The sequence below is a fragment of the Microtus oregoni genome, unplaced genomic scaffold (genome assembly GCF_018167655.1).
Source record: "Microtus oregoni isolate MIOR12 unplaced genomic scaffold, Mior012 000037F_ref0000500, whole genome shotgun sequence".
Taxonomy (NCBI): Eukaryota; Metazoa; Chordata; class Mammalia; order Rodentia; family Cricetidae; genus Microtus; species Microtus oregoni.
In genome coordinates this window covers 23992439-24053386 of record NW_024543096.1, presented here as the reverse complement: position 1 = coordinate 24053386, position 60948 = coordinate 23992439, and the positions used below count along the sequence as shown (strand labels likewise).

The following is a 60948-nucleotide window of genomic DNA, read 5'->3' as shown; positions in this document are numbered from 1 at the left end:
GTTCATCTTTTCGTTATAAAACAGAGGCATTTATTTGTATTGTCTTTAGTAGTGCTCATGCACGCATGCCCGTGGGGCAGGGGCATGCACCTGTGTGTTCCAGTGCCTCAGCAGTTGAAGGTGTTGGATCCCTGGAGCTGGAGTTACAAGCAATTGTGAGCTGCCTGACGAGGGTGCTGGAATCGAACTCGGGTCATCTGCAGGAGCAAGCACATGCTTTTAATAGCTGGGCCGTCTCTCCATTCCCTGTTCCGATCTGTCTGTGATGAACTACTTGGTTTGTTTCTCATTCTTCAGGGGAGTAAGAGGGTTGAGACGGGTCTCACTCTGTCACACAGGCTGACCTCAAATTAGTGGCAATCCTCTTGCCGCTGAGATGCCAAGCACACACCACCACACCTGACTAAAGTTTAGCCTTTATTCTGTTACTGCCTCTCCTGTCAGCCTTCATAAGACCCACTGACCTTCCTCCTGAGGGCCCTCAAGGCCACAATTACCACTCCACTCATAAGCGATGAGAACTCTGGCTGGAGAGATGGCTCAGCCATTAAAGGTTAGGCTCACAACCAGAAATAAGCCATGAGAAGTCTGGCTCATTCTGTGTTGAAGGAAGGAAATGGGGTGGGGGTGGGGGATGGTGCTATGGACAATGAAGTATGACTGTATTGTTATAGTGTGAGCCTGGTTGAGTGGCTGTGAGCTGACCTGCACATATGGAGGGCCTCAAGAACTGCTAAGAGGATAAAGAAGGGCCTGGCTTTGTAGAGGATGGAGAAATGAAGTGACTTGCCCAGGGTTACACTTCTAGATCTTTATAGCATCCTTGTAAGAATCCGCTCTTCCTTGCTTGGCCCATTCTCATGATGCTATGTCTCTAGGTTTCAGTCTTTGGCATCAGCACTGAGAGATGATGAATGTTGATGCCTTTGGGGACCTGGCAGGCAGCTAACCCGTCTGCAAAGCAGGCTGTCCCTGGGGCCAGGCTGGGGTCTAGCAAAGGGAGCTGTTTTAATTTCTCTTTCCTGATGTTAAGAAAGCATTGCGTTCATTTGAAAAACATTCTCTTCAATTTCTTGTAAGATTAGACTAGACAAAGCCTAGGATCGTGTCAATTAGGCAGATAAGAATCTGCAAATGCACACTGTAAAGTACGTGTCGATAAGTCTTGTAGCGTGTGAGTAACAAATAAATTAAGATGTTGTAGTGTGCTCTCATAAACCCAACATCCAGGAGGCTGAAGCCTGAGGGTCATGAGGCCTGCTTAGGGTACACAGTGAGACTGTATCTCAAAACAAAACAGTAATAAATGTCAGTTGTAGAAAACATAGATATCAATAGGGGCATTTAAATGTTCCATTAGCTTACTCTGCTCCAAAGATTACAGTTGTTCATTAATTATTTGTTTTATTTTTACTGCTAATTATGTATGTGTATACGAGAGAGAGAGAGAGAGAGAGAGAGAGAGAGAGAGAGAGAGATTGAGAGATTGAGAGATTTCAATGTTGAGGTATCATCTTCATCTCCCATTTTGCTCTACACACACCTTCAGTGGAATGATTCTCAATAGGGGAAATAGTAGGGCTAGGACACAGAACTAGGAGCGTCAAGAGAAAGGGAAAGGCACTGAGAGAGGCAGAGAGGATTTAGTTAACTTCAGGGCCACTCCCACACCTTGGTCTCCATTCTAGAGCAGCTCTGAGCTTCTCTCCCTCACCTACTTCTTGTCTCTCTTGCTATGTGAGTCTGTTTAACTTGGTTAATTGTTCATGGACATTCAACAAATATCTAGTTGGCCCTGTCTAAGTTTGCAAGTTCAAATCTCAACAAGTGTAGGAGTCAGGGGAGGAGAAACAAGCTCATAAATCTACCCTGGTGAGACTGGGTAATGGCAGGACCTGGGTTCTGCAGCCCCGAGGAACAATACTTCACTCAGAGCAAAGGAAAAGCAGAACCACAGAAAGTTTTTCCTGGCCGATGTCTATGGATCCCAGTGTCAGAGGGTAAGTTGGCCTTAGCAAGAGAAAGTGGGTGGGATATTTGAGTACATCTTATCAGATACTGACCTGATTTAAATTGCAATATTTGAAGTCAGAGACTGGTCCTAAGCCTGACATGGACCAGAACTTAGAACATTCTGTTTGCCAAGCCATGGCCTAGTAGGTAAGACTCCTCACCATTGGGTTTGTATCCTAGTTCCACATGAAAAGCTGCAGCTAGTACTGTGTGTACCCATGACCCCAGTGCTGTGGGGTCAGATGCTGGGGAAGTACCATCAACCTAGCTCTGGGTTGTGAGAAACCCTGGTTCAGAAGAACAAGGCAGAGTGGCCAGGCAGAATCCCTGACATCCTCTCTGGCCTCCCCCACAAGTATCAAGTATACACCTACACACACACATACATGCATATTACACACACATACACACACATACACACACGTCCAATTAGAGATAAAGAAAACGAAAAGAAAAAAAATCTCTGTTCAAGTAAGTAAAACAAAAATACAGTGTATTTCCCGTCTTGGAGATTTCAGTTACATACTGGCAATTAAAAGTGCAGGATAGTTCTGGTTTTCCATGATGGAGGCATGACATCTACTGTCCCACGGGTAACAGCTAAACACTACTGACATTCAAAACAAAATAGTACGTTTATGTGAGTAGGGAGGAGGGGAGGTGTGTGCACGCCACCCTGCAGGTAGAGGTCAGAGGACAATTTTCTGGAGTTGGTTCTCTTCTTCCACCATGCTGATCCTGGGTATCAAGCTCAGGTCATCAGGCTTGGCAGGAAGTGCCTTTACCTGCTGTGACATCACTACACACACACATAGACACACACAAATACATAAATAAGTGTATTTATATAAACCTCCATGCTATAATCCAAGCACTTGAAAGATTGAGATAGGCGAATTATAAATTCAAGCCAGGCAATGGTGGCGCACACCTTTAATCTCAGCACTCAGGAGGCAGACACAGGCGGATCTCTGTGAATTCGAGACCAGCCTAGTCCACAGAGCTAGTTCCAGGACAGGCTCCAAATCTATCGAGAAATCCTGCCTCAGAAAACAAAGTAACAACAATAACAAAAACCAACAACAAACACTCCCTGAGGACTGGAAAAGAGGCAGAGAAGTTAAAAAACCATAGAAAATGCTTCTAGGGGCTTAAAGCACCAAAGGATAATATCCCACTTTATCACAGAAGCTTGAAGTGGGGTGAGAATCTGGAAAGACAGTATTTGAGGGGGTCACTGAGTGCACATTTAGTTAAGAGAGCCTTTATAAGATCGCCTGACACAACCAGGACCTGGTTGTCCCTCTTTGGGACTGGAGAGCTGAAGGGATCAATCGCTGCTCAGTCCAAAACTGAAGATGCCTCAGAACAAGAGAGAGCAATGAAGCTGGACCTGATGCAGAGGACCCGGATGCCCCCTGAGGAGCTGTTGGTGCAAAGCCACATTCAAAAGCTGATAAGCCTCAGTCTGGGCTGTGCTGGCAGTAACACACCCACTCCAGGGCACTTACCTGCACACGCATGAGCAAACTTTCCGTTCCATATGGGGTCCTGGCCTACTGGAGGGTGCCTGTCATATTCAGAATGAGTCTTCCCCATTCAATTCACTGAGCCACAGGCCTGTGGGTCATTTCTGGTCATGCTCTCATAGACACACCCAGAAATGTGTCTGCCAGTTTCCTTTGCATCTCCCAATCCAAACTGACAAACCAAGATTGACATTATAAGAAGAACTTTAAAATCTGTACCTAAACTCCACTTGGCCCTTACACAACATATATGTGAGGTAGGCTCTAAGCCATTCATCCAAAACTAAAATAAGAGATTTCACCCACTGCTTATTAAAGCAGTTTAGACTCTTCCGAAGAGCGGTCCTCAACCTTCCTAATGCTGCGACCCTTTAATACAGGTCCTCATGTTGTGGTGACTCCCAACCATAAAATTATTTCATTGCTACTTCAGAACTGTAATTTTGCTACTTACTGTTACTGATTGTAATGTAAGTATCTAATCTGCAACCCCAAAGGGCTGAAAAGCACTGTTTTAGGGACGTGTAACAGGACTTAGAACCTTTTCACGTTTATATTCAAGATTTTCAAAACGCAAGGTAAACTGGTAGATAAGCTAAGATCTATGCGCCCACTATCAGTGGAAAGACAACCAATAGGGATCCATTTCAAAATGATCCAGGCATTAATGGAACCAGAGAAATAGCTCAGCTACTAAGAGCACACCCTGCTCTTGCGGAAGACCTCCTGGAAAGAAACAGTAAACACGAAGTCTCCAGCCGGAAAGGAAATGACAAGAGACTTGGGACATCAGAAAGGAGCTACGGCAGTGAGAGTGGAGACATGGGACTGGAGTTCAGCAGATTTTCTCCTAATCTCAGGCTTTCTAAATTTTATTCACTAGTATTGAGAATTATAATAGTTCATGGCCCCCATAAAGGCATACACATAATAGAAAATAACTATCTTTTGAAAAGTTACTATGAGCAGCTGTTTAACAAGCAGTACACTGGATAGACTTGATGTGGGATTCCCCTCTGTATGCTGTGAATACCATTGGTTAATAAAGAAACTGGTTTGGCCTGATAGGGTAGATAGGCAGGGAAAACTAAACTGAATGCTGGGAGAAAAGGAGGCAGAGTCAGGAAGAAACCATGGAGCTGCAGCCAGAGACAGACGTGTTGAAACCTGGCTGGTAAGCCACAAGACTCATGGTAAAATATAAAATAATAGAGATGGGTTAATTCTAGATGTAAGAGTTAGCTAGCAATATGCTTAAGTAATTGGCCAAGCAGTGATTTAATTAATACAGTTTCTGGGGCTGGAGAGATGGCTCAGAGGTTAAGAGCATTGCCTGCTCTTTGAAAGGTCCTGAGTTCAATTCCCAGCAACCACATGGTGGCTCACAACCATCTATAATGAGGTCTGTGTGGCCTGCAGGCATACACACAGACAGAATATTGTATACATAATAAAGGAAGAAAGAAAGAAAGAAAGAAAGAAAGAAAACTTTAGACAAAAAAAATACAGTTTCTGTGCGGTTATTTTGGAAGTCTGGGCAGCTAGGAAACGAACATGCAGCCTCTTTACAACATAGACTTGCTTGTTATTTTTTTCCAGTTTATTTGCATGACCTGCATCACCCTTCCACAGCGCTATGGGCTCCAACTTGGATTCTGTGAGGAAGGGTATGCCATGGGTTTGACAGTCTCAATACCTCTAGCATCATAGAAAGACTGGCACTCAGAGTATACAGAAAAAGCTCACAGTATTTTCAATAAAAGAACTGGTAACCCAATTGAAAAACAATTATAAAAAAAATAAATTATGCGAAAGAAACTTGGAGCAAATGGATTATCCCAGCTACCCCAGAACAAACGGATCTAACACATACACAGAAAGCTTGGAAGTAGGTTTTTATTGCTATATTAAAAGTCAAGAAAAATAGATACATATATTCCCTACAAAATTATAAAATAATCGAGATAATACTTTTCCATCAATGTACTGAGATAAAAAGACAAATTTATAGATATAATTATTTCCCACTGAAAGTGTTCAGGTAGCTCATGAATGGAGAACAGTCATTTTTCCTCCTCTACATTCCTATCAGACCTAGAAGTTTTATGGTAGTGTCCTGTGGGAGTTCTCTTTAAAAAAAAAAAGATGAACATCTAAAGCTAAATATTCCATTACATTACAAGTAAAGTTGACATAATATGTGACTTCCTCCTTTGTATTTTTCATGTGCAGCCATGGTCAGTGAGTGTGCACTGGGGCTTCCAGCTCTGCAGGGAAGAAAACCTAATTAAAATGAGACATACAATTTATGTTGTCCTTTAGAAAATAGAAACTACTTGTCACCAGTCCTTAAAAAGTACACTTTAATCTATCACTCCATTCTAAGGTCTCAGACGCTATTTCCAAGGGCACAGATGCAAAAAAAACCACCCAGCTAACGGGAAGAAAGTGCCGTGGAGACTGAGGTCTGTTTGACACCGGCACAGGGGAGCTGCACGCTTTTGATGACATTAATTCAATAAAGTATATTCATTTCGATTTCTCACCAAGCCCTGGGAAAGAGAAGCCTTTCATGTTGACGTAGATCAGTGTTGAAATAAAGCTTTCTTTCCTGAAATTAGATTATGGGGTAAGCCAAGCCAGATAATCTCTGCAGAGGACATAAGCTATAATTATTTGGGGGGGTTTCAATCAAAGTTTGGAATTGATACCCAAGCCTTTCTTTTCCCCTATTCTTTGCAGACTTTTTAATGTGATATTTTGGGGGGGAGAGACGCTTTAGGTAGGAAACATCAGCTTTTGAAAGATAAAGGTATAATTATCACCAGAATAAAGAGCCCATTAAAAGAAGAGTCTCAAATAGAAAGATCTTTTCGATATATTGTGCTATGCATCCTTTCATAAAAGCTGGAGAAGAAAGAGAAGAAGCGCCTATAATATTACCCTCACATTAGCCTACTTGAGAGCAGAGAAAGGGCCGAGATGAAGGGTGCTTGATGCATTGCAATGCAGCTATTCTAGCGCCATGCAATTAGCGCTGCGCTGATAGCCCCTGTGGGCCTCGGTGGAAAGGATAGGGTGCCATGATACTTGGGGCCCAGTTATGAGCCTTCCCTTCTCCCTGGGATTCTGACTAAGCTCTTATGTCAAATCATCATTTAGCAAACTGCTCAGTGTAAGCATGCAATTACTCCTTCTTAGCACACACGTGAACTTTATTTGTTAATTAGACTTTTGAGCTAGGTGCCATGATCCCAGGATGGCCCTGAATTCCCCATCTAGCGGAAGACCTTGGGTCTGTCACTCGTAGTCCTTTTGACACTATTAACCAATTTTGAAAATAGGATTAATTAAATTAGAAGAAAGCAAAGAGGGAATTCTGAAGTGTTTGAAGTTTAAGAGCTCTGAAAGTCCTATTTGGGCTTTGGAAATAAGCGTATCTTTGTTTTGTTTTGTCGAGACAGGGTTGCCCTCACTGCCCTAGGCCTCACTCTGTAGACCAGGCTGGCCTCGAACTCACAGAGATCCTGGCTCTACCTCCCGAGTGCTGGATTAAAGGTGTGAGCCACCATGCCCGACTACGGAAATAGTCACGTTATGTAAAAGGATTTTCACTACATAACAAACATGCTAACTGCATTTTGCTGTAAACTACAATTTTTTTTCTCAACATTAAAATTCTTGTGTTTGTTTTGTCCTTATTTTTTATTTAAGAGACAGAGCTGGGCTGTGTGGCCGGTGGCACATGCCTGTAATCCAGCATTTGGGAAGTGAAGGCAAGGAAGGCTACACACATGTTCAAGGTGACCTTGTCAGCTGCACAAAGAGTAAGGCCCACTTGGGTTACTAGCGAAACCCAGGTTTCTCTATGCTGCCCAGGCTGGTTTCGAACTGAGCCGCAGATACCAGCCTCTCAAGCAGCTGGAACTAGAGGTTCACACATCCGTTCCCAAGTGTTACAACCAGAAAATACAGCGAAAGAAAAAAAAAATCTCCATGAGGAACCATCTCCTCAGTTACAACCTCAGGTTTCCCTCAGAGCTGAGACAGAAATCCCGCCACGTGAAAGATTATCATCACCTTTGAATCTCAGTTCTCTACTAGAACTCCAAATTCCACAAAAATCAGAAAAGAACCTGCCTGTGACCCTAGGGAAGGACAGCCCAGGATACAATTCTCTCCGAATCGGAAAGTCCTTCAGTGGCTAAGATCATGAGGAACAAGAACTATAATGACTTAATCTTGAAGCTGAGTATCCTAGCCCACATCTTTCTGTCAGCAAGACTGATGCCCTGTTAAGATTAAAAGGGCATGATGGCAGGCTCTGGCTTGTTGGCAGTGGCTGAGGCCCCGAGATCTACGTCTAAGACCACTCGGCGCCTTTCCCACCCTCTAAAGGGTCCCCTTGGAAGAGGACCAAGCGTAAGGCAGAGAGTGCCCTGTAACAACTCCACTAGACGCCACTCGGGGACTTTATTCAGGGGCGGACCACGGAGCTGCCAAGTAGGATAAAAGCGAAAGGAGCATAGTGGAATGTAGAATTGTGGGCAGAGGAGCCAGACTGCCAGGGTTGGAATGCCAGCTCCATGGACTTAAGAGTTATGTGAAGTTGGGCCAAGTTACAACCTTTCCAAGTTTCGGATCTTTTCGCCTCAAAAAACGGGGCCAGTAACAATACCTGCCTCACAACATCTGTCTGAGACTGAAGGAGCTAATATTTGTAAAGTGCCCAGCAGGAGAGTGGCTGGCACATGTTAGAGCCAGGGAAGCACTTTGGAAATTCGAGGGACAGTGCTCATCACGTGCGCATGGATGCAAAGCGGTTCGTGCAGCGTGAGCTCAGGCGTGTTTGCATTGCAAGCGGTTCACAAGCTGAGCTGTGAGGTGACCAGCTCCTGGGAGTCTAGGCGCTGTGGGCTGAGTGTAAGAAAATCTTCCAGGTCTAATCAGAGATCTCTTTAGCTGTCTTTGACCCAGCATCTGCTCTGAAACGCCCTCATATATACTGTCGTGTCCAGGGCCCAATGTGAGCTCAAATTGGCTGGAGAGGGAACCGAGGTGGAAAGGGGAACTAATTTTCCTAAAACGCCATTCCTTGCAACATGTTTTAGTCACAACAGCTGTGTGGCATAAGGGTTCAAACACAGTTCCAGGTACTTGTGATTGTTTTAAAAGTTAGGACTGGTTCTACCTTGTTCTGAAATCTCTGGGCTCCCAGAATTAATGAGGCATAGAGAGAGGCCAAGGGTGCTGTCTGCTCAGCAAACAAGCCCCGGGCAGGCACGTCCAATGCTTGGGTCCTCAGGAATAAAGAAGAAACAATCACCACTTAAATTGATCAAGACCTTTTACATTTGGTAAGGTTCGGCCTCACGGCCTCACGATACAAACGCTCTCGAGAAATCCTCCCTGGTGACCACAGTATACATTGGCACCATGAACCCAAGTCGCCAACCGCTAGGCAGGAGAAACTGAACTGTAGGGCTGACTTCGGGAGAGAAATGTAGGCTGCATCTACATTTTACATGGTGGATCTCTGGCCCGCATCATCAAGGCCGAGGGTTCTCTTCCTGGCGGCTCCGTCGCTGCTCAACTCTGCATCCGCGGCGTCAGGGCTGCGGTCTGAGCTTATGGCTATGGCGCCTTCCAGTCCATCCGTGCCTCCACTTGGTTGAAGAAGGATAGAACCTGGTTCTCTGGGACGCTTCCATTGTGGCCTGGTGACAATCCAGAAGATGAGGGCTCCAAATACCACAATCAGAATGCCCAGTGTATTTGTAAAAACACCCTCTGGCGGGAACGAATGGTACGAAGGGTCTTTCCTATGAAGAAAGAGAAAGTGGACCCAGTTACAAGGAAGCACACGGCAGACACAGAATTCACTTGCTCAGAAAGAACCATGGCACAGCTTCAACAGAAATGTCCTTACAGCATGGCATTAAAGAGACATTTAGGTTATACTGTGAATACTTTAAAATTCCAAGTAAGAAAAAAATATTGTACCTGGGATACCTCATGTCACTTAAGAACTGGAAAAGATACAAAAAAATGTATACATACTATAATTACAATTAGCATAAAAATATGTACCCCCAAAAGATGAATGCACACTCTATAACCCCAATAATTCTGTTTTTAGTGATAACTATACTATGCGTATAGGATAATAAATTATTTAAATTTTTTAATTTTAATATTAAAATACTTATGGAGCCAGAGAGATGACTCAACAGTTAAGAGCATTACTGCTTTTCTAGAAGACCCAATTTGTTTCCCAGTACCCACATGGCATCTCACAACTGCCTGTAACTCCAGTTCCAGGGGATCTAATGCCCTCTTCTGGTCTCAGGGGGCACAGCAAGCATGCAGTAGACAAACACTCATGCAAGCAAAAAATAAGTCTTTTAGAATAGCTATCTATATTATATTTCCCCAGGGAATAAATATTTAAAATTTTCTAGCTTAAGAATTAAGGGAGAGAAGACTCCAGACTTACAGGACAAAAAACAGCTTCTCTGTTATTCCCATGAGGACTGTTGCAATCACCGTTCCGAAGAGGAGAAGTCCGGAATACACATGTATCGGCATGATGACTGCCCGGAGAGACGGCGGAGCCCATGGGAGCAGAAAGATCAAGAAGCCTAGGACAAGCTGAACATCAGAGCACAGTGGTTATCACTTGACTTCAGTTTTAAATTACCCTTCATGGTGGTACGTGCCTTCAGCCCCAGCGCTCCAGAGCCAGAGGCAGAACCAAGGGGGCAGAAAACGAACAGCAAATTTCTCTGTGCACAGTTCCAACATCCAACGGTAACACCTAGAATATGCCCCGTCTCAAATATCCTTCTAGAAAACATGTGCACGTGCCTGTGTGTGCACGCGTGCGTGTGCACCAGCCTCAGCTTCCCAAGTGCTAGGGCTAAGTTAATTCTCTATTTTTAAGGATATAGCAATTTATTTACTAAGTATGAAGGAAAATAAGTTTTTTTTCCCTTCCCCCCCAAACCAAACACAGGATACATAGCTCAGTCTGATGCCAGGCATGGTGTCACGACCTCTGACCCCAGCACCTGGAGGCAGAGGCAGCCACATTTGTATGTGTCGAGACAAGCTCCAGTTCAGCCAGGCCTATAGAGAGAGACCTTGTCTCAAAAACCAAAGCCAGAAAGAAGGAATTTGACAGTGTGTTTCATAAGGAAAAACCAAAAGCTGCCCAAGTTAATTTCCTCAGTAACTAAGTCTGCGGTGGGACGCTTCTTTACCAAGGCCAGTAAGATCCCTGCACACAATGATGACTGTTCCGACCCCACACTTCTGTTGTTTCGGCCCCTGCCTCCTGCCCATTAAGATTATCCTCTCCCAGGACAGGCTCAATAGCTATGATGAAACCCTGACTCAAAAGAAAATAAAAAATAAAAAAATAAAGAAAAAAAAGAAAAACAAAAAAGATTCTTCTCTCTTCAAGAAAATAAAAGATGATACAATTGCTATCAGATTATCAAATTTATTGAATTTAAAGGCACTGTTTTTTTTCCAAGGACTGATTTAGGATCTATAAGTCTAATCCAAAAATACAAAATAAAAAATAAAAAAAGAAGGCTGGGAAGATCACTGGTATAATTGGTGTCCAGAGCCCTGAGAACTTGGAGTCCATGCAGTTTGCACTGGTAACGAATAGCGAGCTTTGGATGGGCTGTGAGCATATCTTATGTTCACTTACTATCCCGACATCTGATTATGTTGAGAATGGCCCAGAGCATTCCTTCTTGGTATGTCAAAATATTCCTGGAACTCCTTCAGTGATTGATTCTACTATTATCCAAAGGCAAATGTCCCGATGCCCACGGTGTGCTTCCCGCGTGGAAATATATAGTTCAGCTCAACGGAAGCTAGGAATTTTGTATGGTAGTTTTCTGAACCGCACCTTGGTGTCTTTTATCGAGACATCCTAATGAAATACATAGTTCTCATAGTCTTGGTTTTTGACCATTTTTACTCTAAGGTCCTCAATGTTATCTCACTTCTTTTGTGACTTAGGATGTGTATCTGTTTCTTTGTTTTTTTCACGACTGTGTCTCACTATGTAGCTCTGGCTGTCCTAGAACTTGCTCCGTAGACAACGCTGGCCTCCACCTGCCTCTGCCTCCCCGAGTGCTGGGATTAAAAGTGCGCAGATATCGTCCCCAAAAAGGCAGCTCCACCTCCAGCTCCGGCTGATGTCATCTGTCTCCACACTGCACCACCTCTCTCTCAGTTGCCCCTGGCAACATCCCAGCCTGGCTCAGCTCTAGGCCCAATGGAGTGATGGAGCCCAGGGAGGCCGCGTCAGTGGAAACGCCTGGTCGAGAAAAGCTCAGCCTTGCTTGCTGTCAGCTTCTCCGACCAGACCTCCGCCCACGCTGTCCTCCTCAACCCTCATTTCCTCTTGGCAAACCAGGAGCTGCTTCTGAGAAGACCTCTGGTGTGCTGCCAGCACACCAAGCAAAGTGTCCCCACCCAAGGACTCCTTCCCTTTCTTCAGTGACAGCGAAGTTCGTGTTGCATCTCTGAGGCCTCATGGAGACCTGCTTTTAGATGACTCTGTCTTTCCCGTCCTCACAAACCCTCCTTTTCTGGTGGCATCCTGTCAGCGTGTTTAGTTGTCCAAACTTCTCTAATGAAAAGCAGAAGAGAAAAAAACAAAACCCACACAAATATTCCCCAAATCTCCAGACGCCACCTTCGGCTCCCGGCGCTCTCAGCGACTGCCCACATTGTCCACATTCTTCCTACTCCACTCACCCAGAGGGCCTGGCAGAGGTTTTCTGCTTCCTCTTCAATCCACTACCACCTTGCTTCTGCCCTCCAAGGTCATCTCTGACTTGCCACCACCAATCCTGAGGGACCGTTTCCAAGTCATGTCTGCAGATCTTCCCTGGAGCATCAGACATCCCTCAAGTCCTGGAGGGCCCCCCACGGTCCCCTTCTCATCCACCCACTGGCTCTCTTTCTATCACGTTCTTCCCAAGCCTGGTGTTTAAATTTCACATCTGAAATAACTGGGATCTACCCACTGTCCTTCACTGCCACCATCACCCTTGTATGCCAACGAATCTCTCCTCCGAACTGCGGAACACCTTCTACTAGACTTCCTGGATTGATGTCTCTTCATCTGCCAGTTCGTGTTCCCTATCCATTGGCAGCCTTCCTTCCTCTTCCTCAAACACAACAAACTCCTCCCACAGGCTAGAAGACTCTCTGAGCTTCTAACCCCAGGATTGTGGCTCCAGTTCTCATATGGAACCCCCTATGTCTCTTTATCAACAGAGTACTCTCCCAGAACACTCGGAAACCACCATCTACCAATCACCAGCTACCTGCCTCTCCCTGCAGACGTCACAAAGGCAGAGGACATGTCTCTGGGGTCCCGTGTTTGTCTTGTGGAATGATGTACGTGCCTGCTTAGGAAGGTACTTTGCTGTAACAGATATTTCACTCTGCTAAATAAATGAATTTCACTGACATAAAGTGCATGTTCTGGACCATGAAGATACTATGATGCCTAGTAAAAATAAAAACTACCATTTTCAGATCACAAAGGAATCTACCACACATTTATACTCTAGTGACAACAGCTAAAACATCACTTCAATGTGCTCTGCCCAGGGTTGAGCCTTTTCCAGCATGACTTGGTTTTGATTCCTATGATTTTATGAAGGATCATGAGACTTGCTACTGTAGGTGAGAAGTTAATGGAACTCATTTAAAGTCAGCACCTACCAAATGTAAGGACCATGTCAAACAGGTCTCACTAGGCATTCAGCTGCAGTATTTGAGAGGCAGAGGCAGGCAGATCTCTATGAGTTAGCCCAGTCTAGCCAGGGCTACACAATGACACCCTGCCTAAAAAAATTAACACCCAAATAAATAATAATAAAAACCAAAACAACCAAACAAGAAACAAACAGAGGTCTCCCTAACTGCAAATCCTATGTTTGTAAACATCACATGTCCCTTGGGTATGAACAAGGAAGAAGCTACCAGCCAATGTCTTCCTCCAAACAAAACCAAGAAGTGTTGTGAAACCAAATTTCTGAGAAGTCCAGAGAATGCAGAGGCAAAAGAGAACAAGAATCCAGCTATTTCCAATCTCACAGAATGTCCAGATGATCAAATACATTTTTAGTTCACTATTGAAATTTTTAATAACCTGATGCCATTGGTTATACTAACGGATTAAAGAAGAGAATGATGTTTATCTCAACAGAGAAAAAACATGCAATAAAATCCCAGAGTCACTCCTGATATACAAAGAGCAATGAAAGCTTATTCTTATAAAACAGTGAGAGGAGCTAGAAACTGTCAGTAAGCTGCCAGAAACACCCTTTCCCATACAGGAGTCAAGGATTCTTATCTCTTATTCCACACACTTGTACACACTTCTCCAGCTTCTCCTGGACAGTCTGGGATGCAGAGACAAGAGCAGGTGACAAGGCTGTCATTGCAGATAGATGACAAGGGCAGAGACAAGTCAGAGAAAGATGCGGTGAAAATAATCCATATAGAGAAAAAGGAAGGGGGCACAAACCCCCAGCACCCCCTAATACAGATTCCAGATGAGTTCAGCATGTAGGTGTTATTAATATTCTTAAGAGAGTGGAGGGCGGTGATACATGCCAGTAAACTCAGCACTTGGAGGCTGAGGCAGCAAGATGGCTGAGTTCAAGACCAACCTGGGCTACCTGATAAGATTCTCTCAGGAAACAAAACAAAACCAACCAACAAAAACAGAGAAAGGAAGAAAGGGGAATGCTTTGCTCCAAGTAGTTAGGGTAGGGAAGATGGAGACTTCATAATGAAGTCGTAGAAAGAGAACAAAATTGAAAAACTGTAACCTTGGATGGAAAATGATTCGCCTGGCTGCATTACAACCAAGAGTTTCTGGAGAGAGAAAGAAAGTGCAAGATTCAAATTGGAAGAAAATATAGAAACACATCTCAATAAAAAGGAAGTTGATTCAGAATTCCTGTAAGTCCTTAAAGAAATACAAACCTATTTTTATGTACCAAAGAAGCAAACCAGGTACTAGAAAATGAGTAAGTATTAGAACCACAAAAAGAATCTTTTAAAAATTTATTTATTTAAAAATCTAAAGTATTCAAGTGTGTGTGTGTGTGTAGCTGTGCCTTGGTGTGGGGTGTGGGGGTCAGAGGACAGCTTATGAGAATCATTTCTCCCCTTCCTCCTGTGGGTCCTTGGAATCAAACTCAGTCGTTGGTCTTAGCGTAATGTACTTTTACCCGCTGAGCGTCTCACAAGCCTAAAGGCATCTTTTTTTACTCACTGGTTTGTTAGAAATGTGGAGTTTGAAGAGGAGGTGAAGAGGGTTCTGAGTCTGAGACCAAACTGAACTACATAGTGGGATCCTGTCTCCAAAACATGGAGGTTAGGGGCTGGAGACGGAGCTTGGTTGGTGGAGTGCTTGCCTAGGGGGTTGATTTGTCTTCAACCTGACACAAATTAGAGTCATCTGGAAAGGCAAACCCTCACTTGAGGAATTGCTGCCATCAGATTGCCTACAAGCAATTGGGAGGGGCATTTTCTTGATTAATGATCGATGTGGGAAGGCCCAGCCCTCTGTATTTATACTCCCTCTCGGCAGGAGCGCTTGGGCATAGAACAAGCTGACGGGGGCTGAGAGATGATGCCGTGGTTAGGAGCACTGGCCCCTCTCCCAGATGGATCCAGGTTCAATTCCCAGCACACACATGGCAGCTTACAACTGTCTTTAACTCCAGTTCCAGGGGATCTGACACCCTCACACAGACACACATGCAGGCAAAACACCAATGTGTGTCAAATAAAAACATGTAAATTAAATTTAAAAAAAAGCAAGCTAAGTAAACCAAGGACAGAAAACAGTAAGCAGTATACCACGATGGTCTCTGGGTCCGTTCCTGCCTCCAAGTCTCTGTTTTGAGGCCCACCCTGGCCTCCCTCGATAATAAACAGACAATAACCTGTAAGATGTCATAAAGCTCTTTCTTCCCCAACTTGGTTTTGCTCAGTGTTTTGTCGCAACAGAAAATCAAGCTGGATACCTCGCAAGCACAAAGCCCTGGGTTGTTTCCCAGTACCACAAAAATGGGGTGCGGTGGAACACACCTTGGGTTCCTAACACTTGAGAGGTGGTGGCAGCAGAATCAGGAGTTAGATCAGCCTTGGCTGCATGTGTAAGCTGGAGGTCAGCTTGGTCCCAAGAGACCCAGTTACGAGCACACATAGATGGTAGCTAACAGAAACAATGCTGTTGAATTAGTTGCCCTAAAAAAGTTGTGGGCTGCCGGGCGGTGGTGGCGCACGCCTTTAATCCCAGCACTCGGGAGGCAGAGGCAGGCGGATCTCTGTGAGTTCGAGGCCAGCCTGGACTACAAGAGCTAGTTCCAGGACAGGAACCAAAAGCTACGGAGAAACCCTGTCTCAAAAATCTAAAAAAAAAAAAAAAAAAAAAAAGTTGTGGGCTGGAGAGGTGGCTCACTGGGTGGCTAAGCGCTCTTGCACAGAGCCTGTTTGGTCCCTAGCACCCATATGGTGACTCACAGTCATCTATAACTCCAGTTCCAGAACTGAGGCCCCTTTCTGACCACCAAGGGCAAGGGCAGCAGACATGCTCACAGTGCACATATATGCGTTCCGGCAAAACACTCGGACATGTAAAATAAAAAAAAATTCAAATCAAAAATCAAGTAAAAACTTCACTTTAATTTGAAACACAGTATAAGATATTTTTGAGAGTTGAGCTAAAGTGGTCAAATGGACGTAGTAGCTCCTTTTCTGTTGATGTCATAAAGTGCAATGAACGAAGTAGCTCATGTAGTAAGGAGGAGTTTGTTTTGGCTGAGTGTTCCAGAGGAATAAGAGTTCAGTCCATCATGAAGGGTAGGCAAAGCAGGAAGGACAGGAATGGTATCAGGGACAGCTGAAGGCCCGCACCAAGCAGGGAGAGTGAGCTAGACATGGTGGGAAGCCTTTCATCTCAAAGCCTGTCCCCAGGGACGTAATTCCTCCAGCAAGGCTGTGCACCACCCAAACCTCCCCCCAAAGTGCCACCAGCTGGGGTAGGGGGCAAGTGTTCAAATGCCCAAGACTATGGGAGCCACTTCTCATCCGCTCTACCGCAATGAATAGCACATTTACTATTGTATTCACAGAATGTGGTAAAAGTACAAAGCAAAATCAGAAAGCGAGGAAAAGAAGAATCAAGAAACCTGGGGACTTCTAGGGACAGGAGCAGTTCCAGAAATGTATGATCAAGACTAGGTGGGTAGAGGGAGAGGAGGGGAGGGCTGTTTTTGGAACTAGATGGGCTGTGAAACCACAGAAGTGCCTATAATTATAGTGATTTATAACTTCTATACACACATGCATATGTGTGCAAACTTGAGATTGTTTGATTTTAATGTCCTAGAGGCTAAATCTCACAGGGAGTCAAGAATCCTGGGCTTGGATTGTTCACAGCCCATTAGTCTGTTGCAGGTATCACTGTTTGCCATCTTCTAGTTTGTTAATCAAACAACCCAGACACCAACTGTTTGGCAAACAAACCCTGATTTTACAACGCTGAATTCAAGCCCAGCAGAACATTTAATCTTAAAAATCTTTCTTCCTCTTCATCCTCTGAGCTAGCATTGTTCCTTGCATTGAACTGGAGGAGCACAAACTGACCTCATAAAGTACAATGACATCGTGCAGGAGGAGGACCTTGATGGGGAAGTGGCCAGCAATGTGGCTAAGACTAAAGCAGTGGCTCTTGCAGACTGAGGTATCTTGCCCTCCCCACAGTGGCTCCAGGGACCAGTATTCACGGTGATGCTGTCTCCGCCAGGAAGTGAAAACTGATTTCTCATTTCTGCGGATTTCACCTAGCGACCTCACGCATGCAGGCTAACTATCTGCCACCCGACAACGGCATCCCCAGCCCTCTTTTATTTTCCATGCTGAAACAATGTCTTACTAAGTTACCAGGACTAGCTTTGAACTAGTGATCCTCCTGCCTCGGCGTCCTGAGTACCTGGGAGTTACAGGTCCAGGCTCCGTTTTGTTTTTGGTTTGTGTTTGTTTTGTTTTGCTTTGTTTCCTGCTGAGCTGGCCTCTTTTACTCCTATGGTAAGCTCCTTTGGTAAGCTCCTCGTCAAGCCACACCGCCCCTTCTGGCGGTGAAACGGGTAAAATCCGATGCAGATGCAGCTCCACGCAGACCCAGGTTCCGAGCACAGCCCTTCCCCTTTGCTGCAACTCAACACAATTTGGATTCTGGTGTTCCGCATTCTGGGCTCAGAAGTGCTTTCTGCTGCACCAGCTGGCTGAAGAGTTAGACAACCGACTTAGCTTTCTAGTGGCTTCTTACCAGCAGGCTCCAGTTCTTCTAGGAATACGGCGAAATGGGTCAGCTTAATCGCGGGAAACCAAGGTGCAGTCTCTCAGAACAGCTCAAGCACACGGGCAAGCACGTGCTACGGTGCACACGGGTGGTCTGAGGACAACTCACGGGAGTCAGTTCTCTCTAGCATGTAGGCCCAAGGAATCCAACTTAGCATGTCGAGCTTGGTAGCAAGCATCTGCACCTGCTGAGCTGTCTCAATGGCCCCAAGTCTTTCCTATTTGGTTGATTTTTTATTATTAATGTTTAGCGTTGCTTACCCATTGACACAGGACATGCAATTATTCCCACAACGCTTGAGTCTTTTCTGTTTACTTTGATGCTTTATGTCACATACATTTAAAACAAACTATGTAGTAAATATCGCTCACAGAGGTTTATTCTTAGTTATGAATGCCCGGCCTTAGCTTGGCTTGTTCCTTGTCAGTTTTTCTTAAATTATTCCAACTACCTTTTGCCTCTGGGCTTTTTTTTTTTTTTTTTTTACCTTTCTCTTGCTTTCTCTTACCTATATCTTAATTCCACTCTTACCCCATGACTGGCCAAGAGGTTGGGTGGCCGGGTGGTGGGTGGCCGGGTGGCCGGGTGGTGGGTGGCCGGGTGGTTGGGTGGCCGGGTGGTGGGTGGCTGGGTGGCCGGGTGGCCGGGTGGCTGGGTGGCCGGGTGGTGGGTGGCCGGGTGGCCGGGTGGTGGGTGGCTGGGTGGCCGGGTGGTGGGTGGCTGGGTGGCTGGCCCCTGACGTCCCCCTCTCCCTGTTCTCTCATTGCTCCTCCTTTCCCTCCCTGTCCAGATTTCTCCTTCTATTTATTCTCTCTGCCTGTCAGCCCCATCCATCCTTTCTCCTGCCTTGCTATTGGCCATTCAGCTCTTTATTAGACCATCAGGTGTTTTAGACAGGCAAAGAATCACAGCTTCACAGAGTTAAACAAATGTAGCATAAACAAAAGCAACACACCTTAAAATAATATTCCCCAACAGATCCTTAATCTAGGTTTTTTTCCTATTGTGTGATATGGTATGTTTGGATTTCTTAAATGCATAGAATCTGTTAAATAAGTGTTATTATAACATGAAAAAGTTCTTCTGCATACTTGGTCTTTCCTAGCCTCTCTGGTCCTTCTGTGTTTGTTTTGTTTGCAGATAACTCACTTGAAACAAGGAAGGTGTCCCTTCATCTCTTCCTTAAAAGTTTCTTGGTTATTTTTGATATGTATTCTTCTACATAACAATTTCTACGATTCTCACATGTTTACATTGAAAATTATGTTAAACATAGATATTATTGAAGGAGGAAAGACTTCTATATTAATTTTTTTCTTTGAGTAACATGGTATCTCTCTGATATATTTGTGGTCGTTTGAATGAAAGTGGCCCCAGGGCTCATAGGGAAAGGCACTGTTGGGAGTTGTGACCTATGTTGGAGTGGGTGTGGCCTTGCTGGAGGCAGCAAGTCACTGTAGGTGGGCTTTGAGTTTCAAAAGCTTAAGCCAGACCCAGTGCTCTGAGGGAGGTTCTGTTATCCAACTAGAGCTATTTTCCTTATTGATTGATAAGATTACAGTGGGTGCAGAAAGCCTGGCTCCTTTCCATTTCCATCCCATAACTCCAGGATGGCTAACAGATCTAAAGAACCAAGAGTGTCTCAAGAGATTAACCATTATTTAATGACAACACATCATGATTCAAGGTTTTGAAAACACATATATCCATTTAGAAGAAAAATGGCCAATATCTGTTAAGTGGCCCAGCTTTTTAAAGGGGCCATTTATTTTAGGATAAGCTTTAGGGTGGTATGTGCCCATTCTAGTATCTCACTCTGTAGTCATAGAAAAATGAAGTTCACAATGATATCCCAACCAGGAAGTTGAATATGCATCCTGCTAGCTAACAAGGAAGGACAATAAATCAATACCACTTGCCAAGATTTTTCAACAAAGTGGGGAAGACCCAAAAGACCCTCTGACATAAAACTGCTGAGTATCACATGCCATTAAATTTCATTTCAGTACAATGTTTTCAGAAAACATACGTTTAACAATACATGAAAAGAGTAAATAAAAAAATGAAATCTTACGAACGGTTAAAAAAATATCAGTGTTATCACTTAGAAAAGGTCAGCCCAAAATGCAGCAGAGAATGTGGTAAAGAAACACATAACTCCACCTAGGCTAGCTGATTCAGACATGGAAGTGAAGTCTGGGTGATGCTAGTCTAGATGTCAGGAGATGGCGACGCCCCCATCTCTCATTCTCTCATTACAGATGGTTGTGAGTCACTATGTGGTTGTGGGGAATTGAACTCAAGACCTTGGGAAGAGCAGGCATTGCTCTTAACTGCTGAGCCACTGACTTCCCTACCTACGGGTGTCAAAAAGATAAATCATACATCTGCATTCCTAGGCTGTGAATTCTGAGGTTCATTGCCCCCTCGGGGTAAGAGTTATTCTGGACATAGATGAAAGAGTAAGTTTAGAAAACATCAACAGTCTCCGGGCTGTTTTTCTCTTTGTTTATATAAATAGCAAGACACTGACCTGCAGGACGTAGAGTATGACGGCGGTCAGCCCAACCCAGCTGTGCAGACTGTACATATGGGGGATGCTTCGGACATTGTGGTAATCAAATACGGCCACGACAGAGATGATGATGAGGATGGCGGCCACGGCATTTAACCCCGCGTGGATGGATTTCATCAGGAACTTGCTACACTTCCAGGTCCATGGCAATCTGTACGCGATGATGGCTAAGGAAGCAAAGTGTTTTAGGAATCAGCATAAAGCAAACCATTTGACCCGCCGGACAGCTTCTCTTCAGGGACTTTTCCCTTGGTTTCTGCTTCTCCCAGCCTCCCCTTCTCTCTGCACCCCTTCTCAGTCTCCCATGCCATGTCACTCCTGAGTGTATGCCCCAAAGAAACAGATGCATCCATTCCCCAACACACACCACTGTTAGCCCATCATTTATAGTAGCCCAAATGACTATCACCAATACATGGGATAGTAAGAGATCCATAATGCAGGAAGTCCTTCTGTATGTGTGTTGCTTCTATTGGTTGATGAATAAAGTTGTTTAGGCCAATGGCTTAGCCAGGTGAGAAATCCGAACAGAGACAGAAAGAGTAGGCAGAGTCAAGGAGACACCATATAGCTGTCAAAGAAGAAAGATACCAGAACATTACCAGGCCTCATGGTGATACATAGATTAATAGAAATGGGTCAGTTTAAGACGTAAGAGCTAGCTAGGAATACACATAAGTCATTGCCCAAACAGAGTTGTAATTAATATAGTTTCTGTGTGGTTATTCAGGTCTGGGCGGCTGGGAACAGAAAGTGCAATCTCCATTTACAGATCAGCACTACGGAATAATACACACTGAAGACAGTGAATTGCTTTATGTATACTTCTCAGAATATATACTAAAATCCAGTAAAAAGCCTTAAAATATTTTAAGTGTCCACATTAACCAGCACACAATTAACCTTTTGTTAATTCGTCACGAAGACGACAGAGTGCCCCTCTCCGCCTGATCCATGTCAGGAAAATTCTATTTGGAAACGTGCGACAGATTGAAAATTCTGAAGACCACTTCAGTGGAAGATGAGCCCCACTCCATCAGTCGTGGGCTACGTACTTTCTTCATTCCAGGAAGTAAGGAAAAGGAACCTGACACCATCAAAAGACAGTATGATTTGGATATATTAAAATGTCTTAGGTTGGGGAGATGGCTCATGGTTAAGAGTATTTACCGCTCTTGCAGAGGGCTTAGCTTCAGTTCCCAGCACCCACATGGTGGCTCACAACCGTCTGTAATGCTCGTTTTAGTGGATCTCACACCCTCTTCTGACCTCCTTGCATAACAGCTATGTATATGGTACACATACATATATACACATACACACATATACATACATACATAGATACATAAATACATACATACAACAGACATTCATACACACAAATGAATCTAAAAGAAAAAATTTAAATGCCCTAAGATCATGCAAACTTCTGAGAGGAGAGACACACCTGAAACCACAAAGAGGAGAATGCAGCCTCGCTAAAGGTTTCATCGTAGGGTACCGCGAGTCCCATCCTGCGGTCCCGTCCCAACACCTGACAGATCCCCACAAGAGAACAGCATTTCTTTTTCTTGACCCAAATTCCAAGGGATTGTTGCTTACTGGTCAATGCTTATGGAGATACTTTATAAAAATCTTGATTGAGGGCCGGTCAGGTGGCTCAGAAGGGCAAAGCACTCGCCACCAAGTCTGATGACCTGCGTTTGATCCCCACAGCCCACAAATTGTCCCCTAATCTGGACCTCTGTGTCCTGGCACACACACCTCCATACATACACACACAGAGGCTAAACAAATATAATAAAATCATACGAGGATCATATGAGGACATGGAGAACCATTGGCTAATTCTGTCTAGACTCAGTGACTCTTCTCAGGCCAGTTATCACAGAACCTTAGACTTCTGGAGCTTGCTCAAGGTATTTCATTTCATCTCAGCATGTCCATGTCTTGCTGTTTCTCTCCTGTGTCCTAGACCCTAACACAGCCTCACAGTATGAAGGTCCGTGAATGTCTTCCAAAGTCTCACTTTGGGCTAACTGTAGATTCGCACGTAACTGTGAGAACACATACAGAAAGCTCTCAACCCTTTCCCTCCAGGTCCTCCGGACATCTTGCTTACCCCGGGACATCACAAACAGGACACTGGCATCAATGTGACTAACTGCCCTGATCCAGGTTTCTCCAGCTCGACTTACTTCTGAGAGAGACCCACAACATTTTTGAAAGTAAACAAACACAAAGCTCTTCTTCCAGCAAACTGACCAAAATCTAGAAACCAAATTAGCATCAGCTCAAACACCAGTTTACTCTCCTCCTGCCTTTTCTCCTTTACGGATTTAGGGGCACACCTCGTATAATCATGGGGAGTAGACACCCCTACCCCATGACTCCGTGGCCATTAGTCTACAGCATGAGGTCTTTTACAATCTGTGTGGTCCGAGAATAGTAAAATTAGTTAAGTGGAAATGTATACTGTAGAAAGACATAAAATCATTGGAGATAAAACTCAGTGATATATATGGAGCACTTGTCTAGCATGTACAAGGTCCTGGGTTTGGTTCCCAGCCCTGGCAGGGGGAGCAGAGATGGGGCAATTCCCTGGTTTAATGTCATTTAACACATACACACACACACACACACACACACACACACACACACAGGATTGTCTTAAAGTCTTACAAAACATGTCTACAAACAAACATGTCATGTGCCTGTCACATATTGGGAAGTCACAAAGTATCAGTGAAAAAAAATTAACAAAAAAGCAATTAATTCTGCATTCTCAAAACATAATAGAGTCTCATGTTTGTTTTGTTTTTTTCAATTTTGTTTATTTATTTATTTGTTTATTTGGAGTTTTTGAGACAGGGTTTCTTTGTGTAGCCCTGACTCTCCTGATACTTACTTTGTAGACCAGGCTGGCCTTGAACTCACCGAGAAACCCTGCCTCTGCCTCCCAAGTGCTGGGATTAAAGGCATGTGCTACCCCTGCCTGCCTCTTTCAATTTTATTTTTAAAAAGTAAGATACAGCTGGATAGGATGACTCCCACCTGCATTCCCAGAACTAAGAGGTTGAGGCAGGAGGATTACTGTTAGTTCTAGGCTAAGCTGGGCTACAGAGAGAGTTCCAGGCCAAACTGAGCTACAATGAGATCCTATCTCAAAAAAAAAAGTAGGATATATTTGAACATTTGAATATATTTAGGTCATACAACAATATCTTTCGTTATATATTATGAAATGGTTAAGTTAAAGTACCTAACATACCAGTTTTTGTTGCAACAGGTCCTCTTCTAATATTTATCTATGTGTGTGTGTGTGTGTGTGTGTGTGTGTGCGTGTGCGCGCGTGCGTGCGCGTATGTATATAAGCTGGAGGACAACTCTCAGAAGTCAGTTCTGCCACCATATGGAATTTGGGGATCTGCTCATAAGCTTGGCTGCAATCACCTCTACACGCTGCACCATATCACCAGCCCAAATCCTCTTTTAAAAGTATAAATTGGGAGCTGGAGGAGTGGATCAGGATAACGTGCTTCGTGTACAATCGTAAGGACTTCATTCTGGGCACTGGGGTTGAGGGCAGTCCCAGGGGCTTGCTATCCAGCCAGTCCACACTAATCGGTGATCTCCTGGTTCAGTGAGAGACCTTCTCTCACAAAATAAGGTGGGGATGACAGAGAAAGACACGTGAAGTTGACCTCCAGCCACACAGGCACGTACACACGGAAGTGCTGCAACACATACATGTGCACGTACACACAGAAGTGCCCCAACACATACGTGTGCACATAGATACCACACACACATTGATAAAATGCGCAGATCAAAATCTCAAAGCAAACCACACTGCAGACACAAATGCTAGTTCATATAAGATCAAATGTGGCTTTCAAATAAGTAAAAAGGCATTTTTACTCTTGGGCCCACTTAACAGTAAGTTAAAGAGTAAGCCATTGAGTCTGAAGTGCATGGGGATTTGAAATCACTTATGAAGTCTCCTTAAACACGGTGGGCCTTTACGCGTTCCTTCCCACTAGAATAAAGTATTATTTTCCCTCTGACATCTTCAGAACAGCATCACCCATCCCTAGAACTCATTCCTCTGTGTACCCAATTTACCAGGTCCTATACAGAGGGCCTCAGCTTTAAACGGAAAAGCAAAGAGCCCTCTTTAAAATCCTGCAGTGCCTACAAACCAAAAGTTTGCAACATGCCAAATACCAAGAAACTGAAGTGCAGAGAGTGATGTGGATGACTGGGATTTGGCTCAGCATCCTGGCTGTGAGACGTCTGAAATCATCACAAAGGCAAATGCTTCCTAGCAAATAACTGTGCGAAAAGTATCAGGGCAGGAAGAATTCGTGCACTGGCTAGATATTTTTAATATTGAGGAGTGGTTTTTTTCTTTTTATATTTTACTTACCTTTATTTTATGTGTATTAAGAGTTTGCCTGTATGATTATCTGTGCACCACATGCAGGAAGTGCCTGAGGAGACCAGAAGAGGGTGTTAGATCCTCTGGAACTGGAGTTACAGGCAGCTGTTACCCCACTGCATGGGTGCTGGTAATTGAACCCCAGTCCTCTGGAAGAGCAGACTGTACTCTTAACCACTGCGCCATCTCTTCAGCCCTGTCCATCAGTATTATATGGTGTTAGAAAATTGGCTGTATTAAATAAAGTACCGGACCTGATTAAACCTGGTTGATTAACCATGGCCAAGCTTATGACTGTTCAAATGAGGAGTTGAATGGATTATCCCAGACAGTTCTAAACATTAAAGGATCAGTGCAAACCAACACTCAACTGGCCTGGAACTTGGTTTGTAGACCAGGCTGGTCTTGAACTCACAGAGATCCTCCTGCCTCTGCCCTTTGAGTGCTGGGATGAAAAAGGTATGTACCACCACACACAGTTATAAAATACATTCTTTAAAAAAAAATGTTACTCATCTCTAACTAAATCAAATGGAAACAACTTATAGAAAAGACACAACTACCTTCCTTCCTTCTTCCTTCCTTTCTATTCTAAGGATAGAACCCAAGACATGCTAAGCATGGACTCTACCAATGATCTACATCGCCAGCCCACTGCTCATATTTTAATGTTTTATACAGTATTTGGCATACAGCAGCTGCTTAAAATACACACACACACACACACACACACACGCACATGCAATTCAGGGCATGGTGGCACACACCAGTCGTCCCAGCACACAGGACACAGAGGCAGGAGGATCACTGCAAGTTTGAGGCCAGCTTGGTCTATGTAGTGAGTTCCAGGAAACCAGGGCTACAAAGTGAAACCCTGTCTCAAAAACAAAGAAATGCCAGTCAACTGGACGGGATAGTGCGTGAAGAAACGGAACGAAGAGAGGAAACCGTGAAAAGCGCAAAGACTGTCATCGCTAGCTTCTCATCCCTCAAGGAGGTTCCTTGGGAAAGAAAAATACCAGGAGAAAGATTTCTAGTTTGTCATGGTTAAAGGGAAATTGCTGAAGCTGGGCTATTCAGACAGAATATGGCAGTTCAGAGAGAAACCCTCGAAGGCATCTGGAGGATACAGATTAGAACTTGGGAATTTTGTTTGTCACCACACTGTTGGGGGTTGTTTCATGGACTTGTTTAATTTTAGGTTGAACTAGGTTTTTTTTCTTTTAAGACATTTTTACTTTTTTATTATTTTATTTATTTTTTTTTATTTCACGTGCTCATATGTCTATGTAAGGGTGTTGGATGCCCCAGAACTGGAATTACAGACAACTGGGAGTGGCCATGTGGGTACTGGGATGGGAACTGAACTCTTGAAGAGCATCCAGGGGTCTTGGAGCCACCTCTCTATTCTCTATTATTTTTAATTATGTGTGGGCATGTGCACGTGAATGTGGAAGCCCACAGAGGCCAGACGAGTTGGATCCCTCAGGAGCTGTGGGTATAGGCCACCTGATGAGAGAGATTGCTGGGACCCAAACTCAGGTCATCTAGAAGAGCTCTTAACCGCTGAGCCGAGCCGTCTCTTTCCAGGCTCCTTCAACCAGGTTTTAAGTATCTGCACTCTCTTGGGGAAATGGGTGCCTCTGGCAGCTACAGGCTGGCATCCCACACTCTGCTGCTGCTAAGTGGAAGCTTCTGCATGCCAGGCTTCTGCATGCCGGTCCTCAGCTCTCCATTCAGCTGCAGGAGGATGCAACCCGGTGTTACCGGTCCTCATAAAAGAGTCGCTTGCTACCAGTGGTATCAGGTAATGCCACTTATAATAAAAACCCCCGGCTGGTGATCAATGTCTATACTTTGAGGGACAATGAAAACCCCATAAATGCTTGATGAGAATGGCAATACTTTGGGTTTCCCAGAGAGCAGCGGTCATGGTTTTATCTTGCCTTTGTTTCCCGAGGCGAATTACCACAAACTTAGCAGTTTGAAAGAACCAAAACTTGGAGTCTTCAGAAATGGCTCAGTGGTTAAGGGCACTTGCTGCCCTCACAAAGGATCTGGGTTCAGTTCCTGGAACCCACAGGACAGCTCACAGAGTCTGTAATTCCAGTTCCAGGGGATGTGAGACCTCTTCTGACCTCCTGAGGCACCAGGCATGCACATGGAATGCATATAGGTAGGCATGCAAAACTCTCACATACATAAAATAAATAATTACAAAAGAAGAACCAAAATCTGGACCAGCAACGTGGACCAGTGGCTAAAGGAGCCTGCAGCCAAGACTGATCTCCCGAGTTCAATTCCTGAGCTAACTCCCATGAGATGTTTTCTGACCTCTCCGTTGCGCACGCGCGCGCGCACACACACACACACAAATAATAGGTGTAATTTACAACATTTTTTCCCCCTCAGATCTGAAGGGCAGGAATTCATGATCAAGGTGTTGCCCAGGTTGGTTCCTCTGGAGGATCAGGGAGAGAGTGCATTGCAGCATTTTCTTGTAGCAGCTTGTCTTAATTACATCTGCAAACATCCAATTTTCAAAGGAGGCATATTCTCAGTACCTGGGATTAGGATTCGGATTTATATTTTGGAAGCCATTTTTCAACCACCATAAGACCCTTGCGGGGATCATGAAGATGCTGGTTCCTGTGGGGTGTGAGGGGATCCTGATCCCTCCAGCACAGGGATGTTCCGCTAGCATCTGAGCTGTACCCCCCCCCCCCCCGGAAAAGGAGCATGTGGCTGACTAATGACAGCTGTTGCTAGCTTCCAGGGACTGTTGCTTCCGGGGTGCCTGTTGAGAAGAGCTGTAATCTCCAGTTCCTACCCTACAGAGTGAGCCTGTCTCCCACAGAGGTGGCTCCAGAGGTCTCTGAAATGATTGACTGGAGAAGGTTTAGAAGGGGAGGGGAAAGGAATCATAGACTGCCGTAATGACACACATTTCAGTTCTATGGACGGATACCCGGGAAAGTGAGGCAGTGGCCAGGAGAGAAGGGAGAGTCCACGGTGCTGGGGTTTTATGTTTAGGGTTTATTTACTTAGCTCCTTAGTTACTTTATGTGGGGGAGTGTTTTACCTGCATGTATGTATGTGTACTACATATGGGCCTGGTCCCCTCAGAGGCCAGAACAGGGTATTGGAGCTTGTGAAACTGGAGTTACAGATGGTTGTGAATCACCATGTGGGTGCTGGGATATGAGCCCAGGTCCTCTATAGGAGCAATAGATGCTCCTAACCACTGAGCCATTCAGCCAGCCCCCAAGGGTAGGGTTTTGTTTTGTTTTTTTACTGATTTTATTGAGCTACACATTTTTCTCTGCTCCCCTACCTTCCTCTCCCTTCCCCTTCTACTCTCTCCCATGGTTCCCGTGCTCCCAATTTACTCAGGTGATTTTGTCTTTTTCTACTTCCTATGTAGATTAGATCCATGTATGTCTCTCTTAGGGTCCTCATTGTTGTCTAGGTTCTCTAGGATTGTGAACTGTAGGCTGGTTTTCTTTGCTTTGTGTCTAAAAACCACTTATGGGTGAGTACACATGATAATTGTCTTTCTGGGTCTGGTTACCTCACTCAAAATGATGTTTTCTAGCTCCATCCATTTGCCTGCAAAATTCAAGCTGTCGTTATTTTTTTCTGCTGTGTAGTACTCCACTGTGTAAATGTACCACATTTTCCTTATCCATTCTTCGGTTGAGGGCCATTTAGGTTGTTTCCAGGCTCTGGCTATGACAAACAATGCCGCTATGAACATAGTTGAGCATATGTCCTTGTGGTAAAATTGAGCATCCTTTGGGTATATACCCAAAAGTGGTATTGCTGGGTCTTTTCCTAATTTTCTGAGAAATCGCCACACTGACATCCAAAGGAGCTATACCAGTTTGCCCTCCCACCAGCAATGCAGGAGTGATCCCTTTACCCCACAACCTCTCCAGCATAAGTTGTCATCAGTGTTTTTGAACTTGGCCATTCTTACAGGTGTAAGATGGAATCTCAGAGTTGTTTTGATTTGCATTTCTCTGATGACTAAGGACATTGAGTATTTCCTTAAGTGTCTTTCGGCCGTTTTCGATTTCTCTGCTGAGAGTTCTCAGTTTAGGTCTGTAACTCAGGGTAGGGGTTTTTAAAAGATGCCAGATATAAAAGATTGGAGCTAAGCCAATGGGGGAAGAAATGAGCAGTGTTGAAGTGGGTGGGTTGATGGGAAGTGCTGGGTAGTTGTGCAGGCAAGGGGAGAGGAGGACAGACAGCACTCAGGTAGTCAGAGGCTCTTAGCCAAGGAGCCTGGGAAGAAAGAGGCTTTTCCATTCTGACGGGACTCCTTCCTTCCCGGGCTTTGGCTAAGTGGTGTTGCTAAACCACTGAACAATGACTAGGTGACAGGGATGGAGTTTTTACTTTAGATGCTGTTGTCATTATTACTATCATTACAAATGGGAGGCTATAAAATTGCATTTTGTTACTATCAATTTGATGATGAGACAGGAGTAACTCACTCAGCCGTTATTTATTGCCAGGAGGATAGCTCGGCGACAAAGCACTCGAGTGGCAGGTATAAAAGCCTGGATTTCTTCCCAGCCCAGAGAAAAAGATATTTCTAATAAATATTCCAAGCAGAGGCTTGGAATGCAGCTCAGTAGTAGAGCATTTGCCCAGCAAGAACAAGACCCTGGGTTCACTAATGCCACAGGGGGAAAAATCCGGAAAAAAAATGACTGATTTATCACTCACTTCTAGGCACCAAAGATCCAGCAGGAGAAAAATAATTGTATTTAAAGTACTCTATTGGTTCCATTATTAAGTGATTCACATGCGGTTTTTGAAACAAAAACATGTTTTGAGGTACTGTGGGCTGTCCCTTCACGCTCTGTAAAACCCCCAGTTCCCAGAAGCTAGGAGACTTTGTTATCAAGGCTTCTCCCCCAGGACTCTTGGGGAAGTCATTCGGGGACTTTCACCATTATCTTCTTTGCCAAGGTTTAGTCCATGAGCCTTTTCAAATATATTTAAGTGATCTCGGAATTTGGTCACTTACAGCTGCATGAGGAGGGATATTCCAACAGCTTCTAATAACCGCTCTCTCTTTCCGTTAGTCTTTTAAATGCTCTTGAATGTAGTTAAATTCTCCCACAGAAACCAACCTGAGATCGCCGTGCTATTTAATTTCTCTTCCCTTCAGCTTCTGTCACAGAAGGAGCTGCACACACAGAAAGGAAGGAGTGTAGAGTTGTCAAGGCTTCTTTTCATTAGCGGAGATGCCTGAACTTTCCACTTTTCACTAAAGAATCCATTCCAGCATGATGAACCATTACAAAGGTCAGCTGCCACTTGGAGTGCTTTCGATTGTTTACTCTGCGCCCTTCTTCACAATGGCCATTTCTCCGAGTTCCCCGCAGTGTATTTATTTCATAGGAAGCATTTGTTTTTAGAGACACACAAAGCCTCTTCTCAAGTCTTCCTCATTCTGGTCAGAGTATGGCTGGATTTCCCGTTAGTTGGAGTTTTTATTTAGCATAGAGTGGTGGTACACTCCTGTAGTTGGTGGCACACTCCTGTAGTTGGTGGCACACTCCTGTAGTTGGTGGCAAGCACATGTAGTCATGGCACACACCTGCAGTCGGTGGCACACACCTGTAGTCGGTGGCACGCACCTGTAGTCGGTGGCACACACCTGCAGTCGGTGGCACACACCTGTAGTCGGTGGCACGCACCTGTAGTTGGTGGCATGTGCTTGCAGTCAGTGGCACACACCTGTAGTTGGTGGCACACACCTGCAGTCAGTGGCACACACCCGCAGTCGGTGGCACACACCTGCAGTCGGTGGCACGCACCTGCAGTCGGTGGCACGCACCTGCAGTCGGTGGCACGCACCTGTAGTCGGTGGCACGCACCTGCAGTTGGTGGCATGCTCTTGTAGTCGGTGGCACACACCTGTAGTCAGTGGCATGCACTTGCAGTCAGTGGCACACACCTGTAGCCAGTGGCACACACCTGTAGTCGGTGGCATGCACTTGCAGTCAGTGGCACACACCTGTAGCCAGTGGCACACACCTGTAGTCGGTGGCATGTTCTGGCAGTTGGTGGCACGCACCTGTAGTCCCAGGACTTGCAGCGCTCTAACAGAAAGATCCCTTGAGCACTGAAACTCAGGCCAGCTGAATACCATAGCAAGTGTTGTTTGTTTGTTTGTTCCATAATCTGTTGTACTTTAGGGATAGATACATTTCCCAAAGTATATCTGATGTGTGTACGTGTACCACATGCATGCCTGCAGCCCACGGAGGTCAGAAGAGGGTTAGGATCTCCTGTAACTGGAGTCCCAGATGATTAGAAGTCACCAGTGGGTGTTGGGAGTTGAGCCCAGGTCCTTTGGAAGAGCAGCCAGTGCTCTAGCAGCTGGGCCATCTCTCCAGCCCCCTCTTTGTAGCTCCTTCCTTCAGCTTATTCCACGCATAAAGGTTCCAAAGGACCTGTCCTTATTCTTAACAGTTTCAAATACTATTTACTGTTTGCTAGGTGCATATGTAAAATATTTTAAACTTAAAGTAGTGACATCCCCACATCGTTTCCAAATATCCACGTTACAGAATAACTCACATCACATTTTCTATTAGAAATAAAACACCTTATAGCATAGAATGCCTGCCCACGAGGCAGTAAAATGCCCTGTGACAACATGACTAGTCTTTGACCTATGTTTCTCTCACTGCCTCTAAAGTCAACTTCAGATGTCCCTAGAGGATTTAGGATGGTCAATAGTTTCTGACTTCACAGTGGCATGAAAGCCCCCTGGCTTTTTGTACTGTGCTTTGTTTGATCTATCTACTCTGATTTTGATCTGGGCAGTGGCAAAGAGCCAGCCACTCAACCACAAGGACATGACCAGCAACACTCTGCAGGGTACAGTTGCTAAGCCATGAGTTAGGTGTAGTAAATGCACCCTCAACTTGCAACTCCCAGTGGATTTCCTGGGGATCCAAGACCATTCTAAACAGAAGAGCATCTGTGTTTGTTCTTTGCAGTGCAGTCTCCCTACTGCTGGGCTAGGGAGTACTGTGGGCCACGGTGTGGAAGAACTAGTAAGAACACTGCATGGATCTGCATGGATGAAAAAGACTAGTTTACGTTTGCCGGCTGCACCGTGTGGTTAATGCCGGTAGCGAACCCAGGATCCTTGTAAACAGGATTGGTAACCTTGACAGACCGTGGACCATCAGCACAAATAAACTGACCAAGCTTAGAAGAGCCTTGACTAAGAACGGCAGATGAAAATTTCCACGATCACCACATACATGTTTTTACCCCAAAGTAGGTACTTTATAGTCCGAAGTTTCCAGAAAATAGAAATCCTTTTAGGGAAAGAGTAAAATGGATTCCAACGTGAATGGAGTGTCTCAAAGTGTATTTTAGATGAAGTTTTGATTTCTTAAAAAGACCACTTTTCAGAAACTGGGCATATTGCCATACAAGCAGAATAAGTGAAAAGCGTTCGGGGGCAACCGTGGAAAATAAGGTGTTGGAAGAGCTCCCATTTCCTCAGGGACTTTTAACGCCTCCGCGTCTGTTTATTCTTAAATGATGCATCTAGTGCAGACAGAGAAAAGGCTCGATAATGCTAGTACCTCTGCGACGGTCTTCTCTTGGGTTTGTCAGGCAACAAGCGCTGCCTTTTCCTCACCGGCAACTACAGAATACAGTCCAAGTCACTGAAGGGTTTCCTGTTATCCAGGACTGTTGGGTGGATGGAAGCCGTGAAGAGATGTTTGGGACTACTTGATTAAACAGAAGGTATTAACAGCTTGGCCAAACCAAAGGGCTCCACCAGGAAGGGAAGAGTGTTTCTGGTGGCTGGAACCTTGGAACTTGGATATGTTTTTCTCAATTTAGGGTGGTGGCCAAACAGCTGGGAACTGTGCACGGAAATGGTTGGGATGCTGACCTCACACTAGAGAAGCCTCGGTAGGCTGAGCGTTAGTATTTCCGTGGAAGAAGGCTGGCCACACTTGCTGGAGGCTTCGCTTTAAAGCGTAAGGGATGGGGGGTAGGGGGTGGGAGCGGGTAGTGCAACGACACAGACAGAAACATTTTTTTTTTTTTAGGAGCGAAACCAGCGCTTCTCTGTGTTTGCTTGTTTGTGGGACTTCCAATATTAGTGACGAGGTGACTTGTTCAAAGCCCAGGCTGGAAGTTCCAGTCCGTTGGAACCTGTTCTGAGCCTCTCCACTAGTTTCTGCGAACTAACCCCAGCATAACTGCTTTGCTTTTCTGAGTACATTCGCAGTCACCACCTTTTGGAAAAGTGCAATTGTGCAGCACCACATTGGCTGAAGGTGACAGTTAAGTGGCATTTGCACAGCAACACACACACACACACACACACACACACACACACACACGAAAACCGGCGGGTCCATGCTGCCCTACTGCAGCCTGCAAACCGGATCAGGGGCGGCCAGACATCCCTCCGGGGCCACGCCCTGCTCGCATCTCCTACCCAGATTTGGGGCCGCGGGCCCAAAAGAAACTCCGCCACGGAACTTTAGCCACATCAACAAGTGGAGCGAAGCCAGGCAGCAGCCGTGAGTGCTTGAGGCGCCCGGTGCTAGGGAGGAATGGACTAGGAGAGAGGGTGGAGGAGAGGACTCCTCTGGCTGCAGCTGAGATGTTGTGCGGACATCCGAGCTCCCCGCCTACCTCTCTGCCTCTGGGACCTGAAGTTCAAGGACAGGCCTCGACAAAGCTGCGGTTCCGAGCCCCTGACTGCGCAGGCCCTCCCCGCCCACAGAAGTAACTTTCTCTAGGTTCATGGATTCATCGGAATCCCCGACGGCGTCCCTGTCCCCATCGCGCTGTGACCCCGCCACTCCCCCTCGAGGGCCCCAGTACCGATGCCCTGGATGAAGACGAAGCCAGTCACTGCGAGCACCGGGTGCCAGTTAAACTCGAGCGCTCCGCCGTCCCAGCCAAGCCCCTCTCGGTAGTGCAGGACCCAGACGAGCACGAAGAGCACGGACAGGAAGCCCACGAGCAGCGCGGACACTAGCAGCCCCAGGAAGCCCCGGTAGCCCTCCATGGCCGTCAGCACCCCATGCTCCGCTACAGACTGCGGAAGAACTCGGCGCTGCGGCCGCGGACTCAGGGTACTGGCCGGGCAGCGGGGCCGGGGCGGCGACTTGTCGGCGCCGTCTCCGCCCGAGGGGGAGGAGCTTTCTCGGGGTAACAGGCTGTGGGGCCTCCCGGGGGTGCAGCGAGCTCCGAGGCGGCACACCCCCCTCCCATACACACACACACACACACACACACACACACACACACACACACACACACACACACACACACACACACACACACACACCCTAGTCACGCGGCCGCTGAGAGCTCTGACCGCTACCTGGCTAAGCATCGGACCCCCCGGGGTGAGTCAGGCCTCGGTCAGTTCCTAACAGGGAGAGCTGCTTGGAGCTCAAGTCTAACACTTCCCTTGAATTCTTCCCGCCTCGATTCCTTATTTGTGTGGGCGGCAGCGGCACACTCTCTTTGTTACTAGAGAGGGAGCAATCCTTTGGATGCGGTTAAGGCCGTTTAGTTAATGAAGATTCCTGACCCCCAGAGGATGGAGAGAAAGAACTTGGGTAGCTGGTATGGGTAGCAGTGGACTTGGCCTTACCGAGTAAAGAAGCATCTTTAGAGCCAAGATTGATAGTGGAGTTCGCCTGTGATCCCAACACTCTGAAGGCTGAGGCAGGAGGCTAGCAGCAAATGTAAAACCAATCTAGGCTACACAGTGAGTTCCAGACCAGCCTGGCTACAGAAACCTTGCCTCAAAATCAAGAGAGAAGAGAGAAAAGAGAAGGCTGAAAGCGCAGCCGAGTTGGCAGAAAGTTTGCCTTAGCATACACGAAGACCTGGGGGCAGTTCTTAAGAACCGAATAAACGGGGTGCGCGGTGCACACCTGCAATCTTACCACTGGGAAAGTAGAGGCAGGAGGATCAGAAGTTTAATAACATCCCCAGTTACAAAGAGAGTTCAAAGCCAGTCTGAAATACATGCTACCGGATCTCAATAGTAAGAAAAATGAGAGAGAGAGAGAGAGAGAGAGAGAGAGAGAGAGAGAGAGAGAGAGACTGACCTGGAGTAGAGTGTGGTAAGATGGATTTAAAGATGTCCGCCTGCCCAAACTAACGTGAACCCAAACCTCACACCTCGGCTTGTGACATACCTTAATGAAGAGACCTGCCCTTCCAGGCAGGAACAGAGCAGTGTCAGCATTATGCATTTCTATCAGAGGAAAAGGGTTCTGGATGCTAAAGATGTAAAAATGCAGTTGTTGTAAAATGCAGATGGTGTGAAATGCAGTTGGGATGCTCACTCTGAAGACCTTTAAAAAAAAAAAGCTGCAGTGTGTGTGTGTGTGCATATCAAGGAATGATTTTTCAAAGCCAGGTTTTAAGGGCTGGTGAGATGGGCTCAATGGATAAAGGCACTTGTCACCAAGTTTGATAACCCGAGTGTGATCCCCAGAAAAAAGAGAAAACTGACTTCTGAAAATTGTTCTCTGACTGTGATGCTCACAGAAAACACACACACACTAGATGTTTAAAATTTAAAATAATAAGAAAATATAAAAATTATTTAAAATTTTTTCTTATTGCACTTGGGAGGCAGAAGCAGGCAGATCTCTGTGAGTTCGAGACCAGCCTGGTCTACAGAGCTAGTTCCAGGACAGGCTCCAAAGCCACAGAGAAACCCTGTCTCGCAAAACCAAAAAAAAAAAATCTTATTTGGATATATTATTTTTATATTATGAGAATTTTGCCTGCGTAGATATGGGTTCTACATGTATGCAATACCCACAGGGGCCAGAAGAGGGCATTGGATTCCCTTGGACTGTAGTTACAAATGGCTGTAAATCTCCATGTGGGTGCTGGGAACCGAACCCTGGTCCTCTGGAAAAGCAGTCACTGTGTTTAACAGCTGAGCCAACTCTCCAGCTCCTAAAATATTGTATGAGTTTTAAATAAAGGTTTTTAAATCAAGAAAGTGTAGTGTCAATACCCAAAACCCAGTAATAGGGCTGAATTAATGGGTACGAGTTTGAGACTGTGGCTTATAGCCGTGTGGTTATTTTTCCTTTGGTAAAAGGAGATTAAGCAAATGGAAGGACAGGAGCTATATCTTCAGTTCATGGCTTCCTATCTATGGTCTAGCTCAGCCTAACCCTACATTATCAGTGGCCACAGTCTGATGGACCCTGGATGTTGTTGGCTGTAAATCTCTCTCTCGGATCTGCCTGAGAACTCCCTATCCATCTCTCTTCCTCTACATTTCCCTGATCTCTGCCTCTTCCAACAAACCCTCCGGTCCTTCCAGGCCCCAGACTGTGCTCCTCCCAGCCACACCCCATTCAATGCCTCTACACCCCTTACAAAGATGTGACATAATTCCCCCACAGCAGTCTCTGCTCTCCAGACTGCCCTTTTGTCTTCTTTGGCACGTAAGAGTTATTCAGTAAATGTGTGTTAGGTGATGCAGTGTCTATCAGGGTCTTGACAGAGACCGGGCAGCATATTCAAATGGAGTAATTTGACAATGAACAGGACGACTGACACTTGTGAGCAGGACATGGGAAGCTACCACACTGCCCCACGCCTGCAGCAGAGAGGGCTACCGGAGTCCAGAGAGAAAGCTGGGAGGGCAGCCTTGTATGAGAGGAGCAGCCAGCTTGCAGGGGGCCCTCAAAGGAAAAGACCGGACGAGAGGTAACTATTCCACCTTTACCCTCCCTGCCCGTCTTCTCCAGAGTGGTCCTCCAGTGGCTAAGCAGAGCCTAACCAGATATCAGAAGATATGAGGCAGTTCCTACAGGTCAGCTCCCCAGGGCACAGAGCAGCGTGCAGGAGGCCCGAGCATGAAGGTGCGTTTCTTCTTGTGTGTAAGGTGTCCGTTATCCTCAACCAAAAACATGGCGGTTTCCTTTTGGCATAAGTAGACCTATTTTTACATTCCCATCTGTTGACCGTGCTGACTGGCCTATTCGCTCCTCCATTCTCTACCCTTGGCCTTGCCTGTGTCCAGAAGGCTTTAGTTTACAGAGAGATCCTCAACCTTCCTCATGCTGTGACCCTTTAATACCATTCCTCAAGTTGTGTGGACCCACAACCAGAAAATTATTGTTGTTGCTACTTCATAATTGTAATTTTGCTACTGTTATGAATCATAATATAAATATCTGTGTTTCCCAATGGTCTTAGGTGACCCCTGGGAAGGGTCATTCGACCCCCAAAGGGGGTCGGGACCCACAGGCTGAGAAATGCTGATCAATAGCTTTCCTTGTCCCGTGACCTCCATTTGGGTTTGGTGGATGGATGCTGTTGACAGGTTAAGGGTAGGAATCGACCTATTAGCCCCACCATGTCTCTTTGTTGGGTCATTTTCTTCTTCATCTTCCTTTCTGCTGGAATGTTCTGATAGGCTCTCTTCTGTAGCTGTGGTTCTCATGGGAGTGGCACTGCTCAGCCATGTCCCTTCGTCTCCACAGGCTTTCACTTCCTGAAGTCGCTCGTCTCCGGTTCTCATCTGCCTTGCTGGGTCGCCTTCAGTCTGTTTGCAGCTCAGAAAATACTCAATTTACTCAACCTTCTCACAATAAATCCTTCATGTGAACTCAGTGTTTCCTGATGGATTCTGACTAAGATGAATGGGGAAACACTGATCTGCGACCCGAGTCTCACCCCAGTCACCTGCCATCCCTGGAACCCACTTGGTGGAAAAGGAGAGCAGACTCTCTGCAGTTATCCGCTGGCCTCCCCATGTGCACGGGACACAGGTGCACCCCCAGCCTCTGTGCATGCAAAAATAAGTAAATAAAAATGTCAAGTTATATAAGGAGTGGAATAAAGAACTGAGAGCCAGGATCAGTCTCTCCTCCAGCAAGTTGGTCTAGTGTTTCTCCCGTGATGCACAGCTCACACTCTTCTTGTGAGTGGACGGACACGTTCAGTGGGACAAAAACCACAGATGCAATCACAGTTTCTTCCCTTCTTCCTAGAGATGTGGGGACCAGAAAGTTGTCTTTAGTACTGACAGAAGTAGAGGACCTGCCTAGAATTTGTGAGGTCCTAGGAATTCAATGTCCAGGACTAAAAAAGAGAGAGAGAGAGAGAGAGAGAGAGAGAGAGAGAGAGAGAGAGAGGCGTCCCTTTCATCAGTCCAAGGTCAAGTGACTCACAGCTGAAACTGGGTGAGGCAAGCCACAAGCCCGAGAAGTGGTCAAAGGCTCCTTAATGAAATACAAGGATTAATGTTTTAAAAACACGATGCTGGAACCCTGCTAATGGGATGACTATGCTTTCATCATAGGAGGCATATCAAAGACAGAAAGGTGGGTTATCTCTGGGAATTAGTCTACCCTGGGAGGGTGACTCCCTGGATCCACAAGGCACACCACATTCCAGAGATGAATAAGACTGAAAATAAGAAAATAGAGCTAACACAGCTTGGAACAGTTGCTGACAGAGAGTGTTTAAACACACATTCGTGATGACAGACTGAGGAAGTCAGAGCCTAAAGCCCGGAGTTAGCAAGGGTTAGAATGCCCCGAAATATGTTTCTTATAATCAAGCTCACACACACAAACCAAGTTTTATAAGACCATCGGGCTGTGTGGGAGGAACTTACTGTGTAAGGAATGGGGCCCTGCAATTAAGGAGAATTCCAAACCACGGCTACCTGTGGAGGTTTTTATTGGGGCCTTTCTGGTCTGCTTTATAATAACAGAAGTAGGTATTCTAATGATAATCCTCCCGTCACCCATGCATTTTTTTTTTTTTTTTTGGTTTTTCGAGACAGGGTTTCTCTGTGGCTTTGGAGCCTGTCCTGGACCTAGCTCTGTAGACCAGGCTGGTCTCGAACTCACAGAGATCCACCTGCCTCTGCCTCCCGAGTGCTGGGATTAAAGGCGTGCGCCACCATCGCCCGGCCTGCGCCACCATCGCCCGGCCACCCATGCATTTTTAAAGGGCTTTCGTAGGGAGCACACCTCAGAAACAGATTTCCAGAAGCTGGCCTCATAGGCCTCAGGGCCTTAGTGAAGCGTGAAAGGATCATGGGAACTCCGGCTATAGAACAGAGAGGCTCTCTCTCCCTTTCACAAAATTTACTTATTTTGTTTGTGAGTGTGTGTGTGTGTGTGTGAGAGAGAGAGAGAGAGAGAGAGAGAGAGAGAGAGAGAGATGAGGCGAGGGAGGGAGGGAGGGAGGGAAGGAGAGGATAAAGGTGAGGGAGAGAGAGAGAGATCAGAGGACAGCTGTGGAAGTCAGTACTCTCTTCTACCATGTGGGTCCTGGGATTAGGCTTGGCTCTTTTACCCATTGATCCATCTTGCTGTTTCCAGAGAGATGTTAGATATTTTCTAAAACAAAATTTACAGGCGAATATTTCCAACTTATCTTACTAGATCTTGGGAAGACGTAACTGTATCTTTGTTGTTAGGTGAGTGTCTTTTTAAAGAGAAAATTAACTGGTCTAATCTAGTCTTCACTAGCTCTTCAGAGCTCTCCTGTTGTATTTTGAGACAGTCTCTCACTGGAACCTGGGGATCACTGATCAGTTGGAGCTGGTTGTCTTGTGAGCCCCAGGGACCTGCCCTTTCTGCCTCCCCAGGGCTGGAATTACAAACTAGCACATTTTATGTTTTATTTTATTTTAATGTTTGAGATAGGGTCTCATTGTGTGGTTCTGGCTGGCCTGGAACTGGCTGTCTAGATCAGGCTGGCCTTGAACTCACAGAGATCCATCTGCATCTGTCGCAAATGTGCTGGGATTGAAAGTGTATCATGTTTGCCTTTGGCTTTTTCTCTGTGGGTACCGGGTATGGACTCAGGTCTTCATGTTTGTGAGGTAAGTGTTTAGCAAGTGACAGTGCTAGCCCCCTCGTCCTCCAAACTTTACTTTTGCTCCAGAATAACTTGGTTCCCGTCATTTACTATTTACATGTCCTTTCTGTCCAAGCCTGGGTCCTTGAGGTTACAGGCAGACATCAGGATGCTGTTTGGAACCAGGCAATTGAACTTGTTGCTAGGCGGCTGTGACATGCACAGGGACCCAAAAACTGGGCTGTAATTTGCTAACTAGTGACAGAATAGTTTTAGTGTTATTTAGGGTCCTAACCGGGTGGATGTGAACAAAACACAGATGGGGAAAACAGCATTTTCATTAGCCACTAAATGAATCTGAGCAACGTCTTTAACCACGTGGGTGGGTGACACTTGGATTCGCAGTAGCGATCACTTAGTTACGATTGATACTTTAACGTCATAGAATTTTCACAGACATCATCTGAAGTCAGCCTTTTTTTCAAAGTAACACAGTTACTGCCAAGAACTGCAATCAGTTCTTCTCACTGAATGGATGCCAACAGACACTTTACTACAGAACAAATGTGTTTTTATCTTCAGAACGTTAGCAATCACTTTTTTCTTTTTTTTTTTATTGAGAAAAGGAAAAAAACAAGTTTCCGCCTCCTCCCAGCCTCCCATTTCCCTCCCCCTCCTCCCACCCTTCTCCCCCTCCCCCCACTCCTCTCCCCCTCCCTCTCCAGTCCAAAGAGCAGTCAGGGTTCCCTGCCCTGTGGAAAGTCCAAGGTTCTCCCCGCTCCGTCCATGTCTAGGAAGGTGAACATCCAAACTGGCTAGGCTCCCACAAAGCCAGAACATTAAGTAGGATCAAAACCCCGTGCCATTGTCCTTGGCTTCTCATCAGCCCTCATTGTTCGCCATGTTCGGAGAGTCCAGTTTTATCCCATGCTTTTTCAGTCATAGTCCAGCTGACCTTGGTGAGCTCCCAATAGATCAGCCCCACTGTCTCCGTGGGTGGGTGCACCCCTCGTGGTCCTGACTTCCTTGCTCATGTTCTCCCTCCTTCTGCTCCTCATTGGGACCTTGGGAGCTCAGTCCAGTGCTCCAGTGTGGGTCTCTGTCTCTATCTCCATCCATCACCAGATGAAGGTTCTATGGTGATATGCAAGATATTCGTCAGTATTGCTATAGGATGGGGTCATTTCAGGTTCCCTATCCTCAGCTGCCCAAGGAACTACCTGGGGACATCGCCTTGAGCTCCTGGGAGCCACTCTAGGTTCAAGTCTCTTGCCAACCCTAAGGTGGCTCCCTTAACTAAGAATTGTGCTTCCGTGCTCCCCTATCCAACCTTCCTTTATCCCAATCATCCTTTTTCCCCAAGTTCCCCCCATCCTCCCCTTCTCCCTTTTCTCTCCCCATCTCCCCTTACCCCCATCCCACCCCACCCCCAAGATCCCAATTTTCTCCCCGGCAATTTTGTCTACTTCCCATAGCCAAGAGGATAACTATATGTTTTTCCTTGGGTTCACCTTCTTATTTAGCTTCCTTAGGTTCAATGTGATTGGTTTCCTAGGGCTTTGGGTTTGGGACTCTTAATGCATTTAAAAACAACGTTCTGAGGGAGAGGCCCTATTAGCTCGCCAAAGGAGTCCATGGCACACAAATCACCGGAAGCTTTGTGTAAAATAACTTCTAAGGGTTATTTCTGCTTTTAAATATACGAAGTGGACAGGTGGACCTGCCAGCCAAGGAAGGCAACCAGCTAAGTCAGATTCGAGTCTTACGAGGTCTAAACATCATCCTGATGTCGTAGGAGTATGAATAACACTTGAACCATTTGCTAGTTATCCTGGAAAGCCAGCCTAGAAACACCTTCTGTCTTTTTAGCCCAGCAAGGCTGTGGAATCTGGGTTCTCCTGACTCAGACTCCCAAAGGAAGAACAAGTCCATCTCTCCATTGCTTAATTTTTATTTATGGGCAGTCTGAACGAAGCTCCGTCAGCACAGCGTGTCCTGGCCACAGCTGCAGTTGGGCTGTTTGTTGTGGGTGCCTTAATTTTGCTACAGTTTTCCTTCTGCCTGGGCCCTTTGCTTCCCTGAGACCTTGTCCCTACACTCAGACTTGCCACCTCCCAATACACCATCATATTTTGAATCTACTAAGGGATTAAACCACTGAGTCAGAATCCTTGTGATCTAAACTCTCCATGATTGATTGGATCAACCAACTGGGACCTTCGACATGAGTCATGAGCATATTCTCAATATAAGATGATACTTTGTTTGTGGAAAGACATAAGTCACATATATAAAATGGTCCTTTGTGTTTATTCTTTGATGCTAGATAGACTTTGCTGTAATTGATTTGAGTATGGACAGAGTACCCCCACCCCCAGAAAAAAAGGCTTGGTCCCCAGGACAGTGCTTTTAGGGATAAAATGGATCTTCATAAGGCAGGGCCCACTGAGAGGTCCTAGAACCTTGATGTCCTGTTCAAAAGGATTGTGAGACACCCTCACCCCACACCAGCCTTCTGGTTAATATCCTTTCCCCAATACATTATTAGTATAGTGTTATGGAAAGATTTAATAGAAAAAAAAAGTTAATTCACTGATCATTAGAAGACAGTTTCCACAGTGCTTTTTTTTTTTTTTTTTTTTTTTTTTTTTTTTTTTTTGTCATGAGACACAGTGAATTAATCTGGATCCTTTAAGTCACTGAAACCTCTGTACTGATCTGTGTTGTGGTCACAACAGAGGGGGGAAGGACAATCAGGAGTTCAAGGTCAACTTGAGGAACTTAGTGAGTTTGAGGCCAGTATGGAATGCAGGAGACCCTCTCAAAAAACAAAACCAATAATGAAACAAACAAAAAAGAAAAAGGGGGGGGGGCTGAGTAAAAACGGTTAAGTGTGAAAAACATATTGGAGGTCCGACGTCAGTTCTCAGCACCCCTCCTCCCCTGAAGATCTTTGAAGCCATCTGTCTACTTATTTAATAAATATTTGTAAGCAGTGGTGAAGTTAGAATTGGAACCAGATGCCTGAGAGTCAAGGCTTTCCCCCATCATCTATCTCAGGTCAGGAAAGGAATGAGGCAAGGCCTGGAGAGACAATGGCTCAGCAGTGGAGAGCACTGGCTCTTCCAGAGGGCTTAGATTTGATTCCCAACACACATAGGGTGGCTCACAGCCATCTGCTAATTCCAGTTCCAGGGGATCGGACTCTCTCTTCTGGCCTCATTGGGCACCAGGCATATCCACGGTCCACGGATATTCGTGCTGACAAAACATCCATACATGTAAAATTAAAATAATATTTTTTTAAAAGAAGGAATGAGATCCTGGCATGATACTTTATACCTGCAATCTCAGCACTTGGGAGGTTGAGGCTTGTGGGCTCCAGGCCAACCTGGGCTACACAGAATCCCAGCTATCTTCAGTTACAGAGTTAGACTATGTCAAAAAAAAAAAAAGACAAAGGAAAGAAAGAAAGAAAGAAAGAAAGAAAGAAAGAGGAGAGGGAAGTGGGAAGAGATGGAGAAATGGAAAAAGAAGGAAAGGAAGCAAGAAAGAAAAGGAGAAAAGAAAGGAAGGGAGGGAAGGAAGGAAGAAGAAAGAAAATAATTCCAGGGCTAGAGGTGTAGCTTAGTGGGTGAAATGCTTAGCTAGCCTGAATGAGGCCCTGCGTCTGTCTGATAACCAGCATGTTATAAAACCTGGAGTGAGGCATAACTACAGACCCAACACTCAGGAGGCAGGGGCTCTATTCAAGGTCATGCTGGGCTACCTTGTGAAACTACCAAGTGAGTCTGAAGTCAGTCTGGGCTATATAATACCGCGTCTAAAAAGGAAAGAAAGAAATTGGAAAGGAAAAGAAAGAACACAGCTAGGGCAATTGATAAAGTTACAGCAGATTTAAAACAATAAACAGTGAATGTCTTATCTTCCTGTCTCCAGCATGAGGCCAAGTCTGGAAGTCTAGAGTCCAGGGCTCCTTCCCCCACATCCCCAGTCAACAATTCCCACACCAGGGCAGGAAGTTCAGTTACTGTGTCTTGAGGGCTGCCAGTCCTTGTTTCAGAGGTTAGCCCTGGAGGAGCTAAGCTGAAGCTGTTCCCCAGGAGCTGTGGTGAGTTCAAGAAAGTGGCTGGGTCACCCAGAGTGGAGCCTGTACATGTTCTCATGAATGGACAGCTCACCTGTGTTCTGTCTTTGATACACCTACTATCAGGCCTGTATAACACATGGGCAGTATTACACGTAGTTTTGTTAAGCTGTCATCTATTTAACAAAAATAACTCCTGTCAAGGAAGTAAGTGACTTAGAAGGTATGGGAAACCAGAACTACCACCTGTTCTGTTGAGTCTTATGAGGGATCTCTCTGTGTTCAAGGCCGCCCTGGGCTACAGCAGATTGAATCTGTCTAAAAGAGAGACAGAGCTCACACAAAGGTGATCCCAGCACTTGGGATCCCATGTCTTTAATCCCAGCACTAGGGAGGTGGAGACAGGAGTGATATGGCTGGACAGAGTGAGGAATATAAGGAGGGAGAGACAGAAAAGCTCAGTGCAGTCTGAGGTTTCGGAGAGGAGATGCAGTCTGCGGACTCATAGGGACAGTGCTTTGGTCTGAGCACGGGTAGAGGTGACAACTCTCTAGTGGCTGGACGCCCTGCTTCTCTGGTCCTTCTGCTTTCACCCTCTGATAGCTGACTCCGAGTTTTATTATTAAGACCAATTAGAATGTGTGCTACAAATGTGTTGGTTAGAGAGAAGTACAGGGGCATAGGAAATGGATCCCGTCCAGGCTCTGGGGCAGACATGGAACCCTGGCCTCATCTCTTCCTCAGCAAGTCTGAATGGTTTTCTCCTGTACTCTGGCTTTGTCTGCATCTCTCAGAAGAATCTGACTTCCAGCAGGTCTGAATTTTCTGTTTCTGGTTTTTCAATCAGAGCAGGAATCAGGGCACTTTCTGAAAATGCCAAGAGAGTAAATACGGTGGGCTTCACAGGCCATATGGTCTCTGCTTCATCTCTGCCATAGCACTGTGGAAACACTGACAAGTGACGTACACATACATGGATATGTTCATGTTCTGATAAAACTTTGATTACACACATACTGAATGTAATTGTATATCCAGAACATACAAAAAAAACCCAGCAACAACAAAACCAAAAACCCTTAGCTCATCAGGACAAGCGACCTACATAGAAGGTGAGCATGAGTGTGGGGGGGTCTGTAGTCCCAGCCTCTTCAAAAAAAAAAAAAAGCCAGTGGGGTAGTGTCTACCTGCAGTCCTGACACTTAAAAGGCAGAGGCTACATGGTCAGGAGTCTAAGGCTAGCCTTAGCTATACAGCAATTTTGAGTAGCCTGAGTCACATGAGACTCATAAACAAGAAGCCAAGAGGGCTCAGTGGTTGAGAGCACTGGCTGCTCTTCTAGAGGACCCCAGTTTGGTTTCCATACTGAGTGACTCATCACTGCCTGTCATTCCGGGTCAACGCTCCTCCAAAGGCACCCAAGTACATAACCTCCCACCCAAATACACATAATAAAATCCAATAAGATCTTTTGAAAAACTAAACCAAACAAGAAAATGGTCAAAGGACTTGGACACTTTGCAACAACGGTTGCTTAGACAGTAACCAAGGACATGGAATGATAGTTGAAGTTGTTAATTGTTAGGGAAATACAAACTAAACCCACAGTAAGACCTATTACACATTTAGAAGAATGATCAAACTAAAAATAGCTATGATACAAAATTCTAGAAGGATGAAGAAAAACTGGATCTCTCATACACTGGTAGTGGGGATGTAAAATGGAACATCTAGCCATGTCTTATTGTGATTGGTGTACATCTGTCAGATAATCTACAAGTGTAAAATGGAACACTGTAGTTCAATCTAGCCATGTCTTATTGTGATTGGTGTACATCTGTCAGATAATCTACAAGTGTAAAATGGAACACTGTAGTTCAATCTAGCCATGTCTTATTGTGATTGGTGTACATCTGTCAGATAATCTACAAGTGTAAAATGGAACACTGTAGTTCAATCTAGCCATGTCTTATTGTGATTGGTGTACATCTGTCAGATAATCTACAAGTGTAAAATGGAACACTGTAGTTCAATCTAGCCATGTCTTATTGTGATTGGTATACATCTGTCAGATAATCTACAAGTGTAAAATGGAACACTGTAGTTCAATCTAGTCATGTCTTATTGTGATTGGTATACATCTGTCAGATAATCTACAAGTGTAAAATGGAACACTGTAGTTCAATCTAGCCATGTCTTATTGTGATTGGTGTACATCTGTCAGATAATCTACAAGTGACTTTCCTGAGAACTTACTTCATTGGAATGAAAACTGTTTATACAAAATTGTTTGTAAAAAAAAATATTTCTTTGGAGATAACCTACAAGTCCTTTAGCAGGGGAGTGGCTGAAAACTGTGGTACCTCACACAAGAGAATACTGCCCAACAAGAAAAAGGAACAAATCCTCACCATGTGCAACAACTTCAAAGGCTCAGGAGGCCATGAGGATGAGCAGGAAAACCAATTGAAAAAGTTAAGGGCTTTATGATATGATTCGCTTAACATTCTTACACAGATCTAAATTATGACCAAGGGCAAGTCAGAATTGGCAAGCATCTGGAGGGAGGCAGGTGCATATGGCCCTAAAGGAAGAGCAGGGATGCTCCACTGGGATGGAACCTTCTCCATCTTAACTGTGATTGGGTTGTATGGTTCTCTATATACGAAGACATGGTAAATTGCACACAAACAGAAAAGACTAAGCAACTGGCGAGACATGGGTAAGGTCAGTGGTCTTGTCAGTTGTACTGTGTGTTCCAGGTGTTCATAACAGTAGATATCAGGGAAGCTGTGTAATAGGTGTTTGCTCTCCCTACATTTTGCAATTCAGCAAGTGCACAATTATGTCAAAAGACACTATACTTACACACACACAACACATACACACTGCAGACATGTGAACACACACACGTGAACACAGCAGCTTTGTTCATAACAGTAAGAAAACAAGAGCAGGAACACCCCAGGAGCCCATCAACAGGGAAGCAGAGAAAGAGACTGATGCATTCATATAACACACTCAGGAATGAAAAGGGATGCTTCAACACCGATGAACCTCACAGTCATTGTTCCAAGGAGCTTGAGCTGGAAGCTGACAGAGTCAGAGCAGGAGCAGGTGAAGCAAGGGTGGCCTGGGAGGGGAAGACTTCAATGCTTTAAACTTTGAAAAGGATTTGGATTGTAGGATCACAAGATCTCAGCAAATTTATACAACATCTGTGCATTTCATTATATGTGAATATTACGTTTTGAAATCTAAATGAATAGTAAAAATATTACATGTGTGCTAGAGTCCTGGGGGAATAATTGACAGCTGCGATTTCTTCTGACCTGCACTGAGAAGCTAGGTGATAAGAGAGTGGAACCTTTGTGGCTGGTGCTTGGTAACACAGTGAAGCTACGTGACCTTCCTGTATGTTTAAAATCTTCCCGACACGATGGAGAAGGCTCTGAGTCTCATCTAGTGTAGACCCTGCTTGAAAGACTCTATTCTCCGTGTGAGCCAAAGACTGCCCAGCAACACAGGGAACAGAAGTTAGTTAGCTCCTGAGTTTACTTAGATTCTAGAATGTTTAATGAACACAAATATGGGAGAGAGAGAAAGAGGGAGAGAGAAAACATGGTTTTCCCTGTGTTTTTTAATAATAAAAGTATACATAGGATTAATAAAATGTTCATATGTTGGGAAGCTATGTAATATCTTTATTTAAACAGAACAAAATCATCCCCTCACTTATTAGTTCAACAACAACGACAATTGGGTTGGTTTTATATTTCTCCCAGAGTTGTGATAAATACTGCAGGAAGTTAAAGAACAATAAGCTTGCTGTGTTACTCTGAGAATACAGTGTAACATCTGTGCTTGCTGAGAGAAGTGACTACTTCAGAGTGAGCAGGCACGGACACACTTTTGGGATAGCATGCATTGCATTTGCTGTTATTCCCGTACTGGGAACTGAACCTAGGGCCTTGTGCACAACAGCCAAGTGTCCTATCACTGAGCTATATCCCCAGCTAAACTTCTTGGTATGAATGGCATCTAAATTTTCTCCATTCTTTTCTACCTTCAGTATCTTTTGGCATCTTTTTATCAACCATCCTATTACCAAATAAGCAGCCTACATTCCCGTAAACTGTGACTACTGGCCAAAACTTAACAACTGTAGCTAAATTTGTTAGTTGGACACAGCTGTTGGAGGAGGTGGCCGCTTGTTGGTTCCTGGCCGCCCTGCAGCTTAAACCTAAAATGATCACACAGAAACTGTATTATTTCTTGGCCCATTAGCTCTAACTTCTTATTGGCTCTTACATATTAATTTAACCCATTTCTATTAATCTGTGTATGGCCACGAGGCTGTGGCTTACCGGGTAAAGTTCCCAACACCTGTCTCAGGCAGCAGATCCATGGCGTATCTCTGACTCCACCTTCCTCCTCCCATGCTATAGGCCAAGCCAGTTCTTTATTCATTAACCAATAAAAGCAACACATAGACAGAAGGACCTCCACACCACACAGCTCTCTCTTGAACATACACACACACACACACACACACACACACACACACACACACACACTGTCTTATTTATGTGTATTGTAAATATTTGTATGCATTTGTTGTGTGTATTGTATGGATTTGTGTGCACATGTGAGCATATGTGTGGGCATTTGTGGAAGCCAGAAAAGGATGTTAGGTTCCCTGGAGCTGGAGTTACACATGTCTGTATAACCCAGGATGTTCTGTGACCACGCAACCCAGGCTTGCCTCCAACTGTAGCGACCCTCCTTTTTCAGCCTCCCAGTTGCCAGGATTAGAGATATGAACCGGAAGCTCAGCTTACACTACACATTTCTTAGTGGTCATGTTATACTTAAATTAGAAGTAGCCCATCCCTTCTCTCACCATGAATCTCAGAAATGTCTCAACTGCCTTTCTGAACACATGAGTTTCTTTCTACTACCACAACACACATACACACCACAATGACTTAAAGAAGAAACTCCATAGCCACCAAAGATTCTCTGCCAAGACTGAAGACTAGAGACATACTGTTCCAAATGCTCTCGAAACTCAGAGCCAATGCACTGCCATGTGGGAACCTATATGGCAAAGTCCCCTCTTCTCTCTCCTGCTGCTCCTCATTGGATTTGTTTTTCAGTGTGCAAACCTGTGGGTCAGATGTGCTATGTATGCATCCCGCACTTGCAAGGAAGAGGCAGGCAGCTCTCTGTGAGTCTGAGGCCAGTGTGGTCTACACAGTGTAGCAAGGCAGCCAGAGCCACACAATGAGACCATTTCTAAAAACACCCCCCCCCACACACACACAAAGCATGCACATGCCAAAACAAAAAACAAAACCCAAACAACAAAGCAAAACCCAAACAGCAAGGTGTGAATATGCTAGGCAGGGCTGGACATGTAGCTGCTAACTGCCCTGTAATTACAAAGCTGTCTCTAAAATGCTCTCAGCCTTCAGAGACACTCAATAGAGCTCCTACGTATCATAAATGAGGCTGAATTTTTCAAACAGTAGATCCAAGTATTCGACTTTAACATGTTATTACCTTGCTCATGAGGTAATTATTTTTATGTTCTCTGATGGTAAGTCTACATAGGATCAGCTCCAAAGAGGTTTTTTTTTTTAGCTCATATTCATTCTGCCTTATTCTATAATGCCAATACATATTAATATCCATAATCTGGAAATCCAAAATGCTCTAAAACCCGAAACGTTTTTTAGTGCTGACATGATGTCATGAGTACAAAACTCAACACCTGATCTTATGTGCTAAGACACAGTTAAACACAAATGACCACACTTAAAATAGTGCATAAAAGTGCCTTCAGGTTATGTACACAGATGTGTATTGTTTGTTTTTTTAGAGACAGGGTTTAACTATGTAGGTCTAGCTGTCCTGAACTCGCTCTGTAGACCAGGCTGGCCTCGAACTCACAGAGAGCCTCCTGTCTCTGCCTCTGAGTGTTGGAATTAAAGGCGTGAGCCACCAATGCCCAGCCACAAGATATGTATTAAACATAAAAAAGAATTTCAAGGTTATACCTTGAGCCCATCCCAAGATCTTATAATGTACCTGTAAATATTCTAAAATCAGGGGAAAAAATTGAATTACAAAATCATTTTGGTTCTAAGCATCCTGGATAAAGAATATTCAACCTGTAAATCTTTTCTATGCACAAAAAGATGAGTTTAGATTTGTTTCCTTTATTTCTTGATTGTATAGCCCCTGCTACTAACTCTTTGATTTTTAAACAGCCAACACCTTTCTCCTTAGTCCCGCTGATCATCATCAACTAGAAACATCTTTGCAGACTTTCAAGGGCCAACGGGACAGGACTCACACCATTCCGAACATGAGGAGGGCCAAAATGAAGAGACCTTTATACAAATCTTCCAAACTAAAATTCCATATATCAACCTTATACTTGAATCAAAAATGGTTTACTGCTGTTCTTTTATGCTTTGAGACAGGGTCTTATGTACAGGTTGGCTCCTATACTCCAAGCTGATACTGAACTCTATAGATTGTCCTTCCTCTGCCTTTGGAATTAAGGTGTTTTGTTGTTGCTGTTTTCTGTTTGTTTTTTAAGGCAAGGTTTTATTTCATAGCCCAAGTTGGTTTTAAGTTTACAGCAATTCTGCTGCAGTTCCCTGAGTGCTCAGGTTACAGGTGTGAGCTACCTGCCCTGCCCTATTCTTGTTTTATATTATTCTTTTGAGGCTGAATTAGAAAAATGAGATGGACATGTGGATTCTGAGAAACTGAATTTCTCTAACAGGGAATGTAAGCAACGGTTTCTCCCTACACTTAGGTTGTCTTTATCTAACATTCTGAAAAGTGGTTAGTGGAATTCAAGGGCCAGGCTTAAACATGTTCTAAGAAAAAACAAAAACAAAATATTCCTTCCACCAACACTCTGCTTCTGGCTAACCAGGAGATTCCAGGCAGGAAAAACTGGGGTTTCAACTGTGCTACAGGGAAAAGGCCACCAGGGGCCAGCAGTGCACGGAAGTGGCCTAACAGACGCCCCTTTATATTCTAGCACAGATATGAAAATATCGTTCAACGAAACAGATTCAGTGAGTCAATAGGATGGAAAAATCAGTCCAACATCTTTAGACGTATTAGGAGCTAAATGGGTTACAAATCAGGAAAAGGTTTCATTTCGATTTTGCTTGGATTTTTTTATAACACAGATACACAGTGCTGGGAGATAGCTCAGTCTGGGAGGTGCTTGTTACACGACCATGCAAATCTGAGTTTGGTGCCCAGCCCCCGAGCAGACGTCGGGCTTGATGGTACACCTTTAATCCCAGTGCTGGGGAAGCAGACGGAATCCCAGAATAGCCAACCAGACTAGCAGAATCAGTGAGCCCGGATCATAATGAGAGCCTATCTCAAAACACAAAGTAGGTGGCTCTTGAGAACACCACCACTGGCTGACTTCTGGCCTCTGACTACACATGCAGGCACACCTGCACAACATGAACATGTAGATATATCCACACAAACACACCCACGTGCACAGAATATAGTCAATGAGAACATCAAGTCATGGAATAAAATCATATAAGAAATAGTAATTTTATAACTAGAATCAATTCTTGATATTGTATAGAAACATACACACATAAAGCTATATGTATATTTTTTTGTTTTTTACAAAGAAGCTGTGATGATTTTTGGCTCAAAAGTATGATTTTTATTACAAATCCTATTTATAATCTTTAAGAAAAGTTTGGTATAGAGTATACAGGATTTATTTATCTTTTTGTTGTCATTTTGAGAGCAACCTGGCCTTAAATTTGCTATATAGCCAACACTGGCTTTGAACTCCTGCTCTTTTTGCTCTACATGCCATGTGCTGGGATTACAGATGTGTTACAACTAGCTTCTATGTTTAATATTTTTATTTGTTTCTCTCTCCTAGCCTTACCAATTAAAACATTACAGTAGTCATTAAAAGTCATGGTAATTATCCCTGCATCAATGATGTCTCCTGACACCTAGATGTAACGTTCCCTAGCATTTCATATCCACAGTAGCACCTCGTCTGGAAGAGTCACAGGCTGGGTCTCTTGGGACAGCAGTCTAGAGAGCATTCACATTAAATGGAGTCCTTACCCCCTTATGTGCAAGAGTTTAACCTAGTCCTTTGAAGCTAGCACACGCCCTGTTATGTAAAATACTGCAGAATGTTCCATGCAGATAATAAGCTGATAGGGTGTTTCACCAAATGCTTCAAGTTACAATGATCTCACTGTCTTAATCACTTCTGTTGACAATTTCTTCTTCTTCTCCAGGGTCACAGACCATCTGGTAAACATAGCAGCTGAAGACCCGGTTGGGTTTCTGTTCGATGTGCAGCACCAAGTCTCTGTCAAAGTAGACTTCATGGCTATATGTCTGTAATGAAAACACAGTCACATGGGGTCTGCTTTCCACACAATCATCGTCACTGCTGTGTCACCAAAATATCCTACACCCCAGGAGCCTTTGTACGCACATAGATGTGGGAGAGTTGTCAAAAACGAACTTTTCACAAAAAATGGATTTTTCTGTGCATGTAGATGACTAATAGAAAATACAGACCATTTAGACACTGGAAAGAGCTGTGGACTCAGGAGCCCGGGGACCAGCTCACTGCACTCCGCTGCATGAGCACACACACACACACACATTCACGCACTCCAGTTCCTAATGATGGAAAGGGCTAAGGCAGAAGCACGCTGTTCCTTATGCATTTATGTGGGTGCTGGGGATCCAAACTTGAAAGTGCCGTATTTCACAGCAACTGAACCATCTCCCCAGTCTCCTGAACCTTGTTTACTGTCACCACCTACTCAGTTCTGGGTGGTACAGGGTCTCTACCCAATCTGCAACAGCCCCAGGACATGCACATTTTATAACATTTGTAAGAACAAGTATTTCCAAGTGCTGGAAACCCAGCTTTCTCAGATACTGCCTCTTATTAACTAGCTGTGGAAGATAATTATATTATAATTTCATTTAAAAAATGTTACCAAAAAAATTGGAAGGAAAATAAAAGACTATGTTAAGGAAATTACATGTCTCAAAACCCACAAAGTTTTATCTTCGAGGGAACTGATAAAAAGATAACCCTAATGCTAAGAGAAAAAAAGTTTAAGAAGTACTTGTTTTGTCTTGCATGTTGGGCAATAACGTCTTTCCTGTTGTCATGGCACCGGTCCTGAGTGTGGACTGATATGGACATGTTCTAACAAACGGCACCTTTAAAGGAAACTCTTACAACTTAGTACTCCAGTGGGTATACGTACCACATCCCACGACTCCACCAGCGGGATGCTCTTGAGTAAGGTTCCGTACTCGTTACAGTGGAAATCCAAGTGAGCTTTTCCCTCGGCATCTATTTGAGTGACAGCCACTACAGACAGCAAGTCCAGCTCGTCCTCATAGTCCACAATTTTGATAGTCTTGGAGACAGATGAGAGCAGGGCCAATTTCAGTTAATGAGTTAGGACTATTCCTACATTTTAAATTTATTTATCCCTTATGAAAATTCAAGAGCAGAAGGAAGAAGTAGGTGAGAGAATCAGTAGAAATGTATCTCTATGTATATACCTGTAAAACATGGTATATACCAGATTTTCAGTTGTTAAGCAGTATCCTGTAGACTTTGGCAACAGAACCAGAAAGAACACTGGATCCCTGGGCATGGAGGCATAGGCCTTTGCAGGATGCTCAGTTCATGGGTGCTGGGACCCAAACTCATCCTTATGATTGACTAGCAAGTGCTCTTGACGGCTGAGCTGTCTCTCCAGCCCAAGAGTAGTGCCAGAACACCCTCAACCTTATGGCTCCCAAGTGTTCTCTTTTCCCGTTGCTTCCACAGGGACTGGACCTAGGCGCTCTCGCACGCCATGTGAGCACTCTACTGCTGAACTGTAGTTATCGCTCGTCTTGGAGAATTGGCCTTTTAAAAGCTATTTATCTTAAAGAAAAAAGCGTCTCTGTGTGTGTGTGTGTGTGCACGCACACCTGTTAGCACATACATGGAGCTCAGAGGACAACTCTTGGAGAAGAGTTCTCTCCTGCTACCTTGTAGGAGCCAAGGACTGAATTCAGGTCACCAAGCCTGTACCAGTCTGTGCAGGGCTTCTACCTGCAGAACCCCCTTGAGAGCGAGCCAGTGAGTGTGCACCTCATAGAAACAGTAAGTTAATCGTGCTTTCAAATTATTTTGGCACCATAAACTTGAGTAAGAACTGTGTAGAAGATCCCAGTAAGAAAAGAGAAGGTGGGGTGACAATGACCAAACAACAAACCGCCCGCCGGCAGGGACCCCTTATCCAGTGTCCACCCTGGGCCTGGGAGGCTTTCAGCTGGACGGGAATGCCTGTTGGCTCGGCCTGCTATCATGGACTAATGAATACCTCTTGCTCCGGGTCATCATCCAGGAGGCTGAAATTTCTTTTCACCACGCGTCCAGAAGCTGTAACGGTGATTACGTTTTTGTTCTGCCGGAGGGGAAAGGAAAATCAGGACACGCTCTGTTACATGCAGTTGAAGGCAACAATCCTCAGAAATGTGGTAAAACCAGCCGTCCCTTCCCAACACCCACAGTCCATCAGCTGACTGAAAAATTCCAAATTTAATTTAAATCTAATTTTCAATCCTTCACTCAGTTAAAAATAATTTATTTTAATAAAGGTTTTAATTGGATAAAATGTTAGAACAGGCAAACACTAATTAGTTAAAGGTTAGACTTGCTCTTCATTCGTCCTCTGATCTGCCTTTTCATAGCAGAGAAGAGGAAAGGTGGATTTGCTTTCAGAAACACCCTCTTCAATCTCAGCTTATACACTAACGGCAAAATAACAGCTACCTACAGTTAATGTATGGTATCTGGTTTTTAAAAGATTTATTCTACACCTAGTCCTAAATTTGCACAGTTATTTAGAACCAAATATTGACGATTCAGCAATAAAAAATTTGAAGAGGAAAAAAAAAGAAGAAATGAGCAAGATAAATTCAGTATAATCAACTGTCTTCAACTCCTATCCGTGAGTGGGGGTTAGACCAGCTACTCATGCAGACAAGACGAGTAGATCCTGCACAGCTGTGCTGTCTGCAGCCAGGCAGGAAAACATGCATATTACAAGTTACCTAGACAGTTCTATAGAAAGGACATAAAATATTTCTGACTTACTCTGTCTTCTCTATTGGCCCAGATGACAAAATCTTCAGAGACCTGATGCTGAGAACTATTATTTTCTACCTCACTTAGCTTCAAGACTCTGAAAAGGAGTAAGAATTGTAAGAATTCAACACTGCAGAACACCATCAAGCTGCCAAAGCTGACCTCCAATGAAACTCAGCAAATGAAAATTGCAGCAGCTCACTTCTCCTCCACTGACTAGGCTGTTCTATTAATCTCATCACCGACACTCACGACCTTCCACACAGAAAAGCGCTACTGAAATAGGTAACGCGTGGCTTGCTCAGGCCTAAACCAGTTTTCAACAAGTTTACTGACGACACCATGCCACCCTCAGCTGTCCCTGCAGCAGGCCCTGCGTGTCTCACCCTAACACAGAGCAGACAGTTCCACTGCTGTGTCTGCACAGTGCGCAGCTAACAACAGCACTCAGCGTCGCCAGTGATTGAGACAGGACAACAATTAACTGGAGGGAAGAACTTTTCAAAGAGAGTAAAATCCTCACTCAACAATACCATTTTTTTAGGATTGTATTTAAGATTTGGATTTGTAGAGATAAATGATCTCATGGGTCAAGTTGACTAATCAAGAGAAAAGAAAATAATCTGCTTCCCACCCATAGAAATCTGTTCACATCATTAAAAAGCTTCAAGATCACAAGTTCTCAAACCTCTACAGTCCCATATGCAAAGAGAACAGCAAGGAGAAGCCACAGTGGCAGGGACAACTGAAATTTCCCATTGACAACAACAAAGAAATCAGATCATGTTTCAAACTGATAGATGATTTTGTCAATCAGTGGAAATATCCAAAGGGGATTATCTTTTAAGACATGGGGAGAAGCCAGGCTTGGTGACACCTGCTTTTTATCCTAGCACTAGGGAGGCAAAGGCAGGTAGATCTCTGTGAGTTCAAGGCCAGCCTGGTCTACATTTTAAGTTCCAAGACAACATAGAGAAACCTTATCCAAAAAAAAAAAAAAAGGTTTCTGGCATGAGAGCTCTGTGTTAGTGTACAACCAGGGTGGAGTTGAGCAGCGGGAGAACTAGAATCAAACAGGAAGAAATTCCTGATTGAGAAGACAAGACCTAAACGCTGAGGTAAGCAACAGTTAGTGGAAGTCTGGATAGAAGATGAAAACCATGAGAGAGCCGGGCGATGGTGGTGCACGCCTTTAATCCCAGCACTCGGGAGGCAGAGGCAGGCGGATCTCTGTGAGTTCGAGACCAGCCTGGTCTACAGAGCTAGTTCCAGGACAGGCTCCAAAGCCACAGAGAAACCCTGTCTCGAAAAACCAAAAAAAGAAAAAAAAAGAAAAAAGAAAACCATGAGAGATTATAACAAAGAAGGCTGAGAAGTAGGAGAGAACATAGCTTGATGTCAGAGAAGCCACATGAGGGCCATTTTAAGGCAGAAAGTTGATGTGAAAGCAAACAGTACACAAACACCAGTCCAGGAGTTCAGAACAAAGGCAAACCACCACCTTTCTCTAGGGCACCAGAGACTGGACCAGGACCTCACCCACAACAGCCAAGTGCTCTACTGTGAACTACATCTCCAGCACCCCTTCCCCATTTTTTTTTTTTTTTTTACAAACAAGGTCTCACAAAGTTACCCAGACTGGCCTTGAACTTGCCATCTTCCTGCCTCGGCCTTTTGGGCAGCTGGGATTTCAGGCCTGTGCCACCTGGCTCAGTGATCATCTTTCTCACCAGTCCTACAAAATGAAGACCCATTTAGGTGTGTGCCACACTCCTATAATCCCAGGATTCAGTGCAGAGGCAGAAAGACTATGAGTTCAAAGTCAGGCTGAGCTACAGACACTTGCAGCCAGTATGAGCTACACACCAAACCCCTAAGAATCTGCCTTAAAACAAAGCAAACAAAACTCAACGAAGAAAGGATAACCTATAATTCCCTTCCATTCATTCACATACCATCAATCAAGAAACTTATGTGCAATACTTACAGACAATAAAGCTAAAGTATAAAAACCAGACTCTGTGGACAAATCTCTCAGGAAATACTCTGCACAAGCAAATTTTTCATAAAATTAAAATGGCTACAAGCAAAATAAAAAAATGTCAATAAATGCACAAAAAAATGCTTTTAATTTTAAAGTACTAACATAATTACTCACTTGACTTGATTTGGGCCAACATGTATAATTCTTCCAGAAGCATCAGGGTGAAAATAGATCCAGTCAGATTCTAGGGAACAACACTCCATTTCTTGGATTCCATTTTTTGCCTGAAGTTGGAAAAAAAAAAGACAGATTAAAAGGGTAAATAAAATTTTCAAACTTAACCATTTCAGTGACTCCCAGGTACAGGAAAGAAACTCTAGAGCGGCTGGCTGAAGGGGGATGTGGACGATGGCTAAATGAGGACACGCAAAGTTGAGAAATTCAGAGCATCTAGAGTTAGAAGCTTTGCAGTAAGTAACAGTAACCCAAGCCGCCAGTGCTTGTGCATGTGCTGTGTGTTGGGGGCTGTGGGGTGCTCATCACAGCTGCACTGATTTTAACACTCAAAGCAAATATCAACCCCATTTATGGCTAGGGGACTGACACACAAAGAGAACAAATCTGCCCCGTGTTTTGAACCTATTAAACGGCAAATCTGACTCCAAAGTCCACCAACGTTCCATTACAGCTCCCTACAGCGTCCTCCGCCCAACCCCAGCCACAGCTGCCTGTCAATCAAAAGAGCCGGTACGCTCACTTAAACACGCAACCAAGCCAAGAGTCTCTGACTCAGGCCACACAATCTCCTTAAATAAGTCAAATATTAAACTCTCAAATCTGAGAAAGGAATCTAATACTGATGAGCATTTAAGACAAGAAAGGAGTATTTTTATTCTAAAATATGTAGGTATACTTAGACATTTAAATAAAGAAAAACGCCACATACTGGTGCTGCATGCCTTTAATTCTATTGCTCGGGAGGCAAAAGCAGGTGGAGCTCTGTGAGCTCCGGCCTGGGCTACATAGTGAATTCCAGGACAGCCAGGGGACATAGTAAGATCCTGTCTCAAGAAAGAGGGGTAGTTGGGGGTGAGCACTGTATGACAAATGATCCACACGTGCTCCTATGTTTTACCTTCTACACAGCAGCACCAGGAACTAACAGCAGTCTGCGTCCAGTAATGTCTGGCCTGGGCCATTATTTATAAATGTACTGAAATGCAGGCCTGACTACATGCTGTAGTTGTTATTAACGAGGATGTGACACACAGAGTCAGGTCTTCTATAGGAACATACGCACTCTACAAGGTGTGACTAGATGACACATTAGGCAGAGCAGAGAGGCAGAGAGTGACCGGTACTGATAGCTGAACAAAGTCCCGGATGAGAGGGAGCAGTCACACCAGGACTTGCAATGGCAGGGAAATCCTTTGTAAAATGATACAAAAGGGGTTTTCACTGGGGGAAGAAAGGGACAAGGCTGTTACATGTGACCAAGAAGTGAGAAAAATGCTCTTACAAAAGTAAACTAGAAGATGCTACTCATAGTGACCCCATGACATCAGGAGAAGGTAAGAGGACCCAAGCCTATGCCACCCTTCAGCATGGCGGAAGGTGGAGACCTGGGACTTTAAAAGCTACTAGAGCCATAGTGACTGACTACAAGCATCCTGGAAGACATGGGTGTACAATAAACTGAATCCACCTCATAAAAAGCAAATTTATCTGATAGAACAAGAGATCTCAGGAATAAAGCACATAAGTCAGCGATAGCAGCAGAGGTGAGAGCCACAGCATGGGTCGGGGGTAAAGATGCTCTCTGGGCCGCCCGTCACACAAACAGGGAAGAGTCTTTGAGGAATTACACACAAGCTGAGAAAGAAACTGTGCTCCCAGGCACGTCTGGCCATGCTAGACCTCAAATGATTGAATGGAAAATCAAGAAAAAAAATCCTATTTTGAAAGAAAATTAAGATGAATTCAGTGAGTAAACTTTTACTGTGTTGCCATGAGCCTTTTCTTCCTGTGGTGCCAGAAGCAACTTGAGGAAACCCTTGAAAAGGCACCATTTCAGTGCCAACTCTGTGAGCGCCAGAACTCCATCTGGTTCTGCTCTCTTCAAAATCAACAACACATTCCACAGCAATTTCAGAGGCGGCCCTGAGGATATTCTACCAACAGTTCCCACGGTAGCATCTGAGGGATGTTTTCCACGAGAATCCCGCTGCAAGACTGTTAGAACAAAACCCTGCGCTATGTATGGTGACACACAGCTACAGTCACAACACCTGGGAGGCAAGGTCGGGAGTATCAGATGTTCAAAGCCAGTCTTGCCCATGTAGTGAGTTTGAGGTCAGCCTGCGTTACATGAGTGTCTAGGATGGGAGGGAGAGATCGAGAACCCTTGGTACTCTAAGACCTTTCAAAAATTCATGTTTGGGGCTGGAGAGATGGCTCAGTGGTTAAGGGCATTGCCTGTTCTTCCAAAGGTCCTGTGTTCAATTCCTGGCAACAACATGGTGGCTGACAACCATCTGTAAAGAGGTCTGGTGCCCTCTTCTGACCTGAAGGCATACATGTAGACATAATATTGTATATATAATAAATAAATTAAAAAAAAAACTTAAAAAAAAATTCATGTTTTAAAAATCTGGGTGATGGGCTGGAGAGATGGCTTAGCAGTTAAGAGCACTGGCTGCTCTTCCAGAGGTCCTAAGTTCAATTCCCAGCAACCACATGGTGGCTGACAACCATCTATAATGACGTCTGATGCCCTCTTCTGGCGTGCAGGCATACATAAAGACACAACACTGTATACATAATAAATAAATAAATCTTAAAAAAAAAAAAAGACAACTTCCCAAGAAAGGAAAAAAACAAGTGCAGTTTTTAAAAAAAAAAAATCTGGGTGACAAAACAGTATTTCCTATGTTCTCTGCATTTTAAATTGTTCACAAGTGTCAGGTGTGGGAGCGCACGCCTTTAATCCCAACACTGGGATAGCAGAGGCAGGAGGATCACTGTGAATTCCAGGCCAGCCACCGCTACATAGAGACCTTGTCTAAATGAGAAGGTAATTCCTGGACATACAGAGCTATGAGAGCAGAGAATAAAAATTTCTAATATAAATTTACTGCTAAAAAGCTGAGTCCTCGTGAATTACCAAGGAATTATCCTTTAGAGCACAAATATGGAAGACTCCTTTCTGTTTCTTCTTATTCGGGGTGATGATGTAGTGCCAAGGATGGCCGCCAATCTGAAACGCGTTCTCCAGGGAGGAGACTTCAAAGAGCGGGGATGGCGAGCCTGCAGAGATGAGCAAGAGAAATTTATGAGCTTCTCATCTTGGGAGGACTTGCACCATTCATTAACTAAGTTCAACCTCTTTTGGTACATATGCATACTTTATGAAGTTCCACTAATGAAAAATTACTATGTTCAAGGAAATACAGTCAGAAAAGAAGTCTGTCACTCAGAGGACAGGAAGCTGGTAGGAAACAAAGTGACTCTTAGCTAACTCTCTAGGCACGTATTTTAGAGGGAATGTGTGGCTTACATGAGGACAAAAAGAAAAAAAGGAGGCCCAAGGTGCTTACCGCGGGGATGAGGGAGGCAAACACATAATAAAAACTGCAGCCACCCCCAAGGATCTCTGTATAACTCCAGGTTAGCCACAACGTCAACTCCCTAAACAATCGAGGAACATAATCAGGCCTCATAAATCTTTCAAAGGCAAGGAGACCTTCCATATCATAGCCTAACAGGTATACACCAGCAAATTCAACAAAAGCTGCCCTGTGTTAGGTGTCTTGTGTACAAG

The 60948-nt window shown here is 44.7% G+C and overlaps 2 protein-coding genes across 4 annotated transcripts in view; both read right to left on the bottom strand.

The window, feature by feature from the left end:
* Positions 1-5418: 5418 nt before the first annotated feature.
* On the bottom strand, positions 5419-34105 carry LOC121433286 (plasma membrane ascorbate-dependent reductase CYBRD1). Its single transcript, XM_041631662.1, has 4 exons — positions 33867-34105; positions 20495-20703; positions 10039-10193; positions 5419-9364 (listed from the first exon to the last, which is right to left on the bottom strand). Exons 1-4 carry the CDS (start codon positions 34051-34053, stop codon positions 9064-9066), a joined length of 852 nt encoding a protein of 283 aa, XP_041487596.1. The 5' UTR covers positions 34054-34105; the 3' UTR covers positions 5419-9063.
* Positions 34106-51032: 16927 nt separating this feature from the next.
* Positions 51033-60948, bottom strand: part of Dcaf17 (DDB1 and CUL4 associated factor 17) — a 27355-nt gene continuing 17439 nt past the window's right edge. For 2 of the 3 annotated variants that reach the window (XM_041631581.1, XM_041631582.1), the window contains exons 9-14: positions 60292-60434; positions 57303-57412; positions 55154-55241; positions 54378-54461; positions 53262-53417; positions 51033-52368 (exon numbers count right to left, since the gene is read on the bottom strand). In XM_041631581.1, coding sequence (XP_041487515.1) covers positions 52228-52368; positions 53262-53417; positions 54378-54461; positions 55154-55241; positions 57303-57412; positions 60292-60434 — 722 coding nt within the window. In that variant the 3' untranslated portion in view covers positions 51033-52227. Of the gene's footprint in view, positions 52369-53261; positions 53418-54377; positions 54462-55153; positions 55242-57302; positions 57413-60291; positions 60435-60948 lie in introns of those variants that run through there. The other variant, XR_005972295.1, reaches the window with a different exon arrangement.

What these genes read in the sequence shown, in the direction of transcription:
- LOC121433286 (XM_041631662.1), bottom strand. Translation starts at nt 34,053, where the DNA reads ATGGAGGGCTACCGGGGCTTCCTGGGGCTGCTAGTGTCCGCGCTGCTC. An exon ending in CGTCTTCATCCAGGGCATCG is followed by an intron (nt 20,704 to 33,866) that starts GTACTGGGGCCC and finishes TTGCTTCCTTAG; the next exon opens with CCATCATCGCGTACAGATTG. An exon ending in TCATACTCTACGTCCTGCAG is followed by an intron (nt 10,194 to 20,494) that starts GTCAGTGTCTTG and finishes TCTGATGTTCAG; the next exon opens with CTTGTCCTAGGCTTCTTGAT.